The 72,089-nt window shown below is 33.9% G+C and overlaps 3 protein-coding genes and 1 pseudogene across 6 annotated transcripts; 1 reads left to right on the top strand and 3 right to left on the bottom strand.

Moving 5' to 3' along the window:
• Positions 1-7,106: 7,106 nt before the first annotated feature.
• On the bottom strand, positions 7,107-9,165 carry LOC144544796 (cholesterol 22-monohydroxylase CYP90B52-like; annotated as a pseudogene). The gene is made up of 4 exons (XR_013508341.1): positions 8,806-9,165; positions 7,760-8,084; positions 7,332-7,491; positions 7,107-7,199 (listed from the first exon to the last, which is right to left on the bottom strand). The product of XR_013508341.1 is annotated as a cholesterol 22-monohydroxylase CYP90B52-like (transcript).
• Positions 9,166-34,839: 25,674 nt separating this feature from the next.
• Positions 34,840-39,673, top strand: LOC144545119 (obtusifoliol 14-alpha demethylase-like). Its single transcript, XM_078293700.1, has 2 exons — positions 34,840-35,347; positions 38,519-39,673. The coding sequence occupies exons 1-2, from the start codon at positions 34,874-34,876 to the stop codon at positions 39,497-39,499; spliced, it is 1,455 nt and encodes a 484-aa protein (XP_078149826.1). The 5' UTR covers positions 34,840-34,873; the 3' UTR covers positions 39,500-39,673.
• Positions 39,674-41,423: 1,750 nt separating this feature from the next.
• LOC144544795 (uncharacterized) lies at positions 41,424-41,953 on the bottom strand. The gene is made up of 2 exons (XM_078293347.1): positions 41,932-41,953; positions 41,424-41,803 (listed from the first exon to the last, which is right to left on the bottom strand). Exons 1-2 carry the CDS (start codon positions 41,951-41,953, stop codon positions 41,424-41,426), a joined length of 402 nt encoding a protein of 133 aa, XP_078149473.1.
• A 398-nt stretch (positions 41,954-42,351) lies between these two features.
• LOC144545238 (uncharacterized) lies at positions 42,352-47,348 on the bottom strand. 3 transcript variants are annotated; one of them, XM_078293825.1, is made up of 3 exons: positions 47,190-47,348; positions 44,341-44,462; positions 42,352-44,103 (listed from the first exon to the last, which is right to left on the bottom strand). In XM_078293825.1, exon 3 carries the CDS (start codon positions 43,912-43,914, stop codon positions 42,847-42,849), a length of 1,068 nt encoding a protein of 355 aa, XP_078149951.1. In that variant the 5' UTR covers positions 43,915-44,103; positions 44,341-44,462; positions 47,190-47,348; the 3' UTR covers positions 42,352-42,846. The 3 variants fall into 3 exon arrangements, 1 of the variants encoding a protein (XP_078149951.1); XR_013508440.1 differs by lacking the exons at positions 42,352-44,103; positions 44,341-44,462 and adding an exon at positions 46,205-46,518; XR_013508439.1 differs by lacking the exons at positions 42,352-44,103; positions 44,341-44,462 and adding an exon at positions 46,205-46,467.
• Between the last annotated feature and the right edge of the window lie 24,741 nt (positions 47,349-72,089).

Raw genomic sequence — 72,089 nt, 5'->3', positions numbered from 1 at the left:
ACCTCAGATGCAATAGTTGGATCTAAATTCAAACCGTGTGTTATTGAAGAAGTTTTAACTTGACCCTTTCTTGGAGAGTGAGCGGAGACGGTCAATCTTCTCTGAGGCTCGTCGCGTATTAGAAATTTTTGGACGAGAGCGAGCTGGAGTTGGCCGTTGTGTAATGGGTTGAGATAGGATAGAATCACGGATAATCTCAGAGAAGGTTTTAGCGAATCTTGGAAGCGGATTAAGGGGAGGTATTCTCTGCGCTGATGGGAGAGGTGTGATCGCAAAGGCGCCATAGGTATAATTAGAGGGTTGAAGCTGAGGTGGTGGCTGTGGGAGTGATGGGATTGATTGGAGGTTTTGGAGTGACAATATTACAAATTAATGAAATTTAGAGTGACATTATTACAATTTCAAATTTCGGGATAGCATTTTTAAAATTTGAATGTTTCGGAGTGTGGCAAATAACCAATTTTCCCAAAATTATATTATATATTTTTTCTATATTATAGATATCATGGCATAATTAACTATCTTAATCTATTCAAAATATTCCAACTACCTTATAACAAGTATCATTTTGTTACTTCAAGAAAAGAAAAAAAAATAGTAACATAAATTGCACTAAAACAGAACTATTCGCTAATTTAGTAAAATGTAAAATTAACCTCATATTTGAAAGTAAAGACAAACTACCCAAATTTTAAAAAATAAAGGTCCTAATTTGAACTGCCCCCTCCCAGTTCGCAGAACAGAAAACAAATTAGGGGGTCTCTTGTAACTTTTCATCTCTTTGACAGACTGTTATTCGTACCATAATTGATTAAGAAATAGGAACAAAAGTCAAAATCAAAGTGATATAAGATTTCAATTAAATGTTAAAACTTAAAGTTACTTAGGTTGCTCGTTGGGATGGTTGGTACTTGAAAACTTTCTATTTCTAGCTCGCTGTAGCTTCATTATTTGATTTCGTTTGATGGATCTCTCTTTTAATAATTAATAGTTTAATATAAAGCTTAGTACGTCAATTGTAAAAAAAATTACTGGTAAAATCCAATTTGAGCCTTTATTTAAATCCCATATAAATTGAAAAGAAAAAAAAAATAGCTTATGTTGCATAGCGCGTGCTATTTGCACTACACGCTATGCGCTATAGCGGATTGCTATTAACCACTATAGCATTTGTAGCTCAAAAAGCGTTTTGATGCCATAGCTTACCATTTAGGGTCCAAAAATACTATACCGGTGCTATTTAGAACACTGGTATATAGTAACCTATTTGTTTTTAATTATATGTATGGACTTATGAGTATTGATTATGAACTAATAATTGGTACTTTAATTAATCTTGGTAACAATGAGTATTTTTAATCTTGCTACTTAATTTAATCTTGATTATGAACTTATGATAACAATGAGTATTTATTGTTTTTAATTTAGCTAGTGATCGACATTTTAATCTTGGTACTTTAATTATGAACTTTTTATGTTAAAAAATTATAACACAAAAATTCAGCAGCCCGTACGTTAATCCTTATTATTTAATTAGATATTATTGAGTTGGCATTATATATGTATGTTATTAAATAATTATCTCATTATATTAATTACCGACTATATATAGCTCCAAACTTAATGACACAATACATCACAAGGAACACAGTTGAGAACATCGTCATCTGTTAAACAAGGAGCGCAGTTGGTATTGATCAAACTAATGCTTATGGCTCATCTACATCACGGATGGTAAAGATCACCACATCTATACCATCGGATTAATAGCTCAACTGATGTTAAAGAGTCGCTCAATACTAACTGTTTGTGAAATTTAACCAATGGGAAAGGAAGTTGTCCATCAACGCCATTGCTTTGTTATCCAGAACAGACGGTAAAAAGTTCAACGTAATTACAGCGCTACTACTTGTGACGTACACCATTTGTGCGGAAGCACATCCAATGATAAAGGGGCGATGGCAAAATTGTTTTTTGTAGTAGTGACAATGTCTAGCATCTTATAGTTTCTTATACATCGAAACTGAAAAAGAAAAAGTCATTGTCCATATATATTTCTGGTTAGCATGTGCCATTGACCCTATCAATTAATGATAAACTAACACTAAATTAATGTCGTAGATATAATGACTTCATCATCATTCAAGACCGCTGAGCGCTATTTGTAATGTTGCTGTAACGTCGTTATCGAATAATTATACAGCTACAACGACTTCAATTAAGGATGATTACATAGTCAATAACCTCAATTATTGAAGTTATATATTCCAAAGGAGTACTTCAAACACTAAATAATAGTATACGCTTATTAGTTGACTTATATTTCTCCATTGCGTGTTTAGTGTACAATACTAATTAATTCATAGCATTCCTCAACATATGGCCTGCAATTAATTGTAAAATAATATACTTCTCATCATTTTGCACTACAAAATAAAACTTGTATGAGTAAACTAATATACTTCTCCATCATTTTGCTAAAAAATGGGTTTATAGACAGTAGATTTGCAACCGTGTATGCGGGAGTCATATATAATAAGGACAGTAAATTGTACACAGTTCTAGAACCGTATATATAAAACACTAATCCTACATGGTTTTTGTAATAAAAAACCGTGTATAATTCATATTTTTTTCACCGATTTTGTCACCAAAACACCATCAAACTCTGAGCTTTTTTCTTGTTTTGTAGAAGAACAGCTCCTGTGCAATGCGTAGTTCCAATGGTCAATTCATACCCTTTTGTACTGTGAATAATGCTTTAACATTTCATCGAGTGTTCTAAGACCTATTTATGCATTTGCAAGTCAAGAATATCAAGCCCAGGTCATTTAATTGCCCATAGCACACTTTGTCTTTCTGCTACAGTTTATTTTTTACACCTATTGAATATATATTTCAATGTTATTCGCATGATTCTATGGTTGAAGCATACAATAGTGGTCCTGGGGTTATCATAATCATCTCCGAATTTTTATAGAATTTTAGGGTTATTTTAGTATTGTATTGGGCTCTGAGTTGGCTGCTGTTGGCTGCTGTTATAATTCTAAGTCATTCTGACAGCCAGACTTTAAAAATTAATTCTGAGCATTCTACTAAACCATAATTTTTGTTTTTTATTGGGAAATTCATGTCTAATAATGTTCTAAATGCTCAAAAAGTTTTAGGAATTTAGGACTCAGGAGCTATTTTAATGAGGGCTCAGTATTTTTTGCATATACTTTGCTGGATTTATGACAGTTTCTGATATTTCGAAAGATGAACTTCTAAAATATATTGAAATTATTTTAGAAACTAAAAATGAATAATTTTATATGAAGATGCTCAGCAGAATGTAATCTATCTGTTTGCACGGTGGAGCCATGATATTAATTATTAAAGGACAGGATCCCTAATTAATATTAATCGAGTGATATGACTCGGCCTTGGTTGGTTGGGCTGCGAGTCACGTTGTGTTAACATTAATCTTTTAGCGGTTGATCTGTTAACACTAAAAGTATGTTACGTCTAATATCACATAAAATATATAGACTCTCTCATTTCTTTTAATTACAATAAATTATTAATTATAGCTTGTTTAACATCGAAAATGAAAAAAAAAAAAAAAAAAAGGGTCAGCGTCCATATTTCTCGGGGTTAGCATGTGCCAGTGACCCTATCAATTAATGATCAACTATAAATATATATAATATATATTATGAATTGTTTAAAAAACAATTCACTCCAAAATAGATTTTATGATCAACTATATGAAAATATTTATACTTATATTATGAATTGTTTTTTTAAACCTGCCAAGTATAAATTTATTATGAAGTCTTTGGAGAGCTTAATTTGAAAATCTATCGATCAAATGAGTCTTTAAAGGATGTATCTAAACAGTTCATACCGATCTACTTTACAAGTAATCCTTTTATATGTATGGTAAAATATAACAGTATGTTTTTTAAGTACTTCAACCATTTGAAACATATTCTAAGATATCAAAGTTGTCAAAACGTTTTATAGATGACAAAATGATATTCAAATTGCGTCCAATTTTATAGATATCGTATCAATATGATTGACAACATATTTAAAATTTGGATTTTTTTTAATTTCAACAATATTAATATCATAAAATATTTTTAAATTAATGTACCATAAAGAATGGATTTACACTGGAATAACACTCCAAATAATTTTAGTATATATATTAAACATCGCTTAAATATCACATTTATTTATCTAGAGAGGATCATTATCTCAAATTAAACATTACACAATAAATACATGCAAGTCTCATTCATTGACCAACTATATTTACGTATGTTTACTAATCTTAAACACTTGTATTGGTAGCCCCTTCACAAACTCAAGATATGGAAATGCCAAGGGCTCATCGTGCTTGACAAATTCCCACCTATAATTCAGAACAAGATGATGCAAGAAGACTGCTAATTGCATCTTACCTATCTCTGATCCGGGACACAAATGATGACTACCACCTCCAAATGCCGTGAATTCCACCGCTCTTGCTGACTTATGCTATATGGGAAAAAAAAATATATCCAACTATAAGTTTTAGTGTAATCTAATATATGTATACATTGAGTACCTTTCTGTGAAATTAATTTTGATGTTGTACCATTATCAATGAATTGTTCAAAGATTTGTACTTAGGAAGCCCTTCACATATATGTTGGTAAAAGAAATATTAATGGAAACATTATGTGCTTATTATTACAACTGCAAACGAATTGTACCATGATTTATTCATGGTTTTTTGTTAATATATTCGAGTTCAAAGGTTTTTTTTTCTTTTTCATTTACTAACCTGCCACCTCCAAGGATTAAACTCTTGGGGATCTTTGTGAATTGATTCATCCAAATGAACAGCGGAATTAATTACAAATACATTCCAGCCACACGGTATGTCATAACCTTCAATATTTAATTCATAATGTTAATTATATTTGTCTCGAAATTAACATTTTCACCAAGATATACAAATACATATACTTTAATTACCTTGGTAATGCACATCTTCAATAGCTTTTCTATGCAAGGTTTTAGGCATGGTTCCAGAAATCGGACGGGACTGGGCCGAGTTTCACCCGAGTCTTGCACCTATGCGATTTTTTGAACAAAAATCGGATGAACAGTGCTTGACTCGGCCGATTCCGCCGATTTTCCGGCCGAGTTGAGCCGAGTTATCTCGGTTAGACGAGTTAAATGCAGAAAATTGATAAAATCAGGGTTAAATCGAAATAATTGGCCGAATTTTCACTCATTCTCTTGTCTTTGGAGCAAATTTTTTTGTTTTTGTAACTCAAATCGGACCAATTTTGTATTTTTGGCAAGACAATTGAAGGATTTGGGGAAGTCGCTGTTTTGAAAGGGGCAGTTGCGTTTCACAAAGAAGAAGAAGAAGAAGATTGAATGATTATAAAATTTTGAATAGTCTTGGTGTACATATGGTGTATGATTTTGTTTTGAAAATATAATATGGTTTATTATGGACCATGTCCAGACCGATTATAAAAATAAACATCAGCTGTTTTGAAATATGGACCAATTATCTGGGCCTGGCGCATTTCTTTGGGTAATGATTTTAACAGATCAGTACTGGCTTCATACAGTGCACGGACATAGATTTAAAACATCGTTGCATATAGTTAATGTGCTGCATGGAGCTAAAACAGATCTGTTAAAATATTTACCCCATTTCTTTTCTCTGGGATCTTATTAGCTAGACCTTGGTTTGATCTTGGTTTGACCGTGGGCAGCTTGGTTTCTTTTCTTTTTTTTATGAACAATTTGCACCGGTTTTCTCAAAAAAAAAAGATGGAGAATAATCTTATATTTTTATTATTTGATAAAAGGATTGATGTATGGAATTACTATGTTATAAATTTTATTATTATGAAAATATAAAATAGAAATTAAAATTTTATTATTCTCTTATATATATTAGTTATGTTTTTATTATTTTATCTATTTTATTTCAAAACTATATATTTTTTTAAGTAATTACAATACAAACTTGATTCTTATGACATGAATGTCTTTATTATTTGACTTAGTACAATAATTATCCAGCCAGGTCATTATAGTTTTTGACATTAAAAATATATTCTGCTTATATTAATATTGTATTAATGAATTATTTTAAGTGTAATATTTTGTCTTAACATTTTGTTTTTTTACAAATTATTTTTATCAATTTTTTCGACCTTTTGGCGACAAAACAAGATTCAACCAAAAAAGTCCGAGTTACCGATTCGATTCTTCCGATTCCGGCCGATTAATCCGATTCTGATTTCATAGTCAAGAACCCGATTACGATTCCGATTCCGATTCTGAGTTTCAGAACCATGGTTTTAGCAACATTGGCTAGCCTCAAAGTCTCCTTCACAACCTTCATAGACCACCACACCATAAAATTATTTTAATTTCTGTTATTAGTATTACATAGTACTATTACTCGATAAAGAAATGTAAACTAAGAGATGATAGGTACGCATTCTGTGAAGTCCATTTTCTTGTAGTCTTCCCAATTTAGTTTACTTTCCCCCCTTTCAGTCTTAATTTCTTCTTGCAATTCCGAGGTGCTCATCTTAAACCAGAATTAGAAATAAGTATCATAAACTCCTGATATGTACAGAGAATGCAAACATAACTATATTTCCTTCAGTAAAGGAACGACTAAGACTCAGTGAGATCTAGATAATTTTGTCTCCCACCTTTTTAATATAATATGATATGGTGGCCCAATTGGCCAGATTATCAATATATAACTTTGCAGTTTTGAGTATTATGTATTTATATATATTGACTTGTTGCTCCGTATTCCCAAAATTTTGGTTTAATACGGAGTAATGGTTTGAAGGAAGAATAAAAAAACAACCATGAGAAAGTAATTAACGAGAAAAATGAAACATATAAATTTTTATAACCCTTAATTCTTGAAATGCTTTGGGGCAATGGCCGAGAAATTAAAGAATATGGCAACAGCGAGTGCGATACTAGAGGTCTCATGACCAGCAAAGATAATGCCAAAGAGGAGATTAAGGATCTGTTCCTTTGATAGTTTTGGTTCTGTCAAACACATGGAAAGCATGTCATTAATTATTTCCTTTCATATCTTCTTGCCTATTCATATCCTTTATCCTTGAGTCCATATTGCGTCCAATAACACTATAAATCTCTGATTGGGACTGCATTGACAAATCATTTTCTTAGTAATCTTATAACCCATGAATATGCTATGATTAGTTATGATACCTTTTTGATTGATAATTCTATAGTTCAAATATATTTTTTCTTTTTGTAAAAGAGATTTTAAGCACCTTGAGAGCCTTCCAATATGGAGTTCCAGGGAATTTGAGTGGAATTGATACGGACCCTTGACCCTTGCATGAGAGCAGTATATTCTCTCCTTATCTTCTCTGTTTCTGGCATTCCAGGCTCCATGCTCACAATATTCTTCGCCATCATATAAAATGTAAACTGCATAGATAAAAATACAATATAATGTTCAAATAAGAAGTGAACGTCGTACATTAATCATAGATTGTTACACTACGGGTCAATTCTATATATGTGTTTCAATAAATTAACATTGGGCAAATTTTAAGCCAATTAGTCGTTGGTCATGGTATATATGAACTGGGTGATATAATTTATAGATATATACTACAATCCTCAGACCACATTACAATTATGGCCTATTGTTACTATTGTTATCTGTATTACATAATATAATTTAGTTACATACCTTTCTGGTCTCCTCTCTGGCAGAAAGGCACATACCATCCTTCCACTCGTTAATAACGAGGAGTGCGATCTGCTCTATATCCGGTAGGAAACGAGTACGTAACATGTCGTTAGACTTGTATTTTACTACAATAGACCTCACCTCTTTGTGTCTCTCACCATTCAGTGCTAACAATGATGTCTCCCCGAAGATCCGAGTGAAACTTTCCGGATATGATGTTTTGAAAAATCGTCCCTCATTTTGCAGTATAAACCGGTTGAACTCTGCATCGACTGAGACTATTGTTGGTTCTCCCAAGAGATTTGATTTGAAAATCTTTCCATATCTACAAATAAAGTGCTTCATATGTTTTTGGTGCGCGTGTTAACTATTATTTCATAAAATGCAAGTTCGCTCATCTAGATTTCTATTAAATGTTCATATCCCAATCAAATTATTGTGTCTCCTAATGTTTGTTATTAATTAAGAGCACAAGTGGCACTTCTTTTAAATTATTACAAGTGCCAAATAAAGTAATTGACTTACCTTTTCATTGTTATGGATTCATTTTAGTTAGATTGGAATCTGAATGAACAATTATGTTATAAAAATTTAAATTTGGTATACTCCATCTCATTTTTTTTTCTTTTTAAAATAGAGCTCAGGACCGATGATATTATCTACTTAGCAAAACGAAAATTTAGATATTATGTAAACATTTATACCTAAATCCTAAAACCCATAATCAAATGTTGTGTGCATTAACGATTACATTGCTACTAATTATTAGATGCTTAATGTACATATTAATGCATATCTGCTTAGCACGATGGAGTAGCAACTTGGCATGCTATAATTTCGTGGCACCTATATTTTTTCCAGGATCCTTCTAAAATGTAACCATAGTGTGATCTAATTACATTTTTTTTGCAATATTCATATCCATATGACAACAGGCTGGAATAAAGAAGAGAATAAATAGAGGCAATTCAGGCTAGAAGTAAACATGCAGATATAACTATACAATTAATATTATTACACACTTAATAATTAATAAATTCAATTACCTATGGTTACGGTTTTGCAAATAGCGACCTAGAGAATAGCAAGGATGTTTCTTGTAATATGCAATGGTTTCTCCAATATATGGCCATCCCATGCTTCCTAATGGGAGATTGGGTCAACTCTTTCTTTTTCCATAATGCTTTGCATAGAGAAAAAGGACTGCGGAAAGAACAAGGAGCAATAGGAGAGCAAAAGATGAGAGATCAATTCTATTGATATGTGCCTCCATCTAGTGTGAGCAGGAGCGTGTGAGGGAAAATGAGTTGATTTGGGCTGAATGCATGTAAAGCTGAAAACAAGGGCCAATTAACTGCTTATAGTTTTTTGCCCTCGTGCTTCTCACTTTTCCCCTTTTATCCCTCTATTTTTCACTAATTAGCCATATATTTGAAGGGTTTTTTCAACCTTGAATTAAACTGAGATTTGAGTCATCCGATTGGGTCCAGTTCTTGCATAAATTGAATGATGGATGGATAACATGCAAATTTCGATCCCATAGAAGTTTTTGGTTCCGTTAGAATTACCTTAAGGAACTAAAAAAAATTCTTTCCTTCAAGACTCAATATAGTGCCCATAGAGAAAACTAAATTTGATATACACGTAATGGCTACTAAATTTGATATAAAAATATAAAACTTTCTTTGAGTTGCACATTTAGCTCTCAAATTAAGTAGCAGTGTCACCATAATAAAAAAAAGGCATAAGGCAAATCATTCTTTCATTATTTTTCAATAGCATTTAATAGTTTCTTTGTACATATTTGATACAAGTTTTTATTAAATTTCTATCATATTTAGAAAAATCTATAGAAGGGTAAATTGGATATAAAAAGAAGAAAAAAACGTCCCGTAATTTAATGGTTACTCTTAAAATAACACCGCCCTTCAGAATTACATGAAGGAACCGATCGAAATAATGTGGCGAATATATATATATATATATATATATATATATATATATACAATCTGAATGAACAAGCTGACTGGTCAAGGGGTACGTGTCATTGCACACTCATACATAATTTAGAATAAAAGAATACGGTTGAGTCTTTTCTTGTTGGCAACAAGCACATGGAGGTTGGGCCTTAAGGCCATTTTCCTATTTAGATATTCCCATATGCTTACTTATATATTGTCCCGTTGACCTAAATAATGAGAAAATGATAGAGAAGATCGACAGCTTACTCCATGATTTCTTAGAGCATCACATTCATTTCATGTGATTGCAAGGGACCTTCCAACAATGTTGATTGTGATCGATAGAAGGAACAATTGAGTTATTATAACAGGAAAATCAAATTGGATCATGATTTTATTTTCCTTTTCTTATAATAAATGGTGAAATAAAATACTTCATTTACATGGCCCATATATCAAAATTGTATTTTTTATTTTCCATTTCTTATAATGAATGGTGAAATAAAATTATATTACTTAGTAATGACAAATCAAAATTTGACCATCAAAATTCTCATTGCTCATGCTGGCCACGAAGTTCCAAATTTTATGAGTTCTTAGAATTGGTTTATGTACCGCATTGCTTATCTATGAATACCATATTAATAATATACATGTGCATAGCAATAGCATACATGCAAGAGAAATTTTTTGTTTGTAGAAAATATTAAAAAGGATGAAAGAGAAACATAAAGAGTAGTATCTACGATTCTTCATGAGTAAAAGATCTGTATGGACGAAACTGATCCATAAAATAACAAATGTTTGAATAGGTATGGAAGACACTGATTCAAATCCGCTTATGTTTATTGTTTTTAATTTTCTTTACTAAAATATAATTTTTATTTGAAAATAGACAAAAAAAATATTAAAATTTAGATATAATAGAAAGATTCTATCTAATTTCTTATAATGTTGTATAATTTAGTATAGAAAATAAAACAAAAAACGGAAGTGGATTAGGATCAGTGTCTCTCATGCCTATCCTAACATTGGCTGTTTTTCAGATCGATTTTGTCCGTACAAATCTCTCTACTCATGAAGAATCACATATACTTTTTCTATTTCTCGATCTCCCTTCTTTTTTCAAATTTTCTATTTTCGTCCAGACTAATCTTTAATTTGTTTGTCTTTTTATGTATAATACAAGTTCACAATATCTCTTTTCATAGGATAGAAACAAATAAATAAGTAGTGGAAATAAATAAATAGTGTGGAGCTGAAAATCAATGGATCTCCATATAAAACATATTAAATATGATTAATTTATAACAATGATCCTCAAATTAATATTAATCGACTGACTCAGCCTTCCGTAGTCGCGCTTCCTGTCACGTTGAGCGTTCACATTGCTCTTTTAGAGGTTGATCATCTAATAATAAAAGTATCTTAATGTCTAGTTTTTTATAGTTTCTTATACATCGAAAATGACTAGTGAACTAGCAACCAGTCTAGCTAATCAATTAGGTTGTCCACTCTCTTCCTTACCCTTTACATACTTAGGAGTCTCATTGCATTGGAAGAAATTATCTATTTCAGATTGGCAACCCCTAATTACTAAAATAGAAAACAAACTGCAAACTTGGAAAGGTTCCTTATTGTCATTAGGAGGTAGAGTAACTTTATTAAATTCAGTTCTCACAGCCATCCCATTGTACTGGCTTTCTATATATAGGTTACCTGTTGGTGTTAGACAAAAAATAGATAGAATAAGAAAGAAATTTCTATGGTCAGGATCTGATTCTACCAAAAAATAAATACCACCTGGTTAAATGGGACCAAATTTGTAGAAGTAAAAACCAAAGAGGCTTAGGTATACTAGATCTTGAAAACATGAACATTTCCTTGTTATCTAAATGGTGGTTTAGATTCAAGGATCCTACATGTAAAGGTAAATGAAAGGAGGTCTTATCTGAAAAATACACCTCCTCAGGGTTAGAAATACATAAATGCTCCTCTTTTTGGTCAGGTATTATATCCATAAGACATATTGTGGAATTAGGATTAAATAGACAAGTAGGTAATGGTAATAATACTTTATTTTGGTTAGATAGATGGCAAGGACAAAGTGCTCTTTATTGCACCTACCCTAACCTATTTAAGATAGTTTCAGATCCCCTAATTACTGTCTCATATGCCTTTCCCAATAATTCCTTATCAATACAATTCAATAGACAACTCACTGGGGTCCTACTTATAGAATGGAACCATCTTTATACATCTTACTCCCTATCCCCTTGTATTAGTAGTACAAGCCCAGATACAATCTATTGGAGGTGGTCAACAAAAGGCCAATTCACTGTCCATTCACTTTATAACTGGTTAGATTATGGAGGCATCAAGGATAAAGAATATAAAACACTTTGGAAAACAAAAATTCCACTTTTCATTTGGTTAGTCAAGGAAGGTAAAATATTGACCAAAGATAATCTTGCTAAAAAGGGCTGGGTAGGAGACCACAAGTGTTATTTTTGTAATGAAGATGAAACCATAGATCATTTGTTTGTAACATGCCCTATTATATCAGTCATCTGGTCTTGGATAGCAACCCATAACAACTTTACATTTGACTGTGTTACCATTAGTGATCTCTGGATACTAGATGCATTTATACCTCTCAAAGATAGTTTACTTATAGAATTAATTAGAGCTGCAACCCTTTGGATAATTTGGTTGAATAGGAATAAAGTATGCTTTAATAACACCACAGTACCAACTTTAGCATATTTAGGCTCTCAAATTATAGCATTATCCTCATACTGGTGCAAATCAAACAACGATGAGACCTTTTTTAAACTAACCATGATTCTACCTATGGATGTTACTCAATTGTATCATGCAGGCACCATTATAACCCTATCGGAGACAGATACATCCACAGGGGACAACAGTATCTAGGATTCCGAGGAAGATCTTATTCATGGTTTAGAAGGGTCAGACCTCTCTGACTATCTCAGAGACAGAGAGGAGATAGATGCCATGGATGCTGCCTTCCTGCAAAACAACACTGCCAACTCATCACTATCTACGAGTTCATTGGATGATTAGCTACTACCTATAATTGACTTAGTCTGTTATGCATCTTTCAACTCTATGCTCTGTTATGTTTTGTATGATTTGTATGTCATTTCCCCCTATATGTTAGTTGATGATTAGTGTTTTCATCCTCTGGTTGCTTAACAATCAGATGGAGATATAGCCTACTAGCTTTGTTATACTTTTGGGTACTGTAATAGCCAACATGGCACATTTTGTAAGAACAAATATAGTTTCTAATGAAACTGGTGGCATAGGCCACTTTTATCAAAAAAAAAAAAAATACATCGAAAATGAAAAAGAAAAAGTCAGCGTCCATATATTTGTATATCTTATTCATTAAAATATAATGCTGTTGTAACGTGGTCATCGAATAATTATACAGCTACAGCAATCTAAGGATGAGTACGTAGTTAATAACCTCAATTATTGAAGTTATTCCAAAATAGTACTTTAAATAATAGTATACGCTTAGTTGACTTATATTGCTCCATTGCGTGTTTAGTTAACAATACTAATTAATTCATAGTATTTCTCAACATATGGCCTGCAATTGTAAACTATACTTCTCCATCATTTTGCACAACAAAATATAACTTGTATGAGTACAACACGGCTGAAAAATTAGTTTCTATACACAGTACTTTTGCAATCGTGTAAGCGAAAATCATATATAATAAGGATGGTAAATTGTACGCGATTCTAGAACTATGTATATAAAACACTAATCCGACATTTTTTTTAAAACACAATCTTCACCCCCCATGTGCCATAAGGGACTACGTACGATAACGTCTTGTAAAATTGAATAAAATTGCAACATAAGTAAAATAAATAATAAGAGAAATATAGAGAGTGAAAATGCAGATTTCTTATTATTCTCTTCTTTTGTATGTCTTTTTATGTATATACAAGTTCCTAAGATCTTTATTTATAGTCTAGAAATTATACATAAAATGTTATATAAATTAATTCCACAAATAAATAAGTAGTGGAAATAAATAAATAGTGAGGAGATGACATGAATGAATATCATATAAAAATATTAAATATATTAAATTTGAATGAATATCATATAAAACATATTAAATTTTATTTATAACAAGGATCCTCCAATTAATATTATTCGACTAACTCGACCATCCGTGGTTGCGCTCCATGTCACTTTGAGCGTTGATCGGTTAACACTAAAAATATCTTAATCTCTAGTATCTTATAGTTTCTTCGGGCATTTTTATTAAAACCCTAAAAAAACATTTTTACAGATCTGCCCTCAACTTGGGATTTTTTTCAAAACTGCCCCAACCGCTTGGGGCCCGGGCGGTCCACTATTCTACCTGACCGCCCCTCTGCTGCGCGGTCCTCAATTTTTTTTGTTTAGAGATTTTAATATTTTCATTTAAATAATTTTAGTTTTTTTTTTGTTCAGGGTGTATGCCAAAAAATAATTAGACATTTGATATATTTATGAGTGAGATGTCGTAACTATTTATAACTTTGATTTGATTTGTCAGTTGGATATCACAAGTCTAAAGATAATACTAATTAAGGACTTAACCTTGATTCTTAATAATTTATTTTATTCAAATATACACAAGGAAATATAGTTAGATTGCATCAATGATGTCAACTTTTTTTTTTTTTAGAGAATAATTGGAGAGCGCGAGAGAGAATAATTGGATTATTTGATTATTGTCAACATATACCATTTTCGTGAATAAGCAAATGCACACAATAAATTGTAAATACATTTTAAAATAATTATATGGATAAATCTTGAATAATCTCTCAAGTTTTTGGCTAAATAAAATACCGATCATTGTACGTCTACCGTTGAACGAAAACTTAAATTGAATTTTTGAGGCACTAAACGACATTTTTTTTTCAAATTTTGATGCTTCGCCCGGGGATGACCCACGAGGCGATATTCAGATCCATCTCGTCCCCCCCCCCCCTTTCCGAAGTGGTCATACACGCAAATCAAACTTTCATAGCCAAAGTTATGGCCGTTTAAAGTTTTTTCAAAAGCTAAACTTTGAAAATTCATAACTAATTATAGAAAAAATCCAAATAAATTTAAATTTATGTCAATTCTGTATATTTTTTTAATGTTCTATATGCTGGTGTAATCACTTTTGCAGTTTGATCCCTGTATCAGTCCAAACTTTCTGATTTACCAGCAGAGGTCAAATTTGATGTTAATTTTTAGTGCATTGAACTATATCAGTGGTCTTTGCTTAGTGCTTGGCTACTGAGTTTGGACTTGGTACCATACCAAAGGTCAGGCTAGGGTGCTTTGTGCATGATCAGAGATCTAATTTGAGGGGTAGTCAGGTCCCTAGTGAATCGCCCCTGCCCCGGGCGGTCAGGTAGAATAATGGACCGCCTGGGCCCCAGGCGGTTGGGGAAGTTTTGAAAAAAATTCCAAGTTGGAGCCAGATCTGTAAATTTTTTTTGTTTTTTATGGTTTTAATAAAAATACCGGTACTTTCTTATACATCGAAAATGAAAAAGAAAAAGTCAGCGTTCATATTTATCAGAGTTAGAACGTCCCAGTCACCCTATCAATTAATGATCAACTGACACTAAATTAAGGTCGTATATATACTGACTTTCTCATCATTCAAGACTGCTGGGTGCTATTTGTATATCTTGTTCAGTAAAATATAATGTTGTTGTCACATCGTTATCGAATAATTAATTAGACAGCTACATAATAGTATACGCTTACTTAGTCAATAACCTCAATTATTGAAGTTATTCCAAAAGAGTATTTTAAACACTAAATAATAGTATACGCTTAGTTGACTTATATTGCTCCATTGCGTATTTAGTATGCAATACTAATTAATTCATAGCATTCGTCAACATATAGCCTACAATTAATTGTAAACTAATATACTTCTCCATTATTTTGCACACAAAATATAACTTGTATAACACGGCTGAAAAATGGGTTCATACATTTTTTTGCAACCGTGTATGCAGGACTCGTATATCATAAGAACAGTAAATTGTACACGGTTTCAGAACCGTGTATATAAAACACTAATCCTACAATTTTTTTTATTAAAAACCTTGTATAATTCTTTTTTTTGTCCCGATTTTCTCTCCGAAACACCATCAAACTCTAAGCTTTTTTCTTGTTTTGTAGAAGAACAGCTCCTTTGCAATGCATAGTTCCAATGGTCAATTTATACAATCAAGTGTTCTAAGTCGTATTTATGCATTTGCATGTCATGAATATCATGCCCCAGGTTATTTAATTGCCCATAGCACACTTTGTCTTTGTGCTACAGTTTATTTTCTTACACCTATTGTATATATATTCAAATGTTATTAGGATGATTCTATGGTTGAAGCATACAGTAGTGGTACTGAGGTTATCATAATCATCTCAGAATTTTTATAGAATTTTAGGGTTATTTTAGTATTTTATTTTTGGCTCTGAGTGGGCTGCTGTTATAATTCTAAGTCATTCTAACAGCCCGACTTTAAAACTTAATTCTGAGCAATCTACTAAACTATAATTTTTGTTATTTATAGGGAAATGCATGTCTAATAATGTTCTAAATGCCCAAAAAGTTTCAGGAATTTAGGGGTCAGGAACTATTTTGAGTACGCATTCTAATGAGGGACAGTATTGAGGTACTTGGCTGGATTTTTTACAGTTTCTTATATTTCGATAGATGAATTTGTAAAATATGTTAAAATCATTTTAAGAAACGTAAAAATGGAAAATTTTATATGAAGATGCTCCGGAGAATGTCTGCACGGTGGAGCCATGATATTATTTATTAATTAAAGGACATTATTCCGAATTAATATTAGGAAGCTGATATATATGAGTACTGGCACTCTAGTACTCACATTGTATTCGCATCTTAATTATCATAACTGTTTGGAGGGACCGCAAAAACTGCAATGCTGAATTTTTTTTTTAACTGTTTATACCTATGCACGGAAATATGTATATCTATGCACAGAAATATTTATATTTATGAGGTTTACAATTTTTAAATAAATAATTGTGTCCCTAATCAAATCTTCCAAAAATGTAACCGCACCATAAAAATCTATGGGGACCACTCAAACTACATTGCGGGGACCATATGTTTTTAGAGAAATTTTATTTGTTCAATCTCATCCATATTTCTCACAAACTATGAGAAATTTTGTGAATATAAAACCACGAAAATTGTCTACGTAATTTCTCTTTCAAATGAGATCCATGATAACGTACTTTCAGGCTCGTCGTCACGCAAGTATTTATAACTCATCGTGCAAGTATTACATCTAAAAGTATTAATTAATATCAAGTATTTAAAGTATTTAAACCTAGCACTGAAGTATTTATACATGTGAGGTTAATTATTATTGTTACAGAAATGTTGACAGGACGATTGGGGAATATTGATGCAGAGATACGGGGTCCATATATACACCTTTAGAAGAAAGTTGATGCAGGGACAATTAGGGGACTAAAAAAGAGATGATCATATAAGTTACACAACAAGTATTAATGTCTTTTTTTGCAAGTATTAATATTTTATGTTTTAAGTATTTATGTCTACAAAAGTTGACGTGAGGATGAGTGCGGGAACTAAAAATGGAGACTATATAATTAGTGGCAACCATAGTACAACCTTTGTCTATTGTTGTTGAGGATACGATGCGGATACTGGAGTGAGAGGATTGAAATAATTATTCTTAATATTTAATTAGTGGGGACCACCATATAACTCAGTCTTAATTGGTTGGTTGCGCTGCGTGTCATGTTGAGTTTGATGTATTATATATTATGAATTGTTTTTTTAAACAACTCACTCAAAAAAAATTGATCAACTTTATATAAATATTTATATATACTTATATTATGAATTGTCTTTTTAAAACCTGCCAAGTATAAATATATTAGGAATTCTTTGACAAGCTTAATTTCAAAATATATCGAACTAATTTCAAATGATGAATTTAATCCATTGCAACTAATCTACTTCACAAGTAATCCATTTATAAATGTAAAATTTATAACTTCTTGAATAAAAACCAATCTAACACTAAATTAAGGTTGATAATAAAATATTTTCCTCATCATTCAAGACTGCTGAGGCCATTTATATAACTTAATCAATAAAAAGTAATGTTGTTCTAACACGTTAACAAATAATTATACACTACTTAATTAAAATATGACCTAAATAACGAAATATGTTATTCAGATATAGCGACCTGAGGTTGAGAAGTTCAAAATCTCAATTATTGAAATTATTCCAAAAGAGTAGTTTAAACACTAAATAATCTTATACACTTAGTTGACTTATCTTGCTCCATTGCGTGTTTACTATACAATACTGATTAACCCATAACATTCCTCAACACATTGAGTGCAATTAATTGTAAACCAATATACTTCTCCATCATTTTGAACTACTACAGAAAACACTTCCATACACGGCTGAAAAATAGGTTCATACGTGGTTTTGCAACCGCGTCCGTGATAGCCATATATAATAAGGTCGGTAAATTTTGCACGGATCTAAAACCAAGTATGAAAACACCAATCCTACACGGGTTTTTTCTTATTAAAAACCGTATATAATTTATATTTTTTCGTCAATTGTTTTCGCCAAACATAGCATACATGACTTTTAAGTGAAAGCATGTATGAAAATATTAATTATACATGGTTGTTTTTTATTTATACCCGCGGATTATTCATATTTAAAAAAAAATGAAACCCTCAATCTGAATTCAAATCAAATACTAGATCTGAATACCAAAATTATGAAATTAAATTTAACAAACTATAACTTTAAACACAAAAAATACCATACCAAAAAACTATATTTACCAATATAAACAGCAATTATAATTACATCATATATTATTAGTTACATCCATAACATTGTAATTAAAAATAATATACATAAAAAACATAGATTTGCGACTTCATATATTTGCATGAACGATGTCTAAGAAATTAGAAAGAAAAAAACTTAATTGGAAACTTCAAAAGGGGGAGATTATTGGCTGTATGGAATCTTGTAATTACTTTGTTTGACTAATTTGTAAAATATACAATGGTTGAATTTAATCATTTCCATGTATGAGTGAATTTGTAGGTTCATGATGATTAATTGCAAGATTAAATTGAAGAACCAAAGAAAGATTCATGAAGATCTTAATTGCAGGACAAAATTGAAGATAATATAATTAATTATCATAGTCTAAAAATTTCTTGGACATCTTCCTTTAATATTAAAGGGTGTCATGGTTAATTTAATTGTTTAAATAATTAAATAAATGGTAAAATAAATGAATGAGAATAGAAGTAAGAAAGTTATTTTGTTGTGAAGATATCGGAAATTATTGTGATTTCATAGGAAGTTTGACTATTTTAAAAGTTTACATGGACACACATGAAAAATTTTCTTTTTTAAATTAGCAAGTTGCTGCTAGACGTACTGATTGGATCGTTGATATCAATCCATGAAATATACAAAGCAAAAAAAAAAAGTACATGGACATTGATGAGTATTTTCTTGTTGGCAACAAGCACATGGAAGTTGGACCTTAAGCCCTCTTTCTTATTTAGGTATTCCCATATGCTTACATATACATTGTCCAGTTTACCTAAATAATAAGAAAATGATAGAGAAGATTGCTTACTCCATGATTTCTTAGAACACCGACATTTTTATTTTTACCCAATTAAAAAAATAATTTAATAATAATAACCATGATCCAAGAACATTATTAAAACTACCCAACCCGTGGAATTTTTCCACGGTTCCAACCTCTCTTTTTTTTTTTTTTTTACAAAATAGAATTTTTTATTTATTTTTTATTTTTTGAATTGAAATATTAGAAATGTTGAATATATTTCTTTAAAAATAGATGAAATACAATATAATTTAATTTATTAGAAATACTGTAACAAATAACTCAGATCAATATTTTTCAGGCCGGATTTTTCACGGCTGTAAGAAAAAGTAATATATTTCTTTATGTGTTATTGGAAAAAAATACAAATACTTAGATTCTGAGTTATTGATCCCGGTTCAAAAGTCACTTCTAGGTAATCCAGAAAATATTGTGATCTTTCTAATACATTTAATTTATAAAAAGTTGTATCTATTTTTGAAAAAAAATAAAAATTTTAATTTATTTAATAATTGTTTTCCAAAATTAATTCTCAAAATAGATATAACTTTTTATAAATTAAATGTATTAGAAAGATTACAATATTTTCTGGATTACCTAGAAATGACTTTTGAACCGGGATCAATAACTCAGAATCTAAGTATTTTTATTTTTTTCCAATAACACATAAAGAAATATATTAATTTTTCTTACAGCCGTGAAAAATCCAGCCTGAAAAATATTGATCCGAGTTATTTGTTACAGTATTTCTAATAAATTAAATTATATTGTATTTCATCTATTTTTAAAGAAATATATTCAACATTTCTAATATTTCAATTCAAAAAATAAAAAATTATGTTTTGTAAAAAAAAAGAAAAGAGGTTGGAACCGTGAAAAAATTCCACAGGTTGGATAATTTTAATAATGTTCTTGGATCATGGTTATTATTATTAAATTATTTTTTTAATTGGGTAAAAATAAAAATGTCGGCTTAGAACATCACATTCATTTAGGGCTGCTAATGATTAAGATTCGGCTCAACCTCGACTTGGTTCTCGGCTTGTCAATTGTAGCCCAATGATTCGGCTCTTAACTCGGCTCATTTTTGAAAGAAAAAGCTCGACTCAACTCGGCTTATGAAAGAAAAAGCTAGACTCAACTCACGAGCTCTCGAGCCGGCTCATAATTTTAATGCATGTATATCTACGTTTGCCATAACCTATATATCTCCGTGTATAACCATAACCTGTATATCTCCGTTTGCCAACATATCACCAGCATGAGGCCTACCTTCATGCATTTTCAATACAGGTTCCACTGGTATACCGGCCAACTGGAGAATCTTAGCATTTTCAAAAACTACAGGAACCTAAAACAACCTGACAAGCATATCCAGTTTTTTCCAGCAACACATAAAGCAAATAAATAGACAGAAGTCTACATAATCTACCAATTTATTACCATAGGATACAAAATTCAAAAGTTCAAACTACTAACACATAACTCAAAATTAGACAGTTCGTAGAGAGAAATTTGACAGAAACATAAAGACAAGGAGAATCCCTTGACTCCTTCCGACAAATGCTATCAGTACCTTGACAAAATAATACGAACTCTATGTGGATCCTCAATGCTAGCAAGCAATACTCTTTTGAGTTTACGCACTTTACTACCCTTGAATTTCAACAGTCTTCAGGCATTTGTTTTTCAAAGTTTCCCTTGCCAAATCACCTCTTCCTTTCCCCCTGGCACTTTTCTTCAAGGTTCTGAAACTCGGAATCGGAATCGGAATCGGATTTTTGACCGCCGAGTCAGAATCGGATGAATCGGCCGAAATCGGAAGAATCGGATCGGTAACTCGGGTTTTTTTGGCAGAACCTTTATTTTGTAGCCAAAAAATAGGAAAAAATTGATAAAAATAATTTGTAAAAAAACTATGTTAATTAAGACAAAATATTACACTCAAATAATTCACTGATTATATATGTATTACAAACATTATAAATAAAACATACTTTTATTGCCAGAAGCTATGCCGAGTTGGCTGGATCATCTCATCGTCCTCTGTAATAAAATACGAATGGGGCTATTGTTGTATAGAGCCAAAAAATAAAGACATTAATGTAGTGTCAAATTAAGAATTATTAGCATCCTCATATCCAACATATGAATTGTATGTGCTATAAAATTCTGGACTACTACTCGAATTGTAGTCTGGTTGTACTCCATACTAAGAAATTATGTATTTGCTCTCTAAAATTCTTTCAATTCTGTTTCTGAATGTCTAATTTTATATATATTTTTTTAGGGACAATTTAAGAGAGCAGTTTCCGTTTCCATAATTTTTTTGTGAAATATTTTTCTAAATTTATTTTTGGCCACAGGCCACAGCGTAAAGATTTTAACAGAGCAGTTTTGGTTTCATCCAACGTAATGACTATAGATCAAAATAGGAGGGTTGGATTGTAATTTTCTCTTTTACCCCTTTCTCATTTCCTTCTCCGCGTGCGTACTCATTTCCCTTTTACCCCTTTATCATTTCCTTCTCCGCGTGCGTACTCCTCCAACTGAAATTTTTGCGCCGATTGAAATCGAATGGACAGCGCCGATTAAAATCGAATGGGACTCCGATTAAAATCGAATGGACAGCACAGCGCAGCCGATTGCTTGACCTACGACAGCGCCGATTGCTCGACCTACGACAGCGCAGCCGACTCGGTCCAGGTTAGTGTGACTCGGCCTGAATCGGCTCAACTCGGTGTAACTCGGCTTGACTCGGCCGGAAAATCGGAAAACTCGGCCGAGTCAAGCACTGTTCATCCGAGTTTTGCTGAAAAACTCGCCTAGGTGCGAGAATCGGGTAAAACTCGGCCCGGACACCGCCGATTCCGAGTCGACTCGTCCGAGTCAACTCGGAATTGGCCGATTTTCGGAACCATGCTTTTCTTCACCTTCAATTAACAAAGATATGCTTTAGAAATAACTCAAATTACAAGAATAACTCATATTAATTAAATATTTAGTAAAAATAAATTGAAAAAGAGCATTTTACGTAGTCAAAGCTTCTGGCTTGCAGTTTCTCTTGGATTTACTCAATATTTTCAGACTTTAACATGAAAGAATAGTCAATTAAAGAATTCAATTATCTTCTACCTATAAAGAGGCAAGACCTTGAAGGGTAACTGGTTTAGGAATGGGCAATTTAGGGTTAGTACGAGACGTCGTGTATCATTAGATGCTGGTAAATAGAATAAAGCTTGATGGGAAACTTTATCAATTTGATAAAACTAAAGGTTATACATTAATGTACAATACAGTTCCTATGTATAAATTCAGAGAGCTAAACTATACAAATTAGCCAAAAATGTACCATAAGCTTTGAAGCCTTCTTTACTTTTCTGGTAAGCTTTGAAATTCACAGCAAGAAAGTACAATTTCACTACAATAGTGTTGACGTCATGAAATCAGTATGTAGACCACACAAAACACACAAAAATTCAATCGCTCCTTTGAGATGACTGTCAGTGACTGAGCGATAGATTTCTGGAGCGAGAGAGAACTGAGCGAGAGACGGAGATTTCTGGAGCGAGGTGAGAGAGAGATCGAACTGAGAGAGACGGAGAGAGCCAGATAGGGAGAGTTCACAAGCCGCTCCAGCCAGAGAGAGAGCCATAGAGAGAGAGACGGAGAGAGCCAGAGAGAGAGAAAACTGAACTGAGCAATAGACGCGAACTCGCGATGGAAGAGTTCACTGAGATGAACCAGAGGGAGAGTTCACTGAGCCGAGCTGATAAAATTTAGTTAATAGTTTAAAATTGAGCCGACTCGCGAGCTCACGAGCTGAATCGAATTGAGCCAAGAATTTACATGAGATGAGTCGAGCCGAGCTTTTTCTTACAAAATTGAGCCGAGTCGAGTTTGGATTTTTTTTTAGTTTCGAATTCGATTCGTTATGAAATATTGAGCCGCTCAACTCATTGATTCGCGAGCCAGCTCAACTCATTAGCAGCCCTACATTCATTTGATGTCATTGCCTCCAACTAAAATATTTTGTTTTGTTAAGTGCTGATTAATTTAAATCACATATTTGAATTTATACATATATACATTATACTAAACATGAATATTACAATTCAGAAACAAAATATCCTTTCAACAAAAGACAATACTTTATTTGAACTCTACCCATAGTAAATGGCATCCATTTTTTGTCATTTTTATCCATTTAAAATAAATAAATGTTATCTTTGGGTGTACTACAATCAAATATAATTATTACTTGGCTGTCCTACAAACAATTGATAAAAAAAATTAAAATTGATTGCCAAGAAGAATTTCAAATAGCACCAATCAAACTGATGAATTATTCCGATGTCTATGAACTATTCAATTTTGATTGACTGATATAAAAATAATATGAGCAAGTGGTCAGTATTTTTATAACAATAGACGTGGAATCTTGATCCCACTAATAAACCTCAGCAAGTGGAAATAGCATTTTGATATATAACAATAGACGTGGAATCTTTGACAGTTTTTGAGGTTGTTGACTTCAATTTATTATGATTTTCTCCTTCGGTTCAATTTAGTTTTAACGAAAAAATTTCAAAATCCTACAAATGTTGTAATATCGGAAAGTTATTTTAATGTGAAAGAAAATGTGGAAAATTATTTGAAAATAATTATGTTGGATAATTATACCAATACCATCCCCCGGACTAGCATTCCCTGTCTAATCCCCCAACGGCCCAATCCAGTCAAAACTATCAAAGTTGCTAATGACTTATCTGTCTTACCGTTTATTGGACCAATCCAGTCAAAGAAGTACAAGGATATGATTAAAAGGATCAGGTGGAATATCACGATTTGGGGGAAGTAAACGTAATGAGAGGAGAGCCTGAAGGATTTTTCCAAATCAAGATCAGTATGGGAAATAGCTCTAGAGGAGATCTATAAATCATAATCGTATGAAAATATTGCTAAGATCAAACTCACAGTAGGTAGATTTCTTCCCTGTAATTGAGACAAATTAACTTCACTTCTTGTATTATGCTAGACGATCTAAGTGAATGTTGAAACTTTGATGATATGATATGGATTTGTGTTTTGAAATTTAATCAAAGGCATGGTTCCGGAAATCGGAAATCGGAATCGGAATTGGATTTTTGGTTGCTGAGTCAGAATCGGATGAATCGGATCGGTAACTCGGATATTTTTGGCAGAAGCCTTTTTTTGTAGCCAAAAAATAAGAAAAAAAAAACACGTAGGTGCTTTGATTGAAGTAATAAAGGGTTTACATGATAAAAAAATTACAATACTTAAAAAGCAGTAATTGAAAAGAAAAGTCTAGATTAACTGCGAACATGTAAGTCCCTAAATTAAGCAGTCACTACAAGCTAACTACTCAAAAATAAAAAGCTCTGTTCCCTAAGCAAAAAGGTCCATGTCTTTCATCCATCTCTTTTGTTGCAATTTCTCCGCCATCCAGGGGCCAAGTTGAATAAAACCCCTCTCTTTCGAGTGCGTATCCTCTGAGATATCTCAACTTTTGCGTGACCGACGTGTCCGGTGCCTATTCGGGGGTGATGTAGGGGGTCAGTATAATGTGTGCTTTGAGATTCGTGCAGAACGTAGTTAAACGGTTGGGATTTTCCATAAAGTCACGCAAAGTTTGAGATATCTCAGAGGATATGAATTCCTCTCTTTCTGTCTTCATTTCTGTCTTCACTTCCGACTCAAAAACCAATTCCCCCATCGCGACTCTCTCTTCCCTTCCGACTCAGCTCAGCACTAACCTCTGCGCGACAATGGAGATTTCTCTTCTCCTCAGCTCTGACCCCTGCGCGACTCAGGTTGTTTCCCTGCGCAACACAGCCGGCCGATCTCTTCTCTTCTTTTCTCCTCAGCACAACTCAGCCTACGAGAATCGGACAAAACTCGGCTGACTCGGCACTGTTCATCCGAGTTTTTCCGAGAAACTCGCACAGGCGCGAGAATCGGGTAAAACTCGGCCCGGTCAGGTCCGATTCCGAGTTGAATTGGCCGATTTCTAGAACCATGATCAGAGGGTTTGCTTATTGGGAGGCTTGTAATTGATGTGCCTCTTGTCACCTGCTTTTAATTTCTGTTATATTTGCCACTCCTCGCAAGAATTGCGTAATCAGTGTCAGAAAAAATACTGGTAAAATACAGTTAGATTGAAGTTGCAATCCCCTGCGAGAGCCTCTGGAATCACTTTGGTCTACTCGGTTTCTAGTGTTGCTCAGTTTTGCTTGGTGTTGTGATGTTGTCAAATTGAGGCAATGTACGTAGGTATTGTCAATAAATGCTGTTTCGGTTGGAAAAGAAAATTCTGCTTTGGCACAAATATATTTTACAATCTTTTTGCTAATCTTTTAATAAAATAGGTTAGATTGATGTTCTTTCTTTTAGTTGAAAGAGGTTGTGCTGGTATATTGCCTGAGAATAGATATCAGTGTTGGTTGTAAGGATTTTACATTTTATGGGGTCATTATTTTATTTTTCTTTTCTGTTAAATTTTGTATTTTTCCTTTTTCTTATACTGAACGGTGAAATAAAATACTTCATTTACATGGCCCATGAGGAGATATTATATTTATCTAACACTTGTGTTAAATCTCCATTATTTTGATTCATTTTTTATTCAACTAGCTGATGTAGCACTGATTAAATACAGTTCTGCATGCAGTTCGTGTTAGAAAGTAATAATAATAAAATTATATTACTTAGTAATGACAAATCATGATTTGACCATCAAAATTCTCATTGCTCATACTGACCATGAAGTTCTTAGAATTGGTTAATGTACCGCATTATCTATGAATACCATATTAATGATATATATGTGCATAGCATACATGCAGGAGATTTTTTTTGTTTTTAGAAAGTATTAAAAATGAAGAAAGAGAAACTGAAAGAGTATGGAAGACACCGTTACTAAGACACTTCTATTTTGTTTTTAATTTTCTTTACTAAAATATAAAACTTTTTTTGAAAAACATGAAAATATTAAAATTTAGATATAATATAAAGATTCTATCTATTTTCTTAATCCATACCAATGCTAACATTGGGTGTTTTTTCAGATCGGTTTCACCCATAGAAATATTTCTACTCATGAAGAATCACATACACTCTTTCTATATTTTTTTTATTATTTTTTAATATTTTCTATAAACAAAAAAAATCTCTACATGAAAGGCTTTTCTATTGGTCATAAAATGAGCAATAGTAACCTATATCTAGAGCTGGTCTATATATAACATCATGTTCTTCAGCTTTCTATTAGGTTAATTTTCTTCTTTCAAAGCCTGGTCACAGATCCCCATGCAAAATAAAGAAAAATAAAACAAGCCAAAAGAACGGTCATTTTTATTAAAACCCTAAAAAAAATAGTTTTTACCAATCTAACCATCATTTTGATTTTTTTTAAAAGTACCCAAACCGCTAGACATGAGGGCGGTTCACTATTCATAGCAGACCGCCTGACCATGGGGCGGTCCACTATGCATAGTAAACCGCCTGTGATAGGAGCGGTTTGCTACTCTATCAAGCCAATTATTGATTTGGAAGGTAAAATTTGATTTTTTGAATTGACTTGTTTTGAATTGACTGATGTTACTGATGAAGTAATATTTTGGGATATAAAAAATACAAGTTACTGATGAGGTAATTTTTTGCTACTCCATCCACTATGCACATTGAATTGACGTGTTTTACTGTTTACTTTTGCTAAGAAAGAAAAAAATGCAAGACATTTCATTTCAGGCTAGATCAAGATTTTTAATAGGTAGGCAAAATGTTGAGACATAATTTTATAATTATTTTGAATATTAAGTATATATTTATAATTTATTTATAATAAAATATAGAAGTAGGAGTAATATTTTGGGGGAAAATATTGTTTACGGGTACATTTGCTTTTCCGCAGCATTAGTTGATGGTTTTCTTTTCATTTCTCTTTTAAGTAAAATGGTTCTCAAAATATCGACATTTTTTATTTTCTAATCCAAAAGAAATGTAACCGTAAAATGACTAATGCTGCGGAAAAGCTGTTGATTTCATATTTAGTTGTATATTATATATACAACTTGATATCTAATGTTCGGCCATTTTTATTAATATCCCTAAAAAAAATTAAAATTTTAAAAATGCCCCTGGTCCCAATTTTTTTTTAAAAATGCCCTGACCGCCTGGGCCTAGGGCGGCCCAAAACACCCTGTGAGGCGCCACGGGCTGTGGCGGCCCATACCACAAGTGAGGCGCCACAGGGACTGGCGCCCCATATCCCATGTGAAGCGCCCCAGGGACGGGCGCCCCACTGCCCAGGTTTTTAACCCGTGAGCTCCCTTCTTCCCCCTCCTCTCTGCCTTCATTCCACGCGAAAAAACCCGAAAAAAAAGAGGAAAAGAGAAGAAGGAAGCCCTGCCGGCCGACCCCTCGCTGCCTCGCACCACGCTCGTCACTGCCTCGCGCCTCGATTCGCTTCTCTCTCGATCGAACAAGTGAGTTCTCTTTTTTTTATTCGATTATGATTTAGGGTTTGGGTTAATGTGATTAAATGGTGTAATGTGATTCGGTTTGGTTCGATTCGATGTTTAGGATTAACCGTGAGTAATTAGTTGAATTGATTGAATTGGTCGAATTGGTTCGATTGGATGCTTGAATTGTGGCAATTGTTGGGTCTTATGGAACGGTTCAAACCCATTAATTTAGCTTAACAGCAAAAGTGTGTAAAACAAAAATTTACAGTTAAGTTAAGCTAAAAATTAAACGAGGTATGTCAGGAAACCTTCCAAGGCGGTCCACCTTCAGTATTCCTTCGGCATCAAAACCTCATTTAATTCATTTACAGATCTACTCCATAATTGATTTTCTAAAGCATTAAATCTATTTACAAATTAAATAGATTAATATAACAATTTATACCTTGATTCCAAATCTCAGTTGGAATGCAGACCGAGCGAGTAGAGCCTCACCAGGGATGGAATCGACTCGCAGTATCACACGTGTGATACCTCTATTGGTTATCCACCAGGACTAACCGGAGAGCGATTTATTTCTTCTGCCAGAAATACCGTAAACTGCGAAATTCTGCAGAAACACTATTCACCGAGAAAATGATGAAATAAATATATTTGTGTCCCGAAGTAACTCGGTTTTGCTTAAAAGCTAAACCGCAGGATTACACAAAATATATTATTTCCTAATCTCGAAATAACCGAAATCAAGGAAGAGAGAAAAACCGATTAACGAAGTAATCAGATTAACACGTGAATTAGTGAGTCTTTCTCTCTACCCCTACCCCTCTATTTATAGACTTTTGAGGAGGTTTGCAAAAGACCAAAATACCCCTCAAAACAAATCTATTTACCAAAAGCCCTTGACACCTCATCCTTTTATCATGTGAAATGACCAAAATACCCTTGCCACCTCACATGACACATGTCAACACATGGGAAGTCGGCACCAAGGGAAAAATACCATTTTGCCCTTGGCCCATTAAGGCATGAATAGTGTTGGGCTTTGATTTTGGGCTTTGACTTTGGGCCTTTAATTTTAATTAAGGCTTTGATTATTTTGGGCTTTTAAATCCATAATTCAAACCCATAATTAACAATTAAAATTCCAAATCATATATATATAATTGTCATGTACAATTATATTTCTTTTCGGTTATTGTTCGGTAACTTTTATACAACGTAACGTGTACGTTTATAAATTAACCGTTGTTTCTGCTTGTCATTCTAAATGACATTTATAATTTAATTATATCACGTATAATTAATTATAACCATCTTAATATTAATTATAATCAATTTATAATTAATCAGTAAGATTCTCCGAGTAGCTCCTATATGGTGTGACCCAATAGGATCTGTGTTATGTTGGTAAACAGAGTTAAAACTGTTTTAACTTCTGTTAGTCATGGGTGGCATCTGGCAACACATCATGACCATCCAATTACACAGATGATGCTGTACTGTACAATATCACGATCCAGTAAACAATTTACTTGTGTCAGTTCTTCTGTCTCATAGCTATCAGATCAGTTTTAAGGTAGATATGTGTCATCCTTGTTAACTGTATCTTCTCTTGATCTTGAGTAGATTATCAAATATAATTACTCTTGTAATTATACTGCATGCATATAATCTAACTCTACCAAGGGGCCCAGTGATGCTATAGCTCGTATAGAGATACGAGGGACAAGTAGTATTCTTGGTAGACTATCACTTCCTCAGCTAAGTTATACATATGGAAATGCTACCGTTATGGCTGCTTTTTACGGACAGCGTTAGATAACACTCACTCATATATATTTCTTAGTGGGAACGATAAATACCTTATACTGTAGAACTTTGACACTGAATGAAAACATAAATGACACGAACACAATTCTATTTAATGTTTCATTCGGGGTCTGTCAAATACCATGTTCCTAGAACATGTATCTATGTGATTAAAATGACATCTCGTGTCAGGTGGTTTGTAAAACTTAACCATCTTTTAATCCACATACTAACCTTATAGCGGTAATTAGTGTTCCTGCTAATTACCTTGGTCAGTGACCTTTTAAGAGTATATATTATCTATATTATGGAGTTTCACAATTTCAGTCATGAACTCGAAATGATCCACAAATGCAATAATACTCAAGGCAACAAAATGATATATAAATAAACATTCAATTCATGAACAAAGCTTTATGATTAACTTATCGTATTATTGACTTCTAGATTATTACAAACTAACAGCAATGACATGAATTGGTTCGGTTGGTCAAATTGGTTCGTTTGGTCGAATTGGTTCGATTGGATGCTCAAATTGGTTCTATTGGATGCTTGAATTGGTCGAATTGGTTCGATTGGTTGAATTGGTTGAGCACACTGCACCAATCGTGGAGACAGACGGTTTTGAAGGCCGCCTCGTTGGCATGCTGCGCGATGCTGGGGAGAACATCAATTGGTGGGAGATAAAGTCTGCACCGCGAAATCCAGATTATCAATGAGTCCCTGTCTACGGCGATGAGATGCCGCAAGCTCCTGCAGGTAATTACAAGTTAATATTAAAAGTACGACACACACAATATTCTTATTTTCGTTGAATTGTTCGTTCTAACTCAGTTAACTTCCAATTATGCAGGTGATGACTCAGGTTGGGCGTTCCACGACTGGGTGTTGAATACCCAAGGATGGGATGCTTATAAAAATAAATACGGAGTTGCAGTAGAGCTTGGCACGGTCAGTCGCCAATTATACCATTATTTGTTGCAGAGTTCGTTGTATGTAGCAAAACTAACATTATTTTAATCTAGGATGGAGCACCTCGTTGGAATGTCGATCCCATATTTAGCATAAATGAGCTGGACCCGGCAGATACAGATGCAGAGGCGTATGGCTCCCACAGACCACGATATGGAGTGGAGATAGAGCATGACTTTGAGGCTGGTGGGAGTTCATCTCAGACTGCAGATGGCTTTGTCTCTGCATTATTTGGCGCACCGCCTCCTTCCACGTATCCTGCAAGCTGGGAGCAAGATCCATGGGAGCTGCGTACACAGCCCGCCAATGCAGAGTCAGCTGCTGGATTTGATCCATGGGCAGCCAGGACAGGTACGCAGCACATGTATACGGGGGACAAGGATGAGGATATGGGAGACGATGAGGAGGATTTGGGAGAGGATGCATTACGAGATGTGAGTCCGCAGAGGCGCGTGCAGCCGCACAGGCATGGCAAGGGCATAGCGGCTCCTAGGTTGTCTCTATCCGGAAGGAGACGAAGATGATGATTGTAGAGTTTTTGTTTATTGTGATATATTTCTGACTGTAGTATTTTGACTATGGGACTGCTGTATTATGTTGACATTACGTTTTTTTATTTTATGTTCATGTTGGTATTATGTTGTTTGCACTTTACATTTCTTTATTATAACACAGTTTAACAATACAATTAAAGTAAAATAATACAATTAAAGTTCAACAATACAATTAAAGTTCAACAATATAATTAAAAGCTTAACAGTATACTTCAAGTACTTACATTCAAACTAAAAAATTATATTCAAGTAATTACAATTTCTTCACTATTTGCGACCCACGCTCCCAACAGACCGCCTGTGACAAGGGCGGTTTGCTAGGGTCCTGACCGCCTGGGCCACGGGCGGTCCACTAGGGATGCCTATTTATTCATTTTTTTCTCTCTCTCTTCTCACTCCAACATCAGTCTACCTCCCACCTCAAAGGCAGAGAGAAGGGAGAAAGCGCTCAAGGCGATTTCGGGCGATTTTCTGGGCGACTACAGCTAGAGGTAATTTAAATATTGTTTTAATTATTTTGTAAATATTTTTTGTAATTATTTTTTAAATATTTCTTTTAATTATTTTTAAAATATTTATGTCAATTATTTTTTAAATATTTTCTAATTATTTTCTAATTAGTGGTTGATTACTGTACAGTTAGTATTTAATTACGGACATAATTAGCCTTCCTAATCAATTGCTGTCACTTGAAACCCTAGTTATAATGGCACCCAAAGTTGGAAAAAATAGAGGAAGAACTGAAACCGAACGGGAAGCAAAAATAGCACTCATTAATAATTTTTGGACGGCTGAAGCCTACGCGATGAGGAATTTGGAAAGATTGTTTTCACCCAAAAATAATGAAGAATTTCTGAGCACTCTTGATCCATCAATTAAAAAAATGCTGATGGAAGGCTGGGTGGACAGGGTCCCTCCACCTGGATGGGGACAGTGCTGCTTATGTGAGCTGAAGGGAGATATGGTGGATATGTTCTTCTGTTATAAATGTGGCAAAGCTGTTCATCCCAATTGCATGGACCCGCATGCAGATCCGCTGAATGACGCTCGTCTCACTACGTGGGAGTGTCCTGCGTGCGTCCGTCGGGCTGAGGAAAAAAAGGGAGCAAGCTCCTCATCTCGTAAGGCTTAGACCCCAATTGTATGTTGTTGTAGTATTTTATGTTGTTGTAGTATTTGAACTGGTTGTTGCTGTATGAATTTTATGTTACCTTATTCTATGGACTCGACGGTACTGTATTATTTAGTAATGTATTTGGATTTTATGAATTTTAAATTCCTGGTATTTAGGTTGAACATGGGCTGCATTATTTTCAGAGAAGTCAATTGCATGAAAATTCTTTAACCGACGGTCCAGATTAGTCAAATTACCCATTAAGATGTGCGGTCCAGATTAATCTGTTTTTTTTCACAAAATTCTTCAAATCAAAATAGTAAGATCTATATAAAAAAAAAAACACCATGGGGCGCCCTGGGGGCTGGCGCCTCACTTGCCTTATGGGGCGCCCCAGGGGCTGGCGCCTCACAGGGTTTTTGGGCCGCCCAAAGTCCAGGCGGTCAGGGCATATTTTAAAAAAAATTGTGAGCAGGGTTATTTTTAAAATTTTTGATTTGTTTTAGGAATATTAATAAAAATGGCCGTCTAATGTTCAATATATATATATAAAAACATATTGCTGTTAATTTCATATTTAGTTGTATATATAATATACAACTTGATATCTAGTGTTCAATATATATATAAAAAAAAACATATTAATAATTTCATGTACACATTTTTGTTCTCTAACCGCGTAGTATTTAGTGTTGCAAGCAGAAAAAGAGGAGGGTTCAAATGCACCCAAATTTTTGTACACCTAAATGCATTCTATTATTTTTCTCCGTTTTCAAAGTCCGAATAGTAAATCCGAACCGTTAGATGTGATCTATATATTAAGATGTGTTTGGAGACCAAATTTTACATATTTTGGAACTTTTTTACTATTTATTAAGCCACTTTGAAAATCGCTGATCCAATGGTCCAGAAAATGTAAAATCAGCGATTTTCAAAGTGGCTTAATAAATAGTAAAACAATTCCAAAAAATGTAAAATTTGATCTCCATGCACATCTTAATATATAGATCGCATCTAACGGTTCGGATTTATTATTCGGACTTTGAAAACGGAGAAAAATGATTTGAAAGATATAGTGTATTTTGATGCACAAAAATTTGGATGCATTTGAACCCTCCTCGCAGAAAAATTACTATTTTGTGATTTCTAGACAGAAAGTAGACAAGAACAGATACAAAATATCCAACAATAAAGACAAGAACAGATGCCAAAATTATTGTTCCAATTGAGGCAACCTCCCTAACATTTTTTTTAATTTTCTATTTGTAAAAAATATTTCAACGGAAAAATATAATAATATATATAAGATTAAAAAATTGTACCTCAATCTAAATTTTGTCCCCCAAAATATGACACCTACTTCTATAATTTATTATAAATAAATTACAAATATATACTTAATATTCAAAATAATTATAAAATTATGTCTCAATATTTTGCCTACCTATTAAAAATCTTGATTCATCCTGAAATGAAATGTCATGCATTTTTTCTCTCTTGGCAAAAGTAAACAGTAGAACACGTCAATTCAATATGCATAGTGGATAGAGTAGCAAAAAATTACCTCAAAATACTCATCAGTAACTTGCATTTTTTTACCCCAAAATATTACCTCGTCAGTAACATCGGTCAATTCAATAAAACAAGTCAATTCAAAAAATCTAAGTTTTACCTTCCAAATCAATAATTGGCTTGATAGAGTAGCAAACCGCCCCTATCACAGGCGGTTCACTATGCATAGTGGACCGCCCCATGGTCAGGCAGTCTGCTATGAATAGTGAACCGCCCCCATGTCCAGCGGTTTGGGTACTTTTAAAAAAAAAAACCAGAATGATGGTTAGATTGATAAAAACTATTTTTTTTTAGGGTTTTAATAAAAATGACCGCCAAAAGAATATAGAGTTCACTTTATTACATGTCAAGAATTTACACAATAGACTATAAGCTCATATTCATAAAACTATCATTTAAAATAAATAAGACTGATGTCTGAGATAATTATATCATTATAAATAAATTTTTCAGATCTGTATTTTAAAATGAATTTCAAAAAGAAATAAGAGAAGTAAAAATCTAAAAGTCTAAATCTCTACTCCATACATGTAGTTGGATTTAAGGCATCTTAATTATGACACATCATGTTCAATATCTCTTAATTTAATTTGACCGAAGGACTAATTTATTCGTACTTCTCTATTCTTCTTTTAAGTTGTATCTAAAATTTTATATAGGTTTCTTTCAAATGATATAACCCTATTATATTACTCTCTACAAATTCCTACGTATGCAACGTCATTAAAGAAGAAAGAAAGAAATAGTTGACCTGAGTATTTTCCGTAATTAAAAGAATCAAAGAAATAAATAACGTGCAGATTTGGGAATGGATGTTTCCTGCTAAATTTGGCTATATATAGAGAGTCACTTCTTGAACTAATTCACCATCAAATTATTTCCTCTTATACCTCCTGCCATATACCATGGCTTACATCCTTTTGACTGCCCTTTTTCTGATATTAGCAACATTTTTCTTTACAAAGCTTTTAAAGAGCAACTTAAACCTAGGTCTATACAACTCGAAAAGGGAACCAACCTTGCCACCAGTGGAGAAGGCATGGCCACTGGTAGGTGCGATATTTATGTTGATAAAAGATCCTCTTAATCTTATAAAGAAAAACTACCAGAAACATGGAAGCGTGTTCACTATAAAAGTGCTTGGCCAGAATGTCACAATGCTGATTGGGCCTGAGGTATCAAGCCACTTTTATACAGCTCCTGAATCTGAGATTAGCCTAGGGGTGCTCTTGAATAAGCTCGTAGTATCGATGTTTGGACAAAATGTTGCTTACGGAGCGCCGGCAGAAATACGACGACAACAATTCCAGTTCCTAAAGAAAGGGTTGAGCCCACAGAAGCTGCGGTATTATGTCGGTCAGACTTTAGAGGAAGCTCAGGTATATACAGTTTTCTACTTGTATATTAGATGTTATTTATTTTTCTCTCCTCTTTGTTGATGAAACTGGAATAAATTTCTCAGTACTGCCCAATACTAATTCCATATATAAAACTGGCACATGATACTAATTTCTAATTACAACATATTTGATGCAGTAAGCTAGCTAGGTTACTCGTTTGTACATACAACAACGGCAGTTAATACAATTGTCTCTAAAAATGACCAAAATACCCTAACCAGAAAGGCAAGTATGTACCAGTACCTGCGTTCCGCGGGTGAAAAAAAGTAAGCAATATTATTATAATTTATTTGAGTAAAAGAATTAAGATCGTCTCTTTTAAAAAAAAAAAAAAAAAAAAAACATTGGCACTGTATTTTGGTCATTCATTTTTTGCATCAAAAACAATACTTTCAGTCAAAATAATATTAGAAATGTAATTTTTGCTGTCTGCCTTGTTGATGAGTGACACTGCCTGTCTTATTAAATTATTTCCATATTTTTCGGTGTGGAACATGCTGATGACCAGCTGTTCGCATGATGCAACTTTTAGAAATAAAAAAATAATATATATATTTTTTTTCTATCAAAATTAATTTGGTCGTCGTTGCTTTGAGTCTCAAATGGATATCTATCCCATTACAAAATGTTAAGAAAATGCCTTTTTTTAATTGATAATATCAATCTTGTTGGAACCTATATATTATTTTTATAATAAACAAATATCATGGATATAGATGTATAAAAAAGTGCAACAAATTCAACTTTTAGTTGTTTAAATACGGATTACATGAAAATCACCCACCAAAATAATATTTGGTTATATAAATGAATATTTTTTTTAAGGTTAAAGGTCTAGCCTATAACGTTTGTATTAAAATAAATTTAAGAATATTTACAGCTCCTCAATTCCTACTGACCTACTATCCCAAAATTTACATTAGATCAAATATCAATCAATGCAATATCAGCGAATTTATTACATGAATTGTGCCTTGAAAATATATAGTGACGAAATCCACCAAAAAATGGTATTGCTTTAGTTTGGCTTTTTTTTTAACTCTTTTTACTAAACCGTGCAACAGGACCATAGTACAATAAGATTTTGCCTTGACAAATATCAATTGTCAAAACTGAGCATACAGTGTTGTATGTTGGCAACCTCAATTGTGCATGGCATCAAACATTAAGTAAATTCTAGGTCTTAATTTTACTAAATTAGACTCCATTTATCCTCAATTATGTCATTAGGCACTAAATTGCCAGTAAAATTAGAAAAAAAACCAAGAGCAACAGTAATCTCAATTTCTTAATTAGTCGCCTTTCTTCCACTATGCCATCATGCCTTCTGATAACTCAAAAAAAGAAAATACTATATAGTGCATTTATAGGTTCCGTACATACCAATAAACAGTCAAAACCAGTGGGCACCGGTAATAGACCTCATTGGTAGCACTCGACCAACTCAAACAGAGATGTGACTGACGTGGCAGAGCGAGATTAGTTGCAGATGCTCTTCAATGACATGTTTATATTATTTTTTTATAGTAAACCAATTAAACGTGAGCGTGATCTCAGGTTGAGATCAGATGAGCATATCAGAAATCATTTTATTATTGTTGAAATCTAGCTGTAGCATATTTTGGATTGGAAATATAGCATGAGTGAAGCTATGCTATTATGCATAGCGCATCATGGTCCATACTATGGATCAATATTTTCATTTTCAAAGTCCGAACAACCGATCTAAACAGTTCAACATTATCTGCATTTGAACTTTGAGAATGGAGATATTGATCCATAGCATAGTTCAAAAAATCGGCCGATTCAACTCGGAATCGGACGGGACCGGGCCGATTTTTGCCCGATTCTCGGGTTTATGCGTTTTTCTCCAAAAAAATCAGATGAACAGTGACGGAATCGGCCGATTTTCCAATTTTCCCGCCGAGTTACACAGATTCAAGCCGATTTAAAGAAAAAATATTTTCAATCTCACTAACCTGCGCCGATTCAAGGCAGAGGAGAAAGAGGAAATCGGGTCTATGCGATTCTCGGGTCTGTGCACCTGTGCCATTTGAGTGAAAGGCGGAGGAGAAAGGAAATTGCGTGCGCCGATTTCAATTGGAGGTCTCAAATAATTGAGGCTAAATTGAAACAATTAACCGAATTTTCACTCAATTCTCTTCTTTCTAGAGCAAAATTACATTGTTTCGGGATTCAATCCGACCAGTTTTGGATTTTTAGCAACCACAGGACAAATGATTTGGGGAAATCTCGACTAGAACGAAGAAGAAGAAGGTTAAATTCTTATAAAATAGTGAATAGACTTGGTGTATGTATGGTGTACAGCTTTGTTTTAAAGACATCACATAGTTTACGGTAAACCAAGTCCAGATAGTTTATAAAATATGAAGGAGCAGAATACGGGTGCACAAAATGTCACATTCTGCTACTACCAAGTTTTCAAAAAAAAACAAAATGTCACATTCAGTGCTCAATGCTCAATTTTCATTTATACCAAATTTACTATTAATAAATGTTGTCCTATTTAATTCAATATTGATTATATTATTAAATCATTAGTGATTTATTTTACTATTATTTTATTTAAATAAAGTAAATGGTGGATATAATTGTTGACAATAGTAATTTATTTAATTTATTTTTCATTTTTACTTAAGAAAAATAAATATTAATTGTTTATGAAATAAAATATTTCTATAAAGATAAACTAATGAATACAAAAATAAAATATGAAAATGTAAAAGTTCAAATTAAACATTTTATTTGTCTTTTGTGAATCTATCAAGATTTTTTATTATTTTATGAATATTATATTTAATTATTAAATTAGATAAATATTAATTTTATAAGTACTGCACTATAAATTTGATTGTTTCCCTTCCAAATATAATTATTATGAGTTTTGGAGTAGGTTATTTCACAAATTTAGTACAAAACAAGATTTTGCCAAAAAAGTCCGAGTTTCCGATCCGATACCATGGTCAAGTTTCCGATTCCGATTCCGATTGCGATTCCGATTCCGAGTTTTAGAACCATGATCCATAGTACGACTAGTATGCGCTATGCCTATTACCATTCACTCTTATAGAATTCTTACCTTATATTGTTTGTCCTGACGACTAATAATCTATCCATGACTTTTTGTAGGACTACTTATCAAAGTGGCAGGATTGTGGTACTGTAGACTTAATGCACGAGCTTCAATGTCTAGTCACTTTGTCGTGTGCTCGGTGTATGTTCGGATACAATGTCAGAGAAAACCTCAGCGAGGATGTTTCCTCACTCATTTGTGATCTTGGCGGTGGGCTGAGTCCAATTAGCTTATTGTGGCCTAACTTCCCAATTCCTGCTCATTATCGCCGAGATAGGGCCAAAGCCAAGCTAAACGATATTTTTTCGAACATAATAAACTCTCGAAAAAGCTCACTTCGGTCAGAAGAAGATCTTCTCCAAACCTTAATACAATCAGAGTATACAGATGGAAATTATAACACCAATGAGCAAGTTGTAGGTTTATCAACTTCGATTTTGTTAGCCAGCAAGCATAGTGCCGGAATGACGGCAGTGTGGACTGGGGCATACCTTCTTCAAAATAAGGCTTTTTTTCCAAAAGTTTTGGAGGAGCAAAAGGAGTTGCTCCATCGTCACGGGTCAAAGATAGATTTTGATATTCTCGGAGAGATGGATGTGTTGCATCGATGCATCAAAGAAGCTATCAGGCTCGGATCTTCTGCAATCATCACCGCCCGATACTGTCGCAAAGCATTCACTGTAACTACGAAGGAAGGAAAAGAATATTTGATCCCAGAAGGCCACATTGTTGCTACACCTCCCACTATAGCAAATCGCCTCGACTATGTATACAAGGATCTAGAGAGGTATGATCCCGACCGTTACTTGTCTATTGAAGAAAAGGAGATGGCTAGCCAGCCATTTTCTAACTTATCCTTTGGAGGAGGGAGGCATCTATGTCCAGGTGAAGCATTCGCATACATCAACCTGAAGACAATATGGAGTTATCTACTAAGGAATTTTGAGCTTGACCTCGCCTCACCTTTCCCTGAAGGCAAATGGAATGGTAAAGATAAACTCTTAGTTCGTTATAAGAGGAGGCAGCTATCTATCTGATAATTACTGGTATGGAACGTGTGTTTGATAATTTGGATGAGTAATCTATACTCTGTACTATATATATTTTCTTCCGTATTTTTTTCTTTTTATAAGTATTTTCGTAGTTCCTCTGCCATGTCTAATGTAAAATGTATCTTATTATATCAATCATATAATAAATCTATCGAGTTCCTCGGTTTGAGCTATATATATATGAGGAGGGATCAAGTTACAACAATTTTTGAGTTACAACAAGTTATCACAATTATTTTCTACAATTTTAAAGTCCAAATCGTCGATCCAAACGTTAAATGTTATCTCTACAATAAAATGTGCTTGGAGACCAAATTTTATATTTTTTGGAATTTTTTTACTATTTATTAAAATGGGTACAAAAACTAGTCAAATTTAGACCATTGAATTTTGTACCCATCTTAATAAATATTAAAAAATTTCCAAAAAAATGTAAAATTTGGTCTCTAAGCACATTTTGTTGTAGAGATCACATCTAATAGTTTGGATCGACAATTTGGACTTTGAAAATGTAGAAAATGGTTGTGTTAACTTGTTGTAACTTGATCCCTCCTCTATATATATATATATATATAGAGAGAGAGAGAGAGAGAGATGGGCTATGGTGCATTGCAATGCATAGGCATCCTTGTGCATTGGATCATAAATCACCGTTTCAAAGTCCAAATGACCGATTCAAACCATTGATCTTGTTCTTCATATTAATATGTGCTTGGAGACCAAATTTTACATTTTTTGAAATTTGTTTACTATTTATTAAACCACTTTGAAAATCTGAATGCCCCCGTCGCCTACCTTGCATTTTATCCATGGTCATTACATGCCGGATGTGTTTTCTCCTACCACGCCGTATCCAATCTTTGTTTGGCTCAATTTTAGGAGTAGTGGTCGCAAGCCAATCTTCAGGATTGCCATAAGGAACAAACATGGCATTCCAAGTACTCAGAAGGTAGTCCACCCTATACCGGTGGTCAAGAAATAGGTCGGGTGACCAGTTATTACGGCGACAAACAGCTAACACATGAGCGCACGGAATTCCAGTTAATTGGATACCTCTACATGTACATTCTACTGCTCTATTGGGTCCGAATGTCACGATATACTGAAACCTTCTTTGAAGAATGGACATGGTTCCATCCTGCGTTTGGACTATTGAAACATATTCATTTGGACCCGTGACTTCGTACTTACCTTCGCCGTGCGAGTATGGGATGACATCCATTTTTGTAGCTTTCTCCCACCATTTGGCAAGCTTATCCTGTACACGTTTGGAGAAAGGCTTTCCTTCATTGCTTTGCTCCAACGCTGCTTGTCACCGTTGAACAAACCACTTATTACACTTGTAAAATGTCTCCTCCACAAGTGCAGCCACGGGCAACATTCGGTTGTCCTTGAAGACAGCGTTCAGGGACTCGGAGCTATTTGTTGTCATGATACCAAATCAATATCCTCCATCACAGGTTTGGAAAATTTTATCGAAATTTGATTGCTCCATAACATCATTAGGATGTACTTTGCCCACTCTCCTCAGAAAAGCATTACACCTCGGATTTTGCTGCAATAGAACAAAGTCAAATTAGACAAAATACATCTCAAAGAATCAAAAATGATATAAATTAGACAATATTAGACATACCATGGCGAAATCTTCGAACATCTCTTTCAGCCTTCTTGGTTTCTTCTTCCTGGCTCCTAGTTTGAACCTAGTTCTGTACCATGCGTCCTTTCCACACGCCTGGACCAGGTTATCAGCAACGTGTTGGATACAGTACCTGTGCACAAAATTATTACTATCCCATCCGTAGTCAGGTTTCAATGCAGCTTTGATCCCCTTGTGTTGATCTGATATAACACACACGAATCTATTAATACCAATCACATTAAGCCTAAGCCAATGTAAGAAAAAACCTCAATTATCTTCATTCTCCTTATGCACAATTGCAAATGCTAGAGGTAGCAATTGATTGTCGGCATCATAGCCGCAAGCCATCAAAAGCCTTCCCTCATATCGCCCAGAAAGGAAGGCTACATCTATACTGATCAGCGGCCTTAAGTAATTAAATGCGGTGATGCATGGTCCGTAAGCCCATGCCACGGCCACGAATTCCTCAACACCTTTCTTGACCAGTCCTGTATCTTTATCGAAGCTCGGGTTGGTCCGAAATTGGTGCACCGAGCCGTGATTCTTGTCACATATCCCGATAAGCAATAGTTTCATAAAGTTGTACGACTCCTCCCAACTCCCAAATTGCCTGGCTACTGTAAGCTCACTGTTACACTTAGGGGCACCTCTAATTGCTCAAAAACTGAAATTAAATTGCAATTGAAAGTAAATAGATGAGTTTAGAGAAATTTGACACGCGGGATGATAACGGAGTTCGGCAAAACAAAGGCCTACGTCTCCGGGGCTTCGCAACCTTGTGTGGTGCGTCTTTCCATTACCCAATACGAAAGGATTACAACTTGTGAACCGTTGAGCCCTTACACACCAAGCGAGAAGTCAAACGGCCAACTCAAAGAGATGAGAACAAGGTCTCGATTGTCTAGAAACACAAGAGAAACACTCAATAGATCACTCTAACCTAATCTATATCAAGATTAGTGAAGTAGGTTTGAGGTTGCTTGAGGGATTTTGAAGTTTTAAGCTCTCACAGCAATGGAGTAGGCTAAGCTCTCAGAAAATCGCTTTTGAATTAATTAGGGTCGGCTAAAGTATTTGGGAAGAGATCCCAATCAACTATTTATAGTGTCAGCTCAAAAATGAGCTGTTTGACATAAAACGTTACCAACGTTTTATAAAACGTTACAACGTTTAGTTCAAATGCGATTTTAGGGTTTTAATTTTCTGACAGCTTAGCAAAACGTGATAACGTTTGCAAAACGTTATGACGTTTTAACCTGTAAAAACTTGATCAAAATAAAAGTTATTTGAAGCTTAAATATACTTGAAACGTTACAACGTTTCATGTTGGTACAGTATAGCTGTGCTTCAGTAGTTCTGTAGCTATTAAACGTTACAACGTTTGTAAAACGTCACAACGATTGTATAACGTTATAACGTTATAACTTGATTCTTCTTTTGATCAGTTTGTTGTTTCTGACCAATATAAAACGTTACAACGTTTTGAAAACGTTACCAACGTTTTATCCCAGTTTAATCAACCTCACACATACTTTACCAAGTTTCTGATTTTACAATTTGTATTCTTGATAAAAGTCTTCGTGATTTCTTCAGTCCAAGCATATTATACTGCAGTTCTTACTCTTCTTGGACCTACATAATCTCAAAATAGAAGAAATCGTAAAATTCAATAATTGTATGTTTTTGCAAATTAGTCAAATAGACATAAAAGATTATTATACGAACAACACTCACGACCTCTCCAAACTTTGCTGTACTTCGGGGTTATACTGCCAAACCTAACCCTTACGCAGTTTGCCACACTCCGGATGCTCATAGTGGAGTCTTCCTTAATGCTAGGCCCGATGATATCTGCGATGATTGATGCCGTCAGTTGTGCATGGTCAGTCCTGGTGTACTCAGATGTGCATGTGTGAGGCGTGTCTTGCTCAGTTATCTTCCATGTATCTCCTTGATTTGTTGCTTTTGCCTTCAGTTTAAAACGACAACCCGGAGTGCTGGATCTAATTTCCAGCTGAGATGTGTCACTTCTCTTCGTATATATCTCTTGGTTCTTGTCGACATGGTACTCTCTGATTTTTTTCGTCAGTTGCTTTTTGTTTGTGAAGTATTGGACTTTTGCTAGCTCACTCTTGTATTCAATCCGATAACCATAGTAAGAAACATCTGTTTCTCGAAAAACAGATGTGTCATTGAAGTTTACGAACGGGTGAGTCTCAGAACGGCCACTTAACGGCATATCTCTATTTTGCCTCACAGTGGGCTGTGTGTATTCTTCATCTTCCTCATCTTCCTCATCATCCAAGTCTCCTTCCCCCCATTCATCCCCAGTTTGCAGATTCTCATCCGGTACCTCGTTCATAAATTCAAATTTCGACTCCGTTGGATCTTCCTGTACTCGTGGCGGTCTGGGGTGAGGATTTGGTTCAGGTCCAGGTAAGGATGGAGAACCTACAGATATAAGTGGAATAAATGGTGGACATTGTGGTCGGGGTTGGATAAAAGGTGGAGATTGAGGTGAATTACTGTATATTTCTGGTTCTGGTTCTGGTTCTAGTACTGGCATTGGTCCGGGTATGAATAGAGGAGTGTGTGGTTCATAATTTGGTTGATAATTTTCTGCAGCAAAATTTTGGGCTGAACATCTAGCTCCTAACTCTCTATGAATTCTGCATGCAAAAACTTCCACTAGAGGATCACCAGACCTCAGAACCTTGGCCTCTGAATGCTCCTCCATCTTCCAATGTGATTCTGACATACTTTCCTGCTAGGAGCATTCGGGCATGTATTTCTAAATTCCAGTGATTCTTATTGTAGCCGCTCGCTTCATAAATAAGCGATTGCAACACCTCTAATGAGAAATTTTCTTCAACCCAATACGTATTTACTGCAGGTTTGGAGTAACGTACCCTATACTGGTCATTTATGAACTTCTCTTCAAAATGTACTGAAATTCCAATAGACATGGTCAATGAACTACATTCATAAATGTCAAATATTTGGTCATTTTACTAATTTCAATTGTCAACAGTTGAGAACAGTATATATGAACAGTGAACGAACAGTAGGTGAATAGTACGTGAACAGTAAATACGTATACGTATATGTATATGAACAGTGCATGAAGAGAAAATACATAAACACATAAATAGTAAATACGTATATGTATATGAACAATGCATACCTGATTTACCTGCTGAACAAATACGTCTCCCTCTCTTTCCTTTCTCTCTTTCTCCTTCTCTTCCTCTCTTCTTCTCTTTCCTCTCTTTCTCCTTCTCCTTCTCTCTCTGACTTCTCTCTGATCTGAATCATATTTATAACAAAAAATTGTGTCAAAAAAAAAAATAAATAAATAAAAGGGTCGAGGCGCGGATAATATCCGCGGGGGGAATTAAAACTCGGGAGCACAGATATTATCTGCGGGGGAAAATTTAAATTAGGGAGCGCGGATAATATCCGCAGGGGTTATTTTTGGAATTTCAAGCTAAGGTGGTTATTTTTAATAATTTTATTTAATATCTGAATATTTTTTTAAAAATCGGGAGTTACACTGATTTTTTTGACACATCTTGACACTGTTTTTGCTCCGTCGGATCTGCTTTGAAAATCGCATGGATCATCAGCGCAAATTTTCGCTAGAATCATCGTCCATTCGCTGGAGGTGTCCAGTAGTGTCCCTCCCCTCTCTCCAAGCGAATTCATTTGTTTCCTCCGCTCACCTCTCTCTCTCTCTCTCTCTCTCTCTCTCTGACGCAATGACCCTCGCTAAAGTAAAACCCTACTCTCCGATTCTTCTCCCCCTCCACCCCATCCACGGCCCTCCAAACCGCGTCTCTGTACTATCTCGCTCAACACCAAATCGCCTCTCTCGTGCGCAAAGAGTGGAGATCCGACTCTGCTCTGCGATCCTCCTGCTCAGACTCTTTGCTCAAAGAGTGGAGATCCTCCTGCCCCGATTCTGCTAACCTAGTTGTATACTGTTAATCTCGTTTTTAGAACTTGATATTCTGCTAACTTAGTTGTCATACTTAACTATTAACCTAGTTCTATCCAAATGGTTTCAGAATCTAAGAGGGCTGGAATTGAGTAATTTGGTTGAATTAGAGGAATGGAGAAGGCTCGACTTAGCCACGTGGCCAAAACTTAGAAAGTTGATTCTATCAGGGTGTACCTAATTGGAAAACCTGCCTGAGAGTCTAGAAGAATTGCAACTGGTAGAAATGAGGATTTACAATATAAATACATTAATCATGGAAATTAGAAACCAACAAGGGGAGAACTTTGAGAAGATAAAGGATGTAAAAGAAATTAAAACCAGACTCGACCTAGCATGAGCTGCCCCGGTTTGCCGTGATGAATATTAAACATTCATGACGTATAATACAGTTGCAGATGGCCCAGCAGCTGCTTTCAGTGGAGCCAAAAGAGAACAGAAAAATCAGAGCAGAATCTAGATGTTGAGTAATGGCCTATTTGAAGTTTTATTCTTACTTTTTTTCAATTGTAAAATTTTGAAAGTGAATGTAATGAAATGATTCATACATAGCCATGGGTAGTTTATCGCATGGTTATGTTATGCTCATGTACAACTTGTTCAAAGAAAAGGAAGAATTAATTGTCAAATTTAACCATGGGTGTATTTGAATACTTTATTGTCAGATTTCAGAATTTATGTTTGTCAGATATTTTATTCTTGCTAGATATATGGAGAGATTTGTGACATTTAGACCTCTTAATTAAAACTAATGTACTGGTACAATGGTCTTTTGCTCAAAAATTATTAGAATGCATGATACAGGTCTTCAAAATTACTAGCTCACTGTGATTTCAGTTAGATATTGTTAGTGTCATTTCACGTATAATGTTTAGCTGCACTTAAATTCGATTATATATCTAGTTGCACTTAAATTCAATTAGAAATCGATGAAACATGCTTGAAATATGCTTTGGTGCCATATATACCATATACAGTGAAGTATGCATGATAGAACTATGTTTCATTGAGCTTACTGACAATGTAAGATGTAAAAATTGCAATTATCATATATTCCGTTTTATTTCATTTACTAAATCAAGTTAATTACACCAAACATCTATACTAGAGAATCTTACATTCATTTGCAAAAAACATCACTACAGAGATTCAACGACCTTTTTATATACATTGCAATTACAAAAGACAACACCATTTATAAAAAATAAAAAAAATTATCACGCGGCCTCTTAAGTGGACCAGAAAATGGCAACAGCTGGTGCATGAAAGCATGTGCGTCGTCCATTCTCGCATCAGCACGGTGTAGCTATCACTCTACAAATTTTTATTGTTGAAAACTTCTTGAGTCTTTAAACTATTAATCATCTATGGACAGAGAAATAAATAGAAATTTTTTCTGGTAAATAGCAAGATTAAAGAGTAAATGCTTGTACTGTTAATTGTCCCCTTATAGGCTTCAGTAAAAAGGAAATTGGCAAAATAAAGGTTGTAAATCAGTGTGCAAAAAATAAATTGAAATTATTTGGCATTAAAATCATGATCAGGAGAGATATATATATATTTTTTTTAAGTTTATGTCACAAGTCACAAATTATTCTAGAAGTGCAGCTTAACCACATAAGTTGCAAACTTTCCATGATTATTTGAGAAAGACTGCATACCAGCAAATCAGACTCATTTTTAGTTACCTTGTAATGAGCATCTTTTTATTTTATTGCCAATCAAATTACAATATTTTATCTGATTAACTATGATCCCACCCACAAATACTGAAAAATAGAAGAAAAAAATATATACCTGTAGCTTTTCAATTAAAGAGATACTGGCAGTTTTTCAATATTTAATCTGATTTAAGTTTAATTTAGCTATGTTTGAGTGTGTTTGAATTCAAGCATATATACACAGTACCTACTCAATTTCAGCCTAGTAAGAGTAAACCTTGAAATTTGAGTACTTGTCTGTGTGAAAATTGCATCCCCAATTTCTCAAATAAACCCCAGAAAAGAAAAAAATTAGTATACTAAAATTTTTGTCACCTGAGGAGGTCAGAGAGAAAAGAGCGGAGAGGAGATCAGAGAGAAGAGAGAGATTTCATGACGGGGGTGCGCAGCGCCAAACTTTTCGCGTCAGATAGAGAACAGGGCCCGAGGGTTCGTTGCTAGGCCATTTTAGCGTGAGAGAGAGAAGGGATTTGTGGTTTTATTAACTGGTCCAGTTGAACTTTAGCGCAACGAAATTTAGAGCGACAGCCCCAAAATAAAATTTGATCCAGACCGTTGATTGGTGTGAAGATGTGAGGTCTAAATAGAGTGTAAAGATGTGTCATCAATTTTTGGTGTAAGTGGATCCCTCCTCTCTCTAGAGAGAGAGAGAGATTGACTAATTTTAAAATGTTTATTCCTAGACCATGGAACAAATATTTCGATTTTTATATTTTCAAAGTCCAAACAGTTGATTCAAATCATTCAACATTCAATCCCGATTTTTTTATTAATATCCAAAAAAACAAATAAAATTTAAAAAAATATACAAATTCCGAATAAATTTCAAAAAATACCCAAACCGGTTATCCAATAACCGAATTTGGGACAAATGTCCGGTTAACGGATTCCCGGACTCAAAAAATAAATCTGGTTAACCGTTAACCGGAAAGTTATATTTTTATTTTTTTTTTTTAAATAAAAAATCCGGTTAATAGTTAACCGGACTCATTTTTTTTTTTAAAGTTTTTTTTTTTTAAACCGAAACTTTTTTTTTATTTTTTGTATTGAAATATTAGAAATGTTGAATATATTTCTTTAAAAATAGATGGAATACAATATAATTTGATTTATTAGAAAGACTGCAACAAATAACCCGGATCAATATTTTTCAGGCCGAATTTTTCGCGGCTGTAAGAAAAATTAATATATTTCTTTATGTGTTATTGGAAAAAAAATAAAAATACTTAGATTCTGAGTTATTGATCCCGGTTCAAAAGTCACTTCTATGTAATCCAGAAAATATTGTGATCCTTCTAGGACATTTAATTTATAAAAAGTTGTATCTATTTTAATAATTCTTTTTAATAACAATAATTAAATAACTTAAATTTTTGTTTTTTTTCAAAAATAGATACAACTTTTCATAAATTAAATGTCCTAGAATGATCACAATATTTTCTGGATTACATAGAAGTGACTTTTGAACCGGGATCAATAACTCAAAATCTAAGCATTTTTATTTTTTTCCAATAACACATAAAGAAATATATTAATATTTCTTACAGCCGCGAAAAATCAGGCCTGAAAAATATTGATCCGGGTTATTTGTTGCAGTCTTTCTAATAAATCAAATTATATTGTATTCCATCTATTTTTAAAGAAATATATTCAACATTTCTAATATTTCAATACAAAAAATAAAAATTTCTGTTTTAAAAAAAACACAACTTAAAAAAAAAATATGAGTTTGGTTAACCATTAACCGGATTTTTTAACCGTTAACCGGAAAGTTATATTTTTTTTTAAAAAAATAAAAAATCCGGTTAATGGTTAACCGGACTCATATATATATATATATATATATATATATATATATATATATATATATATATATATATATATTTTTATAAGTTGTGTTCTTTTTTTAAAAAAACAGAAATTTTTTTTATTTTTTATTCTTTGTATTGAAATATTAGAAATGTTGAATATATTTCTTTAAAAATTGATGGAATACAATATAATTTGATTTATTAGAAAGATTGCAACAAATAACCCGGATCAATATTTTTTAGACCGGATTTTTCGCAGTTGTAAGAAAAAATAATATATTTCTTTATGTGTTATTGGAAAAAAAAATAAAAATGCTTAGATTCTGAGTTATTGATCCTGGTTCAAAAGTCACTTCTATGTAATCCAGAAAATATTGTGATCCTTCTAGGACATTTAATTTATAAAAATTTGTATCTATTTTAATAATTCTTTTTTAATAACAATAATTAAATAACTTAAAGTTTTTGTTTTTTTTTTCAAAAATAGATACAACTTTTCATAAATTAAATGTCCTAGAAAGATCACAATATTTTCTGGATTACATAGAAGTGACTTTTGAACCTGGATCAATAACTCAGAATCTAAGCATTTTTATTTTTTTTCCAATAACACATAAAGAAATATATTAATTTTCTTACAGCAACGAAAAATCCGGCCTGAAAAATATTGATCCGGGTTATTTGTTGCAGTCTTTCTAATAAATCAAATTATATTGTATTCCATCTATTTTTAAAGAAATATATTCAATATTTATAATATTTCAATACAAAAAAAAAATTCTATTTAAAAAAAAAAATATGTGTCCGGTTAACCATTAACCGGATTTTTTATTTTTAAAAAAAAATATATATATATATATAAATTTCCCGTTAACGGTTAACCGGATTTATTTTTTGAGTCCGAAAATCCGTTAACCGGACATTTGTCCCAAATTCGGTTATTGGATAACCGGTTTGGGTATTTTTTGAAATTTATTCGGGATTTGTATATTTTTTTTAATTTTATTTGTTTTTTGGATATTAATAAAAAAATCAGCATTCAATCTATCTAAAAATATATTTGGAGATCAAATTATATATTTTTTGGATTTTTTTTTACTATTTATTAAGTCAATTTTAAAATCGTTGTTTTCAGTGATCCATAAATTTTTCACTGTTCATCAATACTAGTGATTTTAAAACTGGCTTAATAAATAGTTAAATAATTCCAAAAAATGCAAAATTTGATCTCCAAGCATGTTTTAATTACTACTACAAAAAAAAATCCTTTTATATTGGTTGAAATCGCGTTCCGCCATCGGGGTTTGATCTGATGCATATCGTGTTAGTTTGTAATAATCTAGAAGTCAATAATACGATAAATTATCATAAAGCTTTGTTCATGAATTGAATGTTTATTTATATATCATTTTGTTGCCTTGAGTATTATTGAATTTATGAATCATTTCGAGTTCATGACTGAAATTGTGAAACTCCATAATATAGATAATATATACTCTTAAAAGTCACTGACCAAGGTAATTAGCAGGAACACTAATTACTGCGATAAGGTTAGTATGTGGATTAAAAGATGGTTAAGTTTTACAAACCACCTGACACGAGATGTCATTTTAATCACATAGATACATGTTCTAGGAACATGGTATTTGACAGATCCCGAATGAAACATTAAATAGAATTGTGTTCGTGTCATTTATGTTTTCATTCAGTGTCACGTTCTACAGTATGAGGTATTTATCGTTCCCACTGAGAAATAGGTATGTGTGATTGTTATCTACCGCTGTCCGTAAAAAGCAGTCATAACGGTAGCTTTTCCATATGTATAGCTTGGCTGAGGAAGTGATAGTTTACCAAGAATACTATTTTTCCCTCGTATCTCTATACGAGCTATAGCATCACTGGGCCCCTTGGTAGAGTTAGATTATCTGCTAGCAGTATAATTACAAGAGTAATTATATTTGATAATCTGCTCAAGATCAAGAAAAGATTCAGTTAGCAAGGATGACACACATCTACCTTGAAACTGATCTGATAGCTATGAGACAGAAGAACAGACACAAGTAAATTGTTTACTGGATCGTGATATTGTACAGTACAGCATCATCTGTGTAATTGGATGGTCATGATGTGTTGCCAGATGCCACCCATGATTATAGAAGTTAAAACAGTTTTAACTCTATTTACCAACATAACACAGATCCTATTGGGTCACACCATATAGGAGTTAATCGGAGAATCTTATTGTGATTGATTATAAATTGGTTATGATCAATAGTAAGATGGTTATAATTAATTATACGTGTTATAATTAAATTATAAATGTTATGTAAAAATAACAAGCAAAAACATTGGTTAATTTATAAACGTGTGTGACACGTTGTATAAAAGTTAACCGGTTAATTTATAAATGTGCAGGACACGTTGTATAAATTACCGAAACAACAACCGCAAGAAAAGTATATATAATTGTTCAGAATAATTATACGAATATTATTTGTATTCGGGCCGAGGGCATTCGGGTCTTTTCAGATTCGTCCTTATCCGCATGACATGTCATCGATCCTATCCAGATGACACGTCATCGATACCGAAACAAACAACCGCAGAAAAATATATATAATTGTTCAGAATAATTATATGAACATTATTTGTGTTCGGGCCGAGGGCATTTGGGTCTTTTCAGATTCGTGCTTATCCGCATGACGTGTCATCGATCCTATCCAGATGACACGTCATCGATCTTATCCACATGTCATCATCCTTATCCATTCGATGGCATATCTTGTAAATAGGCCGAACTTGGAGGGCATTTTGGTCTTTTGGCAACCGACCCTAAACCCTATAAATAGGGGTGGAGGGGTAGAGAGAAAAATCACTAATTCACTTGTATCGTTTCGTGCAGAATCGAATCAGTATTTTCTCTCTTTCTCGGTTTCTCTCCCAAATAGTGTTTCGGTTGAGAAAAGAAAGTTATACGTAGTTGACGTATAATCTTGCGGGTTGTTGTGGAGAATATTTACGGGATCGATGAATAGTGTTTTACCGAATTTAGCGGTATGTCAGTTTTGCATATTGATGAAACTGAGCAACTGAAAATTTGTGTTTACGGGTTTTCATCTTTTCCCCGTGAATAGTGTTTTTGCAGAATTCCGCGGTTTACGGTATTTCTGGCAGAAGAAATAAACCGCTCTCTGGTTAGTCCTGGTGGATAACCGATAGAGGTATCACACGTGTGATACTCCGAGTCGATTCCTTCCCTGGTGAGGCTCTACTCGCTCGGTCTGCATTCCAACTGTGATTTGGAAACAAGGTATAAATATGTTATATTAATCTATTTAATTTGTAAGTAGATTAAAGTTTTAGAAATCAATCATGGAGTAGATCTGTAAAAGGATTAAATTGGGTTTTGATGCCAAAGGAATACTGAAGGTGGACCGCCTTGGAAAGTTTCCTGACATACCCCGTTTAATCCTGAGCTTAAGTTGGCCGTAGAAATTTTTGTTCTACGGTCATTCCGCACCTTAAGCCTAAACGGGTTTCCAGTTAGCACCCCGCCGAAAACCCAACATATCGCCCCGATAGGAAATGTTTACCCATACGCCATCAATATGAACTGATGGCGTTAAGCTCCAACGCGATTGGTTAGAAACTAGGGACTGATGGGAATATTAGTCTTTCGGCCATTAAAATAGAAACACCATCGCCTCTGGGTGTTATTAACCGTTAGCAAAAGTGTATTACACCATTAGATGTGTTTGAGTTGGCGTTTGCATATCGTAGTTTGCCATCTGTTATTACTTAGGACTGTTGGTGATTTCTTTTTATATATTTCATTATATATGCATGTATTAGGGGCTAGTCTCTATTTATATATAGCAATATATATATAGAGAAGGGTTCCAATGCCTCATTTTTTATATACCTCATTATACCTGATATTTTATATTTTCGTTTTCAAAGTCCAAATTGTTGATCTGAACCGTTAAACAAAATATTTATACTAAAATATGCATGGAGATAAAATTTTATATTTTTAAAAAAAAATTTGCTATTTTTTAAGATAGGTACAAAATCACTGTTTTTGAGCTGTTCAAAAAATAGTGATTTTCTATCCATCTTAAAAAATAGTAAAGAAATTTCAAAAATTATAAAATTTCATCCCTAACCATATTTTAGTATGGATATTATGTTGAACGGTTCGGATCGACGATTTAGACTTTGAATATGAAGAAAATGAAGATATAAAATATGAGATATTATGAGGTATAAAAAAATGAGGCATTGGAATCCTCCTCATATATATATATATATATATATATAGAATTAGGCTGGGGTGCTATGGATAGCATAGAGGCCTCTATGCTACGGCTCAATATTCAAGTTTTCAAAATCCAAACGGTCGATCCGAACCGTTCATCTTATTCTCCATATTAATATCTTCTTGGAGACCAAATTTTATAATTTTCTGAATTTTTTTACTATTTATTAAGCCACTTTGAAAATCGCTAATCCTACGGTTTTACTGTTTTGTGCAGCCACCGTTGGATCAACAATTTTGTAAAATACTTAATAAATAGTAAAAAAATTCAGAAAAATGTAAAATTTGGTCTCCAAGCAGATATTAATATGGAGAATAAGATGAACGGTTCGGATCGACCGTTTGGATTTTGAAAACTTGAATATTGAGCCGTAGCATAGAGGCCTCTATGCTATCCATAACACCCCAGCCTAATTCTATATATATATATATATATAGTACGGCTAACGCGCTTCCTCTAGCATATGGGCCGAAATGCTTCCAGTGGAAATTTGAAATTTCAAAATCCAAAAAGTCGATCTGAACCGTTCATCTTCTTCTCCATATTAATATCTGTTTGGAGACCAAATTTTACATTTTTCTGAAATTTTTTACTATTTATTAAGCCACTTTGAAAATTGCTGATCCAACGGTGGCTTACCAAACAGTAAAAATCAGAAGCTACCGTTGGATCAGTGATTTTCAAAATGGCTTAATAAATAGTAAAAAATTTCAGAAAAATGTAAAATTTGGTCTCCAAGCAGATATTAATATGGAGAAGAAGATGAACGGTTCAGATCGACTTTTTGGATTTTTGAAATTTCAACTTTCCACCGGAAGCATTTCGGCCTATATGCTAGAGGAAGTGCGTTAGCCGTACTCTATATATATATATATATATATATATATATATATATATATATATATATATATATATATATATATATATATATATATATGAGTTAGGCTGGGGTGCTATGGATAGCATAGTGGCCTCTATGCTACGGCTCAATATTCGAGTTTTGAAAATCCAAACGGTCGATCTGAACCGTTCATCTTATTCTCCATATTAATATCTGCTTGGAGACCAAATTTTACATTTTTCTGAATTTTTTTACTATTTATTAAGTATTTTACAAAATTGTTGATCCAACGGTGGCTGCACAAAACAGTAAAACCGTTGGATTAGCGATTTTCAAAGTGGCTTAATAAATAGTAAAAAAATTCAGAAAATTATAAAATTTGGTCTCCAAGCAGATATTAATATGGAGAATAAGATGAACGGTTCGGATCGACCGTTTGGATTTTGAAAACTCGAATATTGAGCCGTAGCATAGAGGCCACTATGCTATCCATAGCACCCCAGCCTAACTCTATATATATATAGATATATATATATATAGAGATGGGCTATGGTGCATTGCAATGCATGAACCCTCTTATGCATTGCACTATAAATCATGGATTTAAAGTCCAAACGACCAATCCGAACCGTTCATCTTGTTCTTCATATTAATATGTGCTTGGGGACCAAATTTTACATTTTTTAAAATTTTTTTACTATTTATTAAGCAATTTTGAAAGTCGTTGATCTGATAGCCCAGAAAATTTTACTGTTTTTGACTGTTCACAGCAAAACAACAATTTTCAAAAATGCTTAATAAATAGTAAAAAAATTCCAAAAAATGTAAAATTTGGTCTCCAAGCACATTTCAATATGGATTAAATATCTAACGGTTCGGATCGGCCATTTGGACTTTAAATCCATGATTTATAGTGCAATGCATAAGAGGGTTCATGCATTGCAATGCACCATAGCCCATCTCTCTCTCTCTCTCTCTCTCTTTATATATATATATATATATATATATATAGAGTAAGTGTTACGTTACGAAATTTTTACAATTAAATTCAAATGAATTAAAAGCAAGAATCAAGCTAATTGTACTAATAGAATGGAAGTTTAAACCTTAATTAAGGTTCCCCTAAATAAGTAAGTTAAGTGTGAATCGAAACCGCGTCGAAATTTCGAGATTTTGAAATTTTATAGGCTCAGTGCGGATGGGATTGACCCGCAGTGCGGGTGGGTGCATCCGCACTCATGCACTTTTGTGTTGGTCTGAATTTTCTAAGTACTGAGTGCGGATGGATGGACCCGCAGTGCGGGTGGAAGGCATCCGCAGTTGGCTCAGACTTTTTCTGGAATTGTGTCTAAAATTGACTAAGTAGTGAGTGCGGGTGAGGGATCCGTAGTGCGGATGGGTGCAGCCGCACTCATGAATTTCTGTGTTAAACTTCTTGAAATCGGCTAAGTACTGGGTGCGGATGAGGTTGACCCGCAGTGCGGGTGGAGTTCATCCGCACTAGGCTCGGATTTTCTGAAATTTCTGTTGACAACTTTCCAAGTCTCGAGTGCGGGTCAAGCCACCCGCAGTGCGGATGGGTGCATCCGCATTCAGGGAAATTTTAACCCTAAAACTCAAATCCAACCTTCTCTCTCTTTCTCTTCACCATTCCCCATTTTCATGAGATTTTCGCCCAAATAGAAGAAAAAGAGTGTGAGAAGTTCCCGTTTCTTCCAGACTTCCGATTGTTGCAAGAAATCGAGTTTGGAACCGAGTAGGCAGCCGAGGATCTCTCCGAACCCTCTTATTTGGTATTTCTTTCTCTCCTTCTTTCTTTCGAAAACTCGAGATTTGTGTTCAAATTGCTCGAGGACTAGTTCCTCTACACTCCTTACTAGTTTGTTTGTCAATCTTTTTCCCGATTTCTTCCGATTTGTGAAATCTGATTTCTAGGGTTTCGTGCCAAAATTGAAAGTTGGCATAATCGTGATTTGATTTGTTTAACCCGACCAATTAGACTTATAATCGGTAGGGTTGCCTCCTGATCGTGAATTTTTAGAACATTTAACGACTGATTTGAGGTTTTGACCAAATTAGGGTTAACCAATCGGTAAATTGAATTGATCCGAGAACCAAAGTAGTAAAACGGTGATTGATTGTTACCAAAGTGAAATGGTATATGGCTAGAGGGTCTAGATGCATTTGTGCACCGTTATATGGGATTTTTAATAAGAAAGAAGGAACCGAAAAGAATTGATTTGGGACTGTACCAACCCTAAGTAAACGTATAGACCACTGAACCCGAATTAAACCAAGTAAACGTATAATATAGGTGTAGGCTCGGTCGAGCAAGATATCGCGAGACAATTCGAGACGCCCGATCCGTAACTAAGCGGTACGCTCATCAATATAAGGTGCGGGATTCTTGGACTTGTTTGATACTTTATTTTCAGGAATTAAACTGTTTATTCGTTTGTCATGTTGAATGATTAATTGTTGCATATTTTGGAATTCATGCTGTAGATTGATTCTTGCATAACTGAGAATGAGCTGAATTGTTTGGTTAAGATTACTTGGCATGTTGGTATGGTTATTATTTGATTAGTTCTATTAATTGTTCTTGATGTGAATGAATCCGCCAGGCCGACCTGTTTAGGTGGCTGGATAAGGTAACGGTGATCTATCCGTTGACCTGTGTTTTAGAATTTGCCAGGCCGACCTGTTTAGGTGGCTGGATAGGGTGACGCTGCTGACTTATGCGTTTGACCTGTTAGAATTTGCCAGACCGACCTGTTTAGGTGGCTGGATAGGGTGACGCTGCTGACTTATGCGTTTGACCTGTTAGAATTTGCCAGACCGACCTGTTTAGGTGGCTGGATAGGGTGACGCTGCTGACTTATGCGTTTGACCTGTTAGAATTTGCCAGACCGACCTGTTTAGGTGGCTGGAAAGGGTGACGCTGCTGACTTATGCGTTTGACCTGTTATGATTTTGCGAGACTGACCTATATGTGTGGCTTTGATATATATTTGCTTGAGATTTAGCAAAGTTGACCTGTATAGGTAACTTTGATTCCGTGTGATTGCATTTGTCAAGTTGACCTGTATTGGTGACTTGTAACCGGACCTTAGGAAATGGTTAAGCCAAACAGCAATTGCAGATGGGTGTCTGATAAAGGGTCCAGCGGTTGGCCATCTGTAGGCGTCTGTAACCCTACAGATGTGGGTTTGATAACGGTTCAGCTCGAAAGAACATCTGTGGTTGCTACCAGTCATAATGAAATGAGTTAAGCCAAAATATATGTTGTGTTTTGAAATTCATCTTGGAAATTCCGTAAACTGTGTTTCAGGTTGATAAATTGTTGTCGAGCATTGGCATTCTGTTATTTATGATTATATATATATCTGTTTGAACTGTTATTGTTTGGGTTTCATTTTTGAATATAGAGTTTGATTGCAAGTCCAATAATCTAAACTGTGGCAAATTCGCACTGAGAATTTATTCTCACCCCCACCCTCCCGGTTATTTTACAGGTACTGGTGCGACTGATTCCGGAGAGGCACGCGAGTAGTAGGCCATAGTAACTTACCATCTCAGGACCCTAGATATTTTGGTGTATAGTTTTAGTGTAGGCCTCATGGTTGGTATTCGGATGAGATACTTATGTTGTATTATTTACTGTCCAGACTGTGTACTCTGATTTTATATTAGAAACTTGTTTTGAATTGCGTATTGTTTGGTTTGAATTGTTAATTGCCTTGTAAGCATACACGGCGTTGTATGCTTACGGCGGGGGACTGTTACAACCCGTGGCCGCGGGGTGTGACAGTAAGGCTTGGGTGCTATGGATAGCATAGAGGGCTACGGTGCTATGGCTCAATATTCGAGTTTTCAAAATCCTAGCGGTCGATCCGAACCGTTCATCTTGTTCTCCATATTAATATGTATTTGGAGACCCAATTTTACATTTTTTGGAAATTGTTTACTATTTTTTTAGATAGATAGAAAATCAAATATCTGAATGGTGCAGAATTTTTTAGATCAAGTGATTTTCTACCTAGCTAAACAAATAGTAAACAATTTCCAAAAAATATAAAATTTGGTCTCCAAACACATATTAATATGGAGAACAAGATGAACGATTCAGATCGACTGTTAGAATTTTGAAAACTCAAATATTGAGCTGTAGCACCGTAGCCTTCTATGCTATCTATAGCACCCAAGCCTTACTCTATATATATATATATAGAGAGAGAGAGAGAGATGAGCTATGGTGAGCTATAGAGTAAAACGGGTTTTTTACTCGATAGCAAAAAAATTCCATTTTGAAAATTCAAACAACTGATCCGAACCGTTCATCTTGTTCTACATATTGAAATGTGCTTGGAGACAAAATTTTACATTTTTTGGAATTTTTTTACTATTTATTAAGCCACTTTGAAAATTGCCGATCCGGTGGTCTAGAAATTTTTACTGTTTTTACTGTTCACCCGGATTTTCAGATTGTTCAAAGTGGCTTAATAAATAGTAAAAAAATTCCAAAAAATGTAAAAATTAGTTTCCAAGCATATTTTATTATGGAGATCACATCTAACGGTTTGGATCGATGATTTGGACTTTCAAAATGAAAAAATAGCATAGAGTACAAACGCGTTTTACTCCGCGTCTCACCGTAGCACATCTCTCTCTCTCTCACTCTCTCTCTCTCTCTCTCTCTCTATATATATATATATATATATACAGAGAGATTGGCTACAGTGAGCCATGGAATAAAATGAGTTGGTGCTCCATAGCACTATATTTTTATTTTGAAAATCCAAACGACCGATCCGAACCGCTTAACATGATCTCCATATTAAAATGTGCTTGGAGACCAAATTTTACATTTTTTGAAATTTTTTTTACTATTTATTAAGCAATTTTGAAAATCGCTGATTCGATGGTGTAGAAATTTTTACTGTTTTACTGTTCACAGCAAAACAGTAATTTTGAAAATTGCTTAATAAATAGTAAAAAAATTCCAAAAACTATAAAATTTGATCTCCAAGCACATTTCAATATGGAGATCACATCTAACGGTTCAGATCAGTCGTTTGGACTTTCAAAATAAAAATACAGATATATATATATATATATATATGTTAGTTTGTAATAATCTAGAAGTCAATAATACGATAAATTATCATAAAGCTTTGTTCATGAATTGGATGATTAATATCATTTTGTTGCCTTGAGTATTATTGAATTTATGGATCATTTCGAGTTCATGACTGAAATTGTGAAACTCCATAATATAGATAATATATACTCTTAAAAGGTCACAGACCAAGGTAATTAGCAGGAACACTAATTACCGCGATAAGGTTAGTATGTGGATTAAAAGATGGTTAAGTTTTACAAACCACCTGACACGAGATGTCATTTTAATCACATAGATACATGTTCTGGGAACATAGTATTTGACAGACCCCGAATGAAACATTAAATAGAATTGTGTTCGTGTCATTTATGTTTTCATTCAGTGTCACGTTCTATAGTATGAGGTAATTATCGTTCCCACTGAGAAAAATATGTATGTGTGATTGTTATCCACCGTTGTCCGTAAAAAGCAGTCATAACGGTAGCTTTTCCATATGTATAACTTAGCTGAGGAAGTGATAGTTTACCAAGAATACTATTTTTCCCTCGTATCTCTATACGAGCTATAGCATCACTGGGCCCCTTGGTAGAGTTAGATTATCTGCTAGCGGTATAATTACAAGAGTGATTATATTTGATAATCTGCTCAAGATCAAGAAAAGATTCAGTTAGTAAGGATGACACACATCTACCTTGAAACTGATCTGATAGCTATGAGACAGAAGAACAGACACAAGTAAATTGTTTACTGGATCGTGATATTGTACAGTACAGCATCATCTGTGTAATTGGATGGTCATGATGTGTTGCCAGATGCCACCCATGATTATAGAAGTTAAAACAGTTTTAACTCTATTTACCGACATAACACAGATCCTATTGGGTCACACCATATAGGAGTTAATCGGAGAATCTTATTGTGATTGATTATAAATTGGTTATGATCAATAGTAAGATGGTTATAATTAATTATACGTGTTATAATTAAATTATAAATGTTATGTAAAAATAACAAGCAAAAACATTGGTTAATTTATAAACGTGTGTGACACGTTGTATAAAAGTTAACCGGTTAATTTATAAATGTGCAGGACACGTTGTATAAATTACCGAAACAAGAAACCGCAAGAAAAATATATATATAATTGTTCAGAATAATTATACGAATATTATTTGTGTTCGGGCCGAGGGCATTCGGGTCTTTTCAGATTCGTCCTTATCCGCATGACATGTCATTAATCCTATCCAGATGACATGTCATTGATCCTATCCAGATGACATGTCATCAATCCTATCCACAAGAGCAAAATGGTCATTTCACACCTATGACACCTTGCATGTGTAGAAACATGGAGAAGAGTGTGGAAGGGTGTGGAAGGGGTATTTTGGTCATTTCACATATAAAAGGATGAGGTGTCAATGGCATACCTTGTAAATAGGCCGAACTTGGAGGGCATTTTGGTCTTTTGCAACCGACCCTAAACACAATAAATAGGGGTGGAGGGGTAGAGAGAAAATAACTAATTCATTCGTACAGGTTTCGTGTCAAAACGGATCGGTATTTTCTCTCTTTCTCGGTTTCTCTCCCAAATAGTGTTTCGGTTGAGAAAAGAAAGTTATACGTACTTGACGTATAATCTTGCGGGTTGTTGTGGAGTATATTTACGGGATCGATGAATAGTGTTTTACCGAATTTAGCGGTATGTCAGTTTTGCATATTGATGAAACTGAGCAACCGAAAATTCGTGTTTACGGGTTTTCGTCTTTTTCCCGTGAATAGTGTTTTTGCAGAATTCTGCGGTTTACGGTATTTCTGGCAGAAGAAACAAACCGCTCTCTGGTTAGTCCTGGTGGATAACCGATAGAGGTATCACACGTGTGATACTTCGAGTCGATTCCTTCCCTGGTGAGGCTCTACTCGCTCGGTCTGCATTCCAACTGTGATTTGGAAACAAGGTATAAATATGTTATATTAATCTATTTAATTGGTAAGTAGATTAAAGTTTTAGAAATCAATCCTGGAGTAGATCTGTAAAAGGATTAAATTGGGTTTTGATGCCAAAGGAATACTGAAGGTGGACCGCCTTGGAAAGTTTCCTGACATACCCCGTTTAATCCTGAGCTTAAGTTGGCCGTAGAAATTTTTGTTCTATGGTCATTCCGCACCTTAAGCCTAAACGGGTTTCCGGTTAGCACCGCGTGAACCCCAACAATATATATATATATATATATATATATATATATATATATATATATATGGGTCTGTCTAAATTGCTGCTGGCAGCATTTCGGCAGAGGTGCTGCCGGGGCTATATTTAGTCGTGTGATGTCCAAACAACAAATCCAAACCGTTAGATGTTTAATCTATATTATAATCTACTTGGAGACCAAATTTTACATTTTTTGGAATTTTTTTACTATATATTAAGCTGGTTTGAAAACTGCTGATTTCAGTAAATTTCTGCAGCATTGAAATCAGCGGTTTTCAAACCAACTTAATATATAGTAAAAAAATTCCAAAAAATGTAAAATTTGGTCTCCAAGTAGATTATAATATAGATTAAACATCTAACGGTTTAGATTTGTCGTTTGAACATCAAAAAATAGAAAAAACAGTGGCAGCACCGCCGGCAGAAATGCTGCCGGCAGCAAATTAGCCACAGCCTATATATATATATATATATATATGTGGATGGGCTACGCTACTCCATGGAGTAAAATGCGTTTGTATTCTATGCCGTATTTTCATTTTGAAAATCCAAATGACCGATCCAAACCGTTAGATGTGATCTCCATATTGAAATGTGCTTGGAGACCAAATTTTACATTTTTTTGAATTTTTTTACTATTTATTAAGCATTTTTCAAAAATTTTGTTTTGCTGTGAACAGTAAAATTTTCTAGACCATCGGATCAGCAATTTTCAAAAATGCTTAATAAATAGTAAAAAAATTCCAAAAAATGTAAAATTTGGCCTCCACGCACATTTCAATATGGAAATCACATCTAACGGTTCGGATCAGTCGTTTGGATTTTCAAAATAATAATATGGCAGTGTGGAGCACCAACTCATTTTACTCCATGGAGTAGCGTAGTCCATCCCTATATATATATATATATATATATATATATATATATATATATATATATATATATATGAGTTAGGCTGGGGTGCTATGGATGGCATAGTGGCCTCCCGTGCTACGGCTCAATATTCGAGTTTTCAAAATCCAAACGGTCGATCCGAACCGTTCATCTTATTCTCCATATTAATATCTGCTTGGATACCAAATTTTATAATTTTCTGAATTTTTTTACTATTTATTAAGCCACTTTGAAAATCGCTAATCCAACGGTTTTACTGTTTTGTGTAGCCACCGTTGGATCAATAATTTTGTAAAATACTTAATAAATAGTAAAAAAATTCAGAAAAATGTAAAATTTGGTCTCCAAGCAGATATTAATATGGAGAATAAGATGAACGGTTCGGATCGACCGTTTGGATTTTGAAAACTCGAATATTGAGCCGTAGCATAGAGGCCTCTATGTTATCCATAGCACCCCAGCCTAACTCTATATATATATATATATATATATATATAACCCCTCTCTAGATCTGTATATATAGCACCAAATCAAATACAAATAATATGTAGCACTAAATTAATCCAAGTACCATCATTAATTAACCTATATGTTATGTTGCAACAAATTAGAACCACCCCCAAGACATACCAAGTTAATCACACACCGCTCCCCTCCACCCGTATGACTAAACTAAAGCCAGCAATGGATCTTTCAAAAATGATACCCCCACTGGTTGTACTTACACCAAAAAACCACCAGCATTATACTTATAACAAAAAACCATTAATTTCCCTCCTCAGAAAGTTGTAGTGGTAGAATATACTCCAACAAGTACCAGCACCACTTATCAGGTATTTTCGGGGTTTCTGATTTCATCTTCAACTCTGCCTCTTGGTACCTTACGCGGGGCGCGTGGCCCTCGAGTTAATACATCAGCTGTCTGTTTCTGTGTCGAAAGCTTGCGAGAAGATCTATAATGTGCTTCATTTCCTGAAATTTAAATAGACTTAGGCAGTAACTTGATTCTTGGTATAATTCTAAACTATATTAACCTAAATGCATGGAAATTGGTCAAGTTATTGATGTGAAACCATAGGCAAAAGTATACATAATTTATGCTCATCAATTTACATCACAATGTGTGCTACAAGTTTTGGTATGGAATGGGTTGCCATTTATCAGTTGAACCAAGTCAGTGTTAGTGTAATAATCTAGAAGTCAATAATACGATAATTTATCATAAAGCTTTGTTCATGAATTGGATGATTAATATCATTTTGTTGCCTTGAGTATTATTGCATTTATGGATCATTTCGAGTTCATGACTGAAATTGTGAAACTTCATAATATAGATGATATATACTCTTAAAAGGTCACTGACCAAGGTAATTAGCAGGAACACTAATTACCGCTGTAAGGTTAGTATGTGGATTAAATGATGGTCAAGTTTTACAGACCATAGACAAGGAGTTGTCATTTTAATCACATAGATATATGTTCCAGGAACATGATATCTGACAGACCCCGAATGAAACATTATACGGAATTGTGTTCGTGTCATTAATGCTTTCATGCAGTGTTAAGTTCTAAAGTATGAGGTATTCATCTTTCCTACTAAGAAATGTATATGTGTGATTGTTATCAAACGCTGTCGGTAAAATGCAGTTATAACGGTAGCTCTTCGGTATACATGGGTTAGCTGAGGTAGTGATGGTTTACCAAAAGTACTATTGTCCCTCGTATCTCTATACGAGCTATAACATCACTGGGCCCCTTGATAGAGTAAGATTATCAGCGCGCGGTATGATTACAAGAGTAATCATATTTGATAATCTGCTCAAGATCAAGAAAAGATTAAGTTTACAAGGATGACACACACCTACCTTGAAACTAATCTGATAGCTATGTGACAAAAGAACTGACACAAGTAAATTGTTTACTGGATCGTGATATTGTACTGTACAGCATCATCTGTGTAATTGGATGGTCATGATGTGTTGCCAGATGCCGCTCATGATTATAGAAGTTAAAACAGTTTTAACTCTATTTACCAACATAACACAGATCCTATTGGGTCACACCATATAGGAGTTAATCGGAGAATCTTATTGTGATTGATTATAAATTGGTTATGATCAATAGTAAGATGGTTATAATTAATTATACGTGTTATAATTAAATTATAAATGTTATGTAAAAATAACAAGCAAAAACATTGGTTAATTTATAAACGTGTGTGACACGTTGTATAAAAGTTAACCGGTTAATTTATAAATGTGCAGGACACGTTGTATAAATTACCGAAACAACAACCGCAAGAAAAATATATATAATTGTTCAGAATAATTATACGAATATTATTTGTATTCGGGCCGAGGGCATTCGGGTCTTTTCAGATTCGTCTTATCCGCATGACATGTCATCAATCCTATCCAGATGACACGTCATCGATACCGAAACAAACAACCGCAGAAAAATATATATAATTGTTCAGAATAATTATACAAACATTATTTGTGTTCGGGCCGAGGGCATTCGGGTCTTTTCAGATTCGTGCTTATCCGCATGACGTGTCATCGATCCTATCCAGATGACACGTCATCGATCTTATCCACATGTCATCATCCTTATCCATTCGATGGCATATCTTGTAAATAGGCATATGTTGAGGGGTATTTCGGTCTTTTGCGAACCTCCTCAAAAGCCTATAAATAGAGGGGTGCATGTAGAGAGAAAAACCACTAATTCACTTGTATCGTTTCGTGCAGAATCGAATCGGTATTTTCTCTCTTTCTCGGTTTCTCTCCCAAATAGTGTTTCGGTTGAGAAAAGAAAGTTATACGTACTTGACGTATAATCTTGCGGGTTGTTGTGGAGTATATTTACGGGATCGATGAATAGTGTTTTACCGAATTTAGCGGTATGTCAGTTTTGCATATTGATGAAACTGAGCAACCGAAAATTCGTGTTTACGGGTTTTCGTCTTTTCCCGGTGAATAGTGTTTTTGCAGAATTCCGCGGTTTACGGTATTTCTGGCAAAAGAAATAAACCGCTCTCTGGTTAGTCCTGGTGGATAACCGATAGAGGTATCACACGTGTGATACTCCGAGTCGATTCCTTCCCTGGTGAGGCTCTACTCGCTCGGTCTGCATTCCAACTGTGATTTGGAAACAAGGTATAAATATGTTATATTAATCTATTTAATTTGTAAGTAGATTAAAGTTTTAGAAATCAATCATGGAGTAGATCTGTAAAATGATTAAATTGGGTTTTGATGCCAAAGGAATACTGAAGGTGGACCGCCTTGGAAAGTTTCCTGACATACCCCGTTTAATCCTGAGCTTAAGTTGGCCGTAGAAATTTTTGTTCTACGGTCATTCCGCACCTTAAGCCTAAACGGGTTTTGGTTACAGCACCGCCGAAACCCCAACAGTCAGGTCAGTAGAGCTATTGGACTGGTAGATAGAATTTTCCGGAAACACAATGATTGTAGCTGTACAAGAAAGAAATTTTAAGGGTTTTACATATTAGCCCATATTTTTATCATATTTGCAAATGAAAAAATATGTTATACTTTTGAATTCTGTATATACATATTTTTTTGGGTCATTTGAGAATACACTTGACCAATAAAGAAGGTTATATTCTTAAGTGAAAATTCACCCAAATGCCCATAACTTTGGCACATCAATTGATATAAATAGCATTAAAATATAATATAATTCATCCATAAATTACAAAGCAATAACGAAGTTTCGAAATAAAGATAATGACATTGTAGATTATATTCCCAATTTAACTGGGCCCAAGCAATAGATATAATAAAAAAACAGAGGAAATTCAAGAAATTTTTTGGTTTACAAAAGAAGAAAATAAGAAATTGATAAAGAAGAGTACCTTCCAACTGCCACAATGAATAAAATCATCTAATGTTTCCAAATGATCAATGATTCAATTCAGAACACATCCGAAAATTAAATTCAAGAAAAAGTAATTTATCAACTATTAGTGACATCTCACATGAGAAAAATTGCTTTTACCTTTTACCATCAAAGAAAATTATGAGAATATTGTGATATTAAATGAATTGATGTTTTCAGAGGCTAAATTCAACCAATACTAGTGTAATATGAGAACAAGAATTAAATGACACTTCGAAAGTTAAAATATTAAGAATTGCTTAGCTAAGGAGGGGGAGGAGGAGGAGGAGGAGGAGGGGGAGGGACAGGAGCATGTTGTGGAGGAAAAGGTGGGGAAGGAAGATGTGCAGGTGGAACGGGAAGGACTATAGGTGGATAAGGCGGTGGTGGAGATGGAGGAGGATCAGGTGGTGGTGGTAGAAGAGGACCAGGTGCTAGTGGTGGAGGCGGAGGAGGACCAGGCAGTGGAGGTAGATGAGGAGGAAGATGAGGTGCATGAATAGGAGGTGGTGGTGGAGGAGGAGGAGGACCAGGTGGTGGTGGTGGTAGAGGAGGAGCGGGGAGAGGAGGCTGAGGACCAGGTGGTGATGGTGGAGGCGGGGGAGGAGGATTAGGTTGTGGTGGTGGATGAGGGGGAAGAGGACGCACAAGACCAAGTGGAGGAGGGGGGAAAGGAGGTAGAGGAGGAAGACCAGGTGGTGGTGGAGGGAAAGGAGGTAGAGGAAGAAGACCAAGTGGTGGTAGAGGAGGGACAGGAGGTAGAGGACCCGGTTGTGGTAGTGGAGGCGGAGGAGGACTAGGTGGTTGTGGTAGAGGGGGAAGAGGAGGCTGAAGACCAGGTGGTGGTGGTGGAGGCGGAGGAGGACCAAGCGGTGGAGGTAGATGAGGAGGAAGAGGAGGTGGTGGTGGAGGAGGAGGAGGACCAGTTGGTGGTGGTGGTAGAGGAGCGGGGAGAGGAGGCTGAGAACCAGGTGGTGGAGGCGGAGGAGGAGGATTAGGTTGTGGTGGTGGATGAGGGGGAAGAGGACGCGCAAGACCAAGTGGAGGAGGGGGGAAATGAGGTAAAGGAGGAAGACCAGGTGGTGGTGGAGGGAAAGGAGGTAGAGGAGGAAGACCAGGTGGTGGTGGAGGAGGGACAGGAGGTAGAGGACCCGATTGTGGTAGTGGAGGCGGAGGAGGAGGACCAGGTTGTTGTGGTGGAGGGGGAAGAGGAGGTTGAAGACCAGGTGGTGGTGGTGGTGGAGGCGGAGGAGGAGGAGGACCAGGTGAAGGACCAGGTGGTGGAGGAGGAGGACCAGGTGGCGCTGGTGGAGCACCAAGTGGTGGTAGAGGAAACGCTGGAGGAGGGAGAGGAGGCAGAGGTAAAGCGCGAGGTGGAAGATGGCCAAGTGGTGGTGGTGGTGGTGGTGGAGGGACAGGAGGCGGCAGATGCAAAGGAGGGAGAGGAGGAGGAGGAGGATCCATCTCGGCAGTTAGATCTAATGATCTAACTAATAACCTGACATATCAGGTCCTTGCACAATATTTTTCTTTTATAGTGAAATGTTCATTCGCAATCACCATGCCAGCTCAACCAATGCCTACAATGAAATCATCTATTTCCCATAAAATGCGCGGGACCTTTGAACATCTACATCAGAAATTCGTAATAGCTGTCAGGCATAAAATATAAATTGAGTTAATTTTATTTTTTACTTTAATTACATTTTTTATTTTTTTAATGATCACGTCAACAATTATTGTTGTCAAAGAGAGAACGAAAACCAATAAAAGCATTAGAAAGTAAATTCTTTACGGGTGTGTTTGGATCACCCAAGAATAGAGCTATTCTTGGGTTAGCTTCACTATTCTCAAATCTTGGTGATCCAAACACAAATTAGCAAATTGGATTAGCTCAAAAATAGCTCTATTATACTAATCCAAAGAAATGGTGGGTTAGCAAGAATAGATCTAGTGAGGTTAGTGATATTAATAAAATCTTTGATTCTTCTCAATTAAAGAATGTTTCAATATTAAATTAGTATTAAATAAATCATTTGATTAGTACTAAATATAATATAATATTCGATTAGTATTAAATAAAATATTTATGTAAATATTAAATGTAATATAATATCAATTTAAAATGTAGATTAGTATTGAATAAATATAATATTAAATTAGATTAATATTAAATAAAATGTTAGATTAAATATCATATCATACTCATTTGAATAATAAAGATAATATAATATTAGTTAAAATATTAGATTAATATTAAATAAATATAATACCATATTAGATTAGTATTAAGTAAAATATTAGATTAAATATAATATAATATTAGTTTAAATATTAAATGTAATGTAATATTAATTTAAATATTAGATTAGTATTAAATAACTATAATATCAAATTAGATTAATTTTAAATAAAATATTAATTTAAATATAATATTAGTATTAAATAAAAATAATATAATATTTTTTTGAATATTAAATGTAATATAATATTACTTTAAATATTAGATTAGTATTAAACTAAATATTAAATTAAATATTAAATTAAATATTAAATTAAAAATAAAATAATATTAGTTTTAGATTAGTATTAAATGTAATATTAAATTAAATATTAATTTAAAAATAAAATAATAATAGTTTAAATGTTAATATAATATAATATTAATTTAAATATTAGATTGAAGTATTATTGAAATATATGATGCTTCATATATATTTAACAAACCATTATAAATATAAAAGTTAGTTGAAAAGATAAAAGCAAATAAATAATTATTATATTCATTTCCTCCATTGCTATTCCAAACATACAATCCAAACAACATTTCTACTAATCCGAAATAGTCAAATTTAGTGCTATTCTTGAATCACTTAGGTTAGCACTATTCTCAACCACTAACCCAAAAATCGTTATTTTTGCACTAATCCTTAGATGGTCTGGATCCAAACAGAAATTTTTTGTTACCTTAGGTAATCCAAACAGGTATTAAAATCATGTTCTTAAAAAATATTATTTTTAAAACAAAATACAGAGGGTAACTTCACCTGTGTAGTTTCTACACAATCTGTCACAAGCTAGGAAAAAGGAGGACAGTTGTGTAGACGTGACGAATCAACATAAAATACAGTCTTTTATTTAAATAAAACCCTCACCGGTTCAGTTTCATTTCTAACCTATCGTGCCTTGTCTGGGACTAAATACTTATTATTGCAAAATACATAGGATATAGAAAATAGAAACTGCTACCATCTTCCAAAAATGAGGACGAACAGCATGTTCTCGTCCCCTAATTTTCCTTTTGTTTTCTTAGGTTTCATGATTGAAGGAGCGATTATATATATTTGTTGTTGTTTGTTTCTAATTGAAAAGTCTCTTAGAGACAAAAACGAAAGTCCATTCTTTGTTATTCAGAAATTCTTGTATTTTTTAGGTATTTAATTAAATTAAATGTGAAAATAGTTTTTCTAAAGAGTACTATGCTATCAAGAACTTTTGATTGACAATTTAAAGTAGGGGGGATTTCATGCATGTACATCTCCCTCAAAAACTTCAATATTACGTATTCCCCCCCTCTAAACTTTACAATTATATATTTTCCCTTCTAAACTTTCCAAATTCACATATTTACCCATTTAATCAATAAAATATATTCAATATATTCAAAAGTAATTAAATAATAATATTTTAGATTATAAAATTTGTTTCAGATCATTCTATCCCTTTCTTTTTCGTTCTTCACTCCAGTTCTTTGTCTACTCTGTCTTTTCTTGAATACATGAGTGTCGTTGTTTCTTTTCTTCCATTTAGAGAGGTTCTAATTGAGGGAAGCAATTTAATGGCAGTTGTGAGAATGAGAAATGTGGATATAGGCTGATGGTACCGACCACAAAAACTGAAGAGGCTCTTATTCTTATGCGCTTGTTGGAACATCTGGAGGAGATGAAACGAATAAAATTTCTCGAGATGGCTCACTATCTCTCTAGTTCTAGCAGATCGGATAGTGGAAGAAGGGTGTTTGTGGTTAAAATTCTGCAATATTAGTATAAGAAGATTAATGGGTTATAACCTCAGGCCGGATCCTGATTCTAATTATTACATAAAGATGAATAAAGATTTTCTAAAATGGAAGTATTTAATTAGCTAGTGGATATGGTACCGGGTACTAGACAGAAGTGAGTTTGGTTTTAAACCCACCATGAGGTGATAAGAGATGGGTTCTATTTGTCTGTTGTTGTTTTTCCAAGATGCAAGAACAATTTCATATTCAATGGGATCTATATTATTTTCTCTACATGGACATTAAAAAGTCATTACTTTTCGATTTTGATTTTATATGAATCAATAAGTTCAAAAAGCAATCTTCGAAATTGAACCAAATAAAATTGAAATGTCGTGATTTTTTATGTATGCCTAGAGAAAATTATATAGATTATATCTAATAGTTTTATTTTTAAATTTAAATTTAAAATTTCAAGTTATTGTATTGCTAAAAATAAAGTTGCGATGGAAGGAGAAAAAAATTAAACCATTTTAAACTCTTCTAGTATGAATACAAAACTTAAGTATTACATCATTCCATGTGAAAGTTCTAGAAATTTTTTCAGCTTTATGGCTTGATAAACAATACGGTCATGTCCGGGTCATGATTTTAATCTATGGCGATCAATTTTTAAATAAAGATTTCTAGTAAGTGTAAATATAGCATTTTTAATCAATGAAGATCAATATGCACACAGGATTTTGATTTATAAGGGTCAAATTTGACATACATATAGTAATTTTATTTTTAATATAATAATCTATAATACAAGTTAAAAGTATTTTTACATTAAAATGGTGCAAATCAAACCCTATTTAGAAAATGTAAATCCGGCCTGAATGAAATTGCAATATATACAAACACATGGATATTTTTCCTCTCAAACTTCAGATAAATAGCGTTATAATCATATCCCACTACTACAAAAATTTATTTTGCCATTCCCTTTTTACCATTGGATGTGCTTCCGCACAGATGGTGTACATCACGAGTGGCAACTCTGTAATTACATTGAACTTTTTATCGTCTGTTTGGTAAAAATAATCAATAACATTGATGGACCCCCTCCTTTTACATCGCTTAAATTTTATTCGGATCTGTATCCAGATTCGAAGCAGATATGAACTGAATAATTCGGATCCGTTTTCACCCCTAGGTGCATCAATAATATTTCAATCAAAAAATAAAAATAAGTTGGAAAAAGAAAGAAATATATCATTAATTTATTAATTTATTTTTATTCACTATTTTAATTATATAATATAAATAATTATGAAATAGTATTAATTTTGTACTATTTCTTCACTAAACCCTAAACCCTAATTCCTTGTACTATTCCTTACTTTTTACTTGAAATAATTACAAAAATTCCGTAACTTATTTAAATAAGGTGAGAGATCACTTTGACAATTATTTAGCTTGACAATATATTTTTCAAGTCAATGCAAGTAAACTTGAAAATTGAAAAATAAACTTATAGATATATTATTGGACATACAAGTTTGCTACTAATAACTTCTTACAATTTAAATATTGTTTGGTGATACATTAATAAAAGATCATTAATTTTGTTGAAAAACTAAAACACCCAATTAATGATAAAAACACACAACAAATATCATCATTTATAGAGGCATGATAAATGGACCATATATGCCATAGAATTTGTATCCTCAATGTAGAATGAATCCGGTTGTTCGATCGGTGTTGGCACAATTATTAAGGGAGTCTCATGTGTTTCACTTTGGAACGAATTGATCCGGATTCTTATTGGACGGTGGAGATGCTAAACTGAAAATTGGAGTTAATGCAGAGGATAGGGATCCATAGGCCGTATTTATAATATCAAATTTTAAAACTAAATTTTATTTCTTTTCTCTCTAATTTTTTTTTTTTTAACTTTTCAAGTGATCCTCCCCTTTTAAAAAATCTTCTTCTCTTAGAAAAATAAAGTGAGATAAATTTGATAAATTTTTGGGAATACAAAGATTATCCCTTAAAATAACAACCTAGAACCGTATGAAATTTCACCATTTCTTTCTTGGCCACTGCATGAAAATGTTGATTTATTTAA

This window comes from Carex rostrata, chromosome 27 (genome assembly GCF_964058835.1).
Source record: "Carex rostrata chromosome 27, lpCarRost1.2, whole genome shotgun sequence".
NCBI classification, from domain to species: Eukaryota; Viridiplantae; Streptophyta; class Magnoliopsida; order Poales; family Cyperaceae; genus Carex; species Carex rostrata.
Note: the sequence above shows the minus strand (reverse complement) of the source record. Positions and strands in the feature narration are given on the sequence as shown.

What these genes read in the sequence shown, in the direction of transcription:
- LOC144545238 (XM_078293825.1), bottom strand. Translation starts at nt 43,914, where the DNA reads ATGTCAGAATCACATTGGAAGATGGAGGAGCATTCAGAGGCCAAGGTT.
- LOC144545119 (XM_078293700.1), top strand. Translation starts at nt 34,874, where the DNA reads ATGGCTTACATCCTTTTGACTGCCCTTTTTCTGATATTAGCAACATTT. An exon ending in AGACTTTAGAGGAAGCTCAG is followed by an intron (nt 35,348 to 38,518) that starts GTATATACAGTT and finishes GACTTTTTGTAG; the next exon opens with GACTACTTATCAAAGTGGCA.
- LOC144544795 (XM_078293347.1), bottom strand. Translation starts at nt 41,953, where the DNA reads ATGGAAAGACGCACCACACAAG. An exon ending in GGAAAGACGCACCACACAAG is followed by an intron (nt 41,804 to 41,931) that starts GTTGCGAAGCCC and finishes GAGCAATTAGAG; the next exon opens with GTGCCCCTAAGTGTAACAGT.